This window comes from Lactuca virosa, chromosome 3 (assembly GCF_052849685.1).
Source record: "Lactuca virosa cultivar CGN04683 chromosome 3, Lactuca_virosa_CGN04683_v6, whole genome shotgun sequence".
NCBI classification, from domain to species: Eukaryota; Viridiplantae; Streptophyta; class Magnoliopsida; order Asterales; family Asteraceae; genus Lactuca; species Lactuca virosa.
The window spans coordinates 66,798,476-66,870,055 of NC_136428.1; the positions used below are offsets into that span (position 1 = coordinate 66,798,476).

The 71,580-nt window shown below is 38.7% G+C and overlaps 4 protein-coding genes across 6 annotated transcripts; 1 reads left to right on the forward strand and 3 right to left on the reverse strand.

Moving 5' to 3' along the window:
* The first annotated feature begins 11,414 nt into the window (after window positions 1–11,414).
* Window positions 11,415–14,433, forward strand: LOC145162374 (pyruvate dehydrogenase E1 component subunit beta-1, mitochondrial-like). 2 transcript variants are annotated; one of them, XM_079081541.1, is made up of 14 exons: window positions 11,415–11,597; window positions 11,811–12,013; window positions 12,111–12,185; window positions 12,325–12,405; window positions 12,486–12,512; window positions 12,600–12,662; window positions 12,785–12,871; window positions 12,955–13,080; window positions 13,201–13,334; window positions 13,402–13,474; window positions 13,552–13,617; window positions 13,701–13,864; window positions 13,958–14,072; window positions 14,211–14,433. In XM_079081541.1, the coding sequence occupies exons 2-14, from the start codon at window positions 11,963–11,965 to the stop codon at window positions 14,259–14,261; spliced, it is 1,113 nt and encodes a 370-aa protein (XP_078937667.1). In that variant the 5' UTR covers window positions 11,415–11,597; window positions 11,811–11,962; the 3' UTR covers window positions 14,262–14,433. The 2 variants fall into 2 exon arrangements, with proteins under 2 accessions (XP_078937667.1, XP_078937666.1); XM_079081540.1 differs by having other exon boundaries at window positions 11,941–12,013.
* Window positions 14,434–15,886: 1,453 nt separating this feature from the next.
* Window positions 15,887–17,663, reverse strand: LOC145162375 (ubiquitin-conjugating enzyme E2 27-like). The gene is made up of 5 exons (XM_079081542.1): window positions 17,365–17,663; window positions 16,676–16,724; window positions 16,437–16,596; window positions 16,262–16,351; window positions 15,887–16,192 (listed from the first exon to the last, which is right to left on the reverse strand). The coding sequence occupies exons 1-5, from the start codon at window positions 17,540–17,542 to the stop codon at window positions 16,085–16,087; spliced, it is 585 nt and encodes a 194-aa protein (XP_078937668.1). The 5' UTR covers window positions 17,543–17,663; the 3' UTR covers window positions 15,887–16,084.
* Window positions 17,664–19,954: 2,291 nt separating this feature from the next.
* On the reverse strand, window positions 19,955–22,453 carry KIS (tubulin folding cofactor A (KIESEL)). Of its 2 annotated transcripts, none has more exons than XM_079084795.1 (4): window positions 22,292–22,453; window positions 20,666–20,836; window positions 20,406–20,492; window positions 19,955–20,251 (listed from the first exon to the last, which is right to left on the reverse strand). In XM_079084795.1, exons 2-4 carry the CDS (start codon window positions 20,816–20,818, stop codon window positions 20,150–20,152), a joined length of 342 nt encoding a protein of 113 aa, XP_078940921.1. In that variant the 5' UTR covers window positions 20,819–20,836; window positions 22,292–22,453; the 3' UTR covers window positions 19,955–20,149. The 2 variants fall into 2 exon arrangements, with proteins under 2 accessions (XP_078940921.1, XP_078940920.1); XM_079084794.1 differs by having other exon boundaries at window positions 20,666–20,839; window positions 22,292–22,430.
* Window positions 22,454–26,854: 4,401 nt separating this feature from the next.
* On the reverse strand, window positions 26,855–28,680 carry GILP (GSH-induced LITAF domain protein). Its single transcript, XM_079084796.1, has 3 exons — window positions 28,126–28,680; window positions 27,142–27,268; window positions 26,855–27,063 (listed from the first exon to the last, which is right to left on the reverse strand). The coding sequence occupies exons 1-3, from the start codon at window positions 28,419–28,421 to the stop codon at window positions 26,980–26,982; spliced, it is 507 nt and encodes a 168-aa protein (XP_078940922.1). The 5' UTR covers window positions 28,422–28,680; the 3' UTR covers window positions 26,855–26,979.
* Window positions 28,681–71,580: the final 42,900 nt, after the last annotated feature.

Sequence of the window (71,580 nt, forward strand, 5' to 3'; positions counted from 1 at the left end):
TCAAACAAAATCCGAATACTTGTTTGTATTTTATCCTTTATTTGAATCAATGATATATATTTCATTTTAAAATTTAAATAAATTGGAGGTTGCAAAATACTCGGTTAAAATGATAACAAATCAAAATAGGTATCTTTTGAGGTTACGAACACCCCATCATCTCAAAATACTTGTTACTTCATTGTCATTTCACCACCATTTCCATATTACCAAGGGGTGCCCATCACTCCAAAAATACTAATGCTATTTTTCAAAGATATTTGTACATATCCAAAATGAGGTATGTATCTTAAATTCTTAATACACTTTATATAAGTAAAAACAATCACAAGATATGCTTAGAATTTTGTTGATATTGATTTGGAGAAAACAATTACCCCAACAAAGGATAACATGACCATGTGTGATGGTGCCTACCTACGACCCTACACATCACAACAATACCTTGCACCGGGTGAGGGGGGGATAGGGGGTTTGCGGTCCACATCAACACCATGCAGTTGTGTGATAGGTATACTGTCAAACCTTAATACAAGTTAAATTCTTTTGTTTTTATTGTGTTTTACGTAAACTTTTTTTTTTATCATATAAAGTAACACTTGTATAAAAATGTAAGTTTATTATTAAATAGTTATGAAATATATTGCATGAATTAGTAAAATGGTAAAATTATGTTCTACTTTTTTTTGTTTGCTAATAATCTAATTTTTCGACCGGTTACATATAAAATACAACAATAACCGACCAGTTTATATGCAAATGAATAGAAATTATTGCCAACTTTAGAAATAAGTAACACCATGCTTTGATATGAAGTAACTATTATTAGTAGATAAGAGCATCACATGAGCTAAAACCACCACTATTTGGCAGTATGCTTTACATTCTGTCAGAAGTTGTAAAGTTGGTTTGATGAATCTAGAAATTTAGGGTTAAAGGAAGGGTATAAAGTGCAGCCAAATTAAACACACATAAATCGTACAAGTACAAGTACAAGAGAGTCCAAAAAGAGGGTCATCATCAATTGATCGATCATCCACGTTTGACCAATTCAGAAGCCAAGTAACTTAATTTATTAAATGCTGTTTATTTTGGACAAAATGAAGTTTGCTTCTAATCTCTGCAACAGCGACCTCTCAAGATTTCAAACATGGGGTCTGATCAATAAGGCACAACAGACGGATTCTAATGGCAGTGGTAGGCCCAGCTTCCCCTTTTTAGTGTTTGTCAAAATGGATTTTTCTAACTCCCCTTAATCACCAAAGGTCCATAACTAACATGCGCTTAATTATTAAACTACCATTTGCTCTACAATTTAATAACATCAAGATTCCAAAACGCCACACATACAAGCTAACGTATTTAATGTTTCAATATGTCAATTTCATATAATAATATTAAAGAAGAGATTAGTAGCTTACCAGTAAGATGGCATACGAAACATCTGAAACGGGCCATATTTTAAAAGTGCTGGAGTCTCTGAAAGCAATAGACAACCGTCTAAAAAGGGTAACTTTACAATTCTCCTACTTGGGGTGCAAAAGTGGTTGTTGCGTGCAAAAAAGAGAGATCAAGAAAAAATGGGCTAAAAGACTACTACTTTTGCAAGCATTTGATTTGTTCATACAAACTTTTAACATAAAAAGAGAAAAGGGATTTGTTATCCTTATTCTGTTGATCAATTCTAAGGCTAACGAGAGGGACGTGAAGGCAATTTTCCCCTTTCTGGTATCCATACTTGCTACCTTATCACCCTCCAGACCTTAATCATACATCCACACACACAACAACAACAAGAAAAAAAAAAAAAAAAAAAGACTCACGTAAAAGAATTCCTTGCAAAACCCACCTTGATTCAAGTGGGATTCTATTCTATAAAAAAGAACAAAAAAGTTATACCTATATATGTACGTATGCATGTACGTACATAATTGCTGGAAGTATCATGGATAAATTCCTAGTGGGTTATAAAGTTAAAAGGGGTTTTAGCCACTGTCAAAGTGGCATAATGGAAATAGTTTGGGATATATAAGAAAATCTCTAACCAATTATATATATATTAATTACCAAAATTTGTATGTGAGAGGATTCACGGTTCATTCCACACTTTTTTATCCTTATAATTTTTTATTTATATATATTTATATTCTTTCTCATTAATTAATTTTTATTTAACAATTTCAACCCTTATAATTTTAAAGTTAAATTATTAGTATTTTATACATTATAATTTGGTCCCTTACTATATTTTAAAGTTACATTTTGGCCCTTTATATAATTTTTTAATAATCTTTTTTTTATTAATTTCTTAAAGATACACTTTCAAGTCAATTGTTTGTATCCATATTTTATTTTGATATTTTTGTGCTCCACTTTATATGATTTAATCGTCTTCGTTGTATATATGGTGTCAAACTGCGTTTTTTAACATACCGGAGCTTCCGCAGCAACGCGCGGATGATCCAAACCCTAGTTTTCATTTATTTTACAATAAAATGAAATAAAAAGTGGTGCAAACATTGTTTTATCTTCACTCTATTTCATTTTAACCATTTTTTTAGATTAAAAGTTATATTCCTAGTTTATTCATTTTTAAAACTTTGTAAATAATTGATTTTTTTTTAACAAAGATATATTATATATTTTTATTACAGTTACTTTGTAAATTATATTTTTTTACAAAATTATAACAAAATAAATTACCCGTATGTAAAATTTTGCTGTGTTTTAAATTTTTAAAAAATATATAATTTTTTATGTGAATTCAATACATAAATATTAAACTTTATTTTCTTTATGATTAATAATATCATTTAATATATAATGATATTTAATATATGATAATATAATTTATTTTTTTAAACAACCAACCATATATTAAAAAGAAACTAACAAAAAGTTAGAAAAAACTAATTACATAGAGTTCAATGGGATTTTAAAGCAAATAACCCAAAATAAAGAGCATTTCCTATTTCTATTAATATACCAAAGAAAAAAACATCTTTAATTGAATCAATAATTTCACTTTGTATGAGATTATCAAAAGTCGTCACATTTATATTTCTGAACCTCCATATGTACCATATAATAGTGCACACGATCACATCAATCACCGTCTTTTTTCGAACTAAGAGACAAGTTGTCCACCTTTTCAAATAGATCAGTGATCAAATTGAAGTTTATTTAGGTTGCAACTCTTCCTTTCTTACTTTGATTCCAAAGAATAACAACCATGTTGTCGTCAATGATTTCCGCCTTATTTTCCTCATCGGTATCCAGTATAAAATCATTTCTAAGGTGTTAGCTTTAAGCCTTGCTTCTATGATTGATGTGGTTATTAGTAGTCATCAATCCGCTTTTGTAAAAGGTCGTCAGATATTAACGGACCTCTTATGGTAAATGAAGTTACAGAGTCGTATAAAAACATACGAAAAAAGATAATGATGTTAACATTTGATTTTGAAAAAGCTTTTAATATTGGTAGAATTTCGTCTATGCCCTTATTAAATGTTAAAATATCGTATTCGTTAAGTCTAATATCTAAATATCTTATTTACCCTTGTTAAATTTTAAGATATTGGATTTGCCCAAATATGTTTTTTAATAGTTTTTAGTAATTTATAATTTTTTTTTTAATTTTAAATCTTTACAATTGAAAAAAGAAACTGAATGGACCATGTTGCCCCTTAGCTTTTAATTACTTGCTAAATGGCATGATATACTCACAATCAAAATTTTATTATATCAACTCTCGCTGTCTTCCATTGCCAATCATAACTACGTTTTCTAAACTTAAATGATCCTTAACTTCTCGTCTATGGTAAAAATCTCATTATATTTCTTAATTACGATTGTCTTCTAGTGATCCAGAGTTGTTGATTCTAACAAACAAGGGAGTTTTACCCAATTATATGAAAAGAACATTGTTGATCTGTAACATTGTTTACTGCAACCACCACATTGTAACCTAATTTGTTACCATATCATAAGACGTCTTTTAATGATTAACCTTGACATAACAAATTGGTCATTTCTCATACACAATTGATTTGCAATATTTCAACGACATCTCTCAAGATATATTAATACAGGGGTTTCAAGCATTCAATATTTCAGAGGCATGTCTCATGGTTGCTTATATTGCCAAAATTTAATCATATATGGAAAAGATATTGTTAAATATCAGATTAAAGCAACAATGGAGAAGTTTAAGATCAAACGCGGACATAACTTTCATCACGTTCATGTGGAAACATCTATCAACATCATGAACGAAGATGGAGAGACGGGAAATAGGAAGACCGAAGTTACAAATACTTAGTGCATAAACTCGATTGCAAGATAGAAAGTAGCAAGAGGTCAAAAAGGAGGACGGAGAACAGGTTTAACACCGACAATTGAAGATGGCGAAAGTTAAAATAATACTAAAATCTTTTGATCGTCAGTAGATCATGCCAATTAGAAGCTAAGGGGCAATATGGTCCATTCGGTTTCTTTTTTCAATTGTAATGATTTAAATTTTTTTAAAAACTATTAAAAAATCATATTTGGACAAATCTAATATTTTAAAAGATTAACAAGTAAAAATACGATATTCAGATGTTAGATTGGACAAATACGATATTTTAACGTTTAATAAGGGCATATATGATATTCTGCTTATAATATTAATAAATGTATAATTTATGTTAATAAATTAAAATAAACTATAAATGTATAAACCTAAAAGGAGAAACCAAATTTGACAATAAAAGTTTAATTTCATTTTGGTTCAAATGAATAATACTACTTCTATTTATTCAAATCAAAATGATGCAAAAAAAAAAAAAAAAAAAAAAGTGAGGTTTGAAAGGAATTAATTGAAAAATAGTATTTGCATCAGGTTGGAGATGCCTGTTTGAGTTTCACTGATTATAACTTGGCATGATGTCCAAAAAAAAGTTTAAAAAAGGAATTATGACAATAAAGGAAAATTGACAATCCTATTAACAAAGAGCATTAAACCGTAAAAATTAAATTAATTTCTTTATATTCCAAACAACTCGTATTGTTTGATAACTTTGATAGTGTTATAACTATGTTCTAGGTGTTTGAGATAACCTCGTTAAAAGAAAAGATTGATTCTCATTTTTGGATATTTGGAGGGGATGTAATGCATATTTTTTTTAGATGGTGTCATTATTGATAGCAAAAACGCAGCCACAAACGATAAACCATGTAGAATTAATTTTCATTTGGTTAAATTTTTCCGACTCGAATGAACCCTTAAGGAGGTAACCCCAGAAGACCAACTTTTGGTAGAGCACGGATACACATGGCGTAACCCCAGAAGACCAACTTTTGGTCATATTGGATGTTAGTTCAAGAGAGGGTGGGTCCTAGCCATGAAAGGGTAAAATGGTATTTTACCCTAGAGAGAGAGAGAGAGTATGTAATGGACCCTTAATTATGGATTATCACCTTAATTGCTAACTAGACTTGTTTTGGATATGTTTAGTGTGAGGAGCTTTTGTAGTAGCAACTCAAGTGTGAGTTTTATCCGGCTATCGATTGAGGTAATTCTTCTCACAGTACTCATGGGTCGAAGGCACCAATGCCCGCTCATTGGATTGTGTTAGTTGTCTTTGTGACTCTTGTGTATTTATGTTGGACTGGGCCCATTTGTATGTTGGGTTAGACCCATTTGTATGTTGGACTGGGCCCATTATTATTTGGTATGTGGTATTTTGGGGAAACTCACTAATCTTCGTGCTTACGGTTTTGTGGTTTAATATTTTTCAGGTACTTCTAGTTCGAAAAGGAAGAGCTCATCATGATTGCATCACATCCACTAGAGATTTCATACTTGTGATTTGATGATACTCTTATGTTCTTTTTGAAACACTGTTTGACATTGATGATCTTTTATGATATATATATATTGAATGTTTTCCTATTTAAAAATGAAAATTTTTTCTATGAGTTTTGGGACGTTTCAGGAGTGAAGCTCGTTCCGGCTAAAATTAGTCTGTCACGTGCCTCATCTCTACATCAGACAATTATTTCCTAAAATAGTAAAAAAAAAACAAAACATATTAAAAATAAATTGATATCAATAAAATATAACTAAAATTTATAGTAGTCGAGAAATTATTCTTACATATTTAACCATCATTTTAAACAAGTTTACCTTAGTGTGTGTGTGTATATATATATATATATATATATATATATATATATATATATATGTATATATATATATATAAAACAAGTTTTCATGAATATATTAGTAGAAATTAAACCAATAGTTTACCTTAGTAAATTTGTGATTTGTTATGTATTGAGAGCCTCCTCCACTTGCAATTAGGGATGAGTATTTGGATCGTATCGGGCTCTTGAACCAGACCGGTTTGGCAGAATTTGGTGGAATTTGGATCAGACCTGTTGAGGCAAGTATGGGTTTTCCGGTTCTTGTACTCGCTGGATCGGTACAACTTTAAGTGCATATGGTACAAATCATTCAAGCCCTACCGAAAGTTAGTTTATCTATTATGACTTTAAGGTGAGTGTTTGGACCGGAACCAGACCGAACCGGTTTGAAAGAAATTGTTGGATCTTGGACCGGACTTGTTGAGGCGGAGGATAAGTAATATTCATATACGAATATAAATGTAAGTATATTCATATATGAATCCAACACCTCCCATCTGCCACCAACGATCACCGTCGCCGCCACCTCCACCTCCACCACCTCCGCCACCAACCACCACCACCTCTACCACCAACTACCGTCACCATATTCATATATGAATAATCGTTTCCTCTATATTTATTCATATATGAATATAAGTATTCATATATATATATATATATATATGATTATATTCATATATGAATATGATCTGTTCCGTTGGCCTAGTACGTTGGAACACTTAAACGGTAGATTCGAAATGAGTGCCCACATTCATTCCTTTATTCTCAACCTTTTTTTCAATGAACCATCATCGCTCTCTCTCTCTCTCTCTCTCTATATATATATATATATATATATATATATATATATATATATATATATATATATATATATATATATATATATATATATATATATTGGAAACAGCCAAATTTTATAAAGCACCCAAACTGAGCAAGAAGCAAAGCAGGGGCAAAACAGGAACAAACAAAAAAAAATTTAACAATTACAGAGAAGAAAAAGAAGATGCTAACCAATCTTCCCAATTACAAATGACTTTTTTACTCCTATATTTGATCCATGTGAATGCTAACGATTTTATATAACCAACTCCATTTGTTGGACTGATAACGGTATTACGAAAGATCCTATCATTACGAAACTTCCACAAACCCCAAAACATGGCATAACTAATAATTATCAACCTTTTTCTTTGTCTTGGACATGTGCCCCATTTGGTAATGGATTTCAGTAACTCCTTGGTATTGGATGATGGAGGTAACGATGTGCCACACCAGTTAATAATTTTGTCTCTAATAGCTTTAGCGATGGGGCATTGAACCAGAAGATGATTGGAGTCTTCAAGTTCACCAATACATGAAGTGCAGAAAGGTGATGTTAAGTTGCCTCCTCGATTGATTAGTGTTGATGTTGTGGGAATGCGTTCTTGTGCAGCTCTCCAATTGAAACATATAACTTTTAGAGGGATTTATTTACACCAAGTAACCGACATTTCAGTGTTTAAGAGAGGCGCATCGTCGGTTATTTTTCTAAGTGATTCCACTGTGTAATTTCCATCTGCAGTAAGGCGAGAGCTCCATTGATCCTTTCATGTGCTGAGTTTGGTGTTTGTGAAGTCACTGTGTATATCACATATTTGTTGTGATAAACCTGCCATTAATGGGCAGGATTTCCATCTCCAAGGCGTGTTAGGATCCGAAAGCTTTTGAGCAATTGTAGCTTTTTTTGTTGGGCTCAAGATCATAAAGTTCTGGGTTTTTTTTTTTTGCAATGTTTGATCTCCAGTCCACTTGTCTTGCCAAAATAGTGTGTCTTCTCCAGATTTTATTGATATCTTGGAAATGTCGTTGATGGTATATTTGTTTTTCTCCGTCTCTTTTGTTATGGCAACAATTGTGACATCCCCAGTTTTCACGGCTAGAAAATACCGATTTTGTTTATGCTTGTTTAAAAATCAGAGTAACATTTTAAATAAAAGTGTTGCGGAATTTGTCCCAAAACAAGATATGATAAAGATTTATCAAAAGCATTTCCAAAGAAATGTATTTCATTAAAAGACTCGGGATGTCATGTTCGATACAAATCAAAAGCATAAACTGTACAACATAAGCCTTACTACATTATTTCATATTTACAGGCCTATAATCCCTTATCTCACATCCAAACATTTATGCTCATGCGCCACTACCTGTAATACAAGAAACTGAGTGGGTCAGGCTTGGGAGCCTGGTGAGCACATAGGGTTTTCAACCCACAATAAATAAGTTTATTAACTTTATCAAACCAAACAAACCCGATTACCCGTTCCCGTTATCCTCACTTTACGTCCCTAAAACATCTAACTCAAGGGACCTAGTCTAAGGACTTTCATCGGGGCGACAACACATGCTTCGGGGATTCCTCAGCAATTCATGTCAAATAAGGCAACCATGTGGGGGATGGAGTACTGTTGGTAAACACACAGTTAAAATAAACACACAGTTCAAATAAACACCTACAGGTTGCGAGCCTGCTAGCGTTCCACTGGACTGTCTAGAATAGTCCGTGGTCGTCATCTATACTCCGCTAGATGACTGGATCATCAATAACATCTATAACGAGGCCTCTCATTATTTTATTTTGTCACACAACAACTATTACATCTACCCATGTTTTACCCAACATATACAGTTTAAATCATTTAAAACGAGTATAAAATCGTTCATCCAGCATAGATAGCAAGGATACAGATAATATGCACACGTAGCACGTAATTTATATAAAATACTACATATCTATGTGTAAGATGAAAGTAACTATGCACTCACATGATAAGACGATAATCGACCAGCACTTCGTTTCTTAAAACGATCGTTTCCAATAAAATCGGGGGCTTTAATGAAAAACCGGGTCCTGCGAGGTTGGAGCTTCAAAACCGAAAAGATAAATTTTTCCGGGTCTTCGGGCACTTCGGGACGTGTTTCGGGTGTTGAAAATGATATCGGGGCTTCGGGGAAAGTCAAAATGATAAAAATATTGTTTAAGGGGTGAAAAGTGGCAATTTTCCAAATCTAGCCGGGAGATCTCGCAACCCCCCTATTTATAGGGTGTGAGACCGAAGTTCAGTGGCTAAGAAGACTCCACGCAGCAGCTGCGAGGCTCGGAGGTGGCTCGGATGCGAAGGCGCGTCGGAAGCTTGTAGGCGAGACGTGGCTCGCTTCGGATACCTCCACCGATGCGACACGCGCCTGATTTCGGTTGGACCTCCCTTCGGTCGTATCAGCAGCTGACACGAGGCAGACACGCGTCGGTCTCGGACTGGGCCACGCTTCGGACTCGTCATCAGCATCGGACATGGGTCAGCAGGCGAGGCGAGGGTGACGTGGCCGAACACCAGCCATGCGAAATTCCTCGGATTTCGGACTTTTCTTGATTTTTGTGCCCCGTACTTCTAAAATCCATAACTTTCACATACGGGCTTCGTTTTTGACGTTCTTTATATGCACGCGTAGGTAAAATTACGCTCTACAACTTTCGTTTAGACTTTGTCGGCTAATTTTGACTATAATTTTTATATTATTATTTTTAACAGACCGGGACAGGAATTCCGTTAAAAATTCATAACTTCTTCATCCGACGTCCGTTTTCGTCTGTCTTTTTATCGTTGTACTACTATTTACGAGGCCTTCGATTCTCGTTTAGGTTGTGTCGGCTAAAAATCACTCGATCTAAAATTCGAGTTTTTAGCTGTCTACTGCTAAGCTGAAACTTAGAAAAATCATAACTTCCTCATACGAAGTCAGATTTGGGCGTTCTTTTTATACACACTCTCGGTTTAACGAACACTACGACTTTCGTTTAGATCACTAAGGCTAAAAAGTAGTTTATCAAAAACTCATTTTTTACGTCATTCGGCACAGTGTCGGTTTTGTTGCGAAACTTCGACAGGTCATAACTTCTTCGTTATAACTCGGATTTCGGCAATCTTTATATATCCGTAATCCTTGTCACGACCACTACCACTTTCTTAATAAATATCGGCTTTGTCTAATATTTATTTTCGACGCTCATTTTTATTCTTAGTTAATTAAACCCTAATAATTAAACATAAAACACATAATTTTCACATAATAATCACATAATTCCTTTTCATTTCTTCAAAATTAGTTACAAAGGTTAACCTAGACTTTTATGTCAATATTAATGCTTAGCCTAGAAACACGGGCGTTACAACAATGTTGTTCCACGTTCCTGTAATCTTTTTGCAACAAAAATAATTGTTAGGTTTAGAAGTAAGATTGTGCATACTTGTGATGAATTGGTTCCATAGTGAGGAGGTTTCTGTTTTTAATCGTCACAACCATTTTACAATTAGCCCAATGTTTAAGGCTCTAATCGATCCAACTCCAAGTCCATCTTCTTTCTTGGATTTGATGATATTGTCCCATGATATCCAGTGTATTTTACTTTTATCTTCATTTCCGCCCCCATAGGATTTTTCTTCTTATTTTCTCTAATTTCTCAATTACTCATTTTGGTGCAACAAAAAGTGATAAGAAGTAATTCGGGAGATTTTCTAACACTGATTTTATAAGGGCGAGTCGTCCAGCAAATGATAGTGATTTGGCCTTCCATAAGGAAAGCTTGGAGTAAAATTTATCTATAATAGGTTTCCAGTTTTTTATTAAGTTCATATTGGCACCGACAGGAACTCCGAGGTATGTGAATGGGGGTGAACCAGCTTCACATCCAAGTAAATTTGCCCAGCTCAAGACTTCACTATTTTGAACTCCAAGACCATAGACTTTTGATTTATGGAAGTTTACCTTAAGACCCGATGAGATGTGGAAACAATTCAGTATTCTTGCCAAATTTTGAAGATTAGTGTGTGACCATTCACCAACAAACAGGACATCATCGGCATAGAATAAATGAGATAGTGTAGGTCCGTTATCAGGTATTTTAACTCCATTAAAAATGCATTTTTCCACTACCGATTGAAGCACAACATTGAGTCCTTCCATGGCGATTATGAACAGAAAGAAAGAGAGTGGATCTACTTGACGAACTCCTTTTTGAATGTTAAACTCTTTGGTGTGTGTATATATATATTAAGTAAGGTATTTTTTAATAAAATAAATGTAACTTTAAATAGAAAAAATATTTAATAATAGTATTAAACAGTATACATTATACATAAGACAAACGTTCATTGCGATTCCTATGGTTACTTGTACTGAAACGTAACATAAAAAGCCGAACCAAAGGAAAGCCACGCGTCGCAATACTACAAACCCGCAAAATATTGTACAGTATTATTTTCACGAACAGATTCAGGATTCGAACAGACTCATCGTGCTATTGTCTCGTCACCTTTGGTTCGCCATTGATTCACCTTTACAGCCGGTGTATAGGAAAAGGCCAGGTACCTTCTTTTTCGATTTAAGATTTCTTCGCCGAATTTAGCTTAAAGGATGTACTTACGAATATTGCTTCAATTTTCATTGTTCACGGTTTTAATCTGTTCATAATTAGTTTTTGTACTTCACAGTTTGATATCAGTAAACCTGTCTGTCAAACCTATGTGAAATTTTGCAAACCAAATCACGTATGCTTTGATGTCTTGTTGATTCTGTAGTTAACGTCACGAATTCGCGTCTGTGTGTCGTATTATTTCTTCACATCTTTGCGATCGCACAATTTGTTAACAAATTTATTGGCTTCGAGGGATTTCTGGATCTTAAAATTGTGATCGGTTCCTTTTGAAGCTTTTGGCGTTAAAGAGGAAAGATGTTGGGGATTATAAAACAAAAAGTCGGTGCCAGAGGCTTATCGGCTCCGGTAAACAAAACTCCAACTTTCGTTTTATAATACGAAAGTGCTGCGAGTGTTTGATAACATTTCCATAGCTCTGTTAACTTCTTATCCGTACTTTCAGGTATTTGGGGATTACATGCAGAGATTAAGCCCTATCGCATCAGCCATGAGACATTTCTCGTCTGCAACCAAAGATGTAATATGGATTCTTCTGATTTTACATATCAATCATATTGAACCAAAAGGGGATTTAAACACTAGTAGACCTTTTCATAGTGCTGAAATTAGGTTTTAGAGAAACTGGTATATCTAGATTTAACTTCATATTTTTACAGATGACAGTAAGAGATGCTCTGAACTCTGCTCTTGATGAGGAAATGGCTGCTGATTCCAGTGTCTTTATCATGGGTGAAGAGGTAACTAGCTAGTACTGTGTTTATCATTATATATCCAGAGAGTCTTTTGCTATAAGCCTCATCTTGTTTGTGATGTGCAGGTTGGAGAATACCAGGGTGCATACAAGGTTAGAATTTCAAAAGCATTACACTTGATCTATCAAGTTTGTGTGTGTTTTGGTCTCATAATATTGGATTTGTTTATGCTTAGATAGATTACAAAAGGATTGTTACACAAGTATGGGCCTGAGAGAGTTGTTGACACACCTATCACAGAGGTTAATTAATTAGTTCTTCTTCTTCTTCTTCTTTTCATTTTCATCAATCTGTTGTTATCTTCTGTACTTAAAAGTTAAAACAACCTCATGAAACATAGTTTCCCTCCCATGTATATATTCAGGCTGGCTTCACAGGCCTTGCTGTTGGTGCTGCATATCATGGTTTGAAGCCTGTTATAGAGTTCATGACATTCAACTTCTCCATGCAGGTTACAATTTAGATCCCTTATTATATTCTTGTTGTTGAATTCAAAGATGTAATCTGATATATCAATCTTTAAACATTTTGCAGGCAATTGATCATATCATCAACTCTGCAGCAAAGTCAAACTACATGTCTGGTGGTCAAATTAATGTGCCCATTGTTTTTAGAGGCCCAAATGGTGCTGCTGCTGGTGTTGGTGCCCAACATTCTCAAGTAAGATTCTTCTACTTCCTCTCTCTCTCTCTTTTCTGTTGTTTTTTATAAAGCAATTAAGAATTTTATGTTGTTTTAATCACAAGTCACAAGTCACAAGACAATGTAAATTAAATGCAGTGTTATGGTGCATGGTATGGTGCAGTTCCTGGTTTAAAAGTTATTGTACCATACTCCTCTGAAGATGCCCGTGGACTTTTAAAAGCTGCAATTAGAGACCCTGATCCTGTTGTTTTCCTTGAAAACGAAATATTGTGAGTAAAGGGTGTTTTTTTTTTCTTTATATTTTCTAATTATTGACATTTTTGGTATATTCTATAGATATGGTGAGTCCTTCCCAGTTTCTCCTGAAGTCCTTGATCCAAACTTCTGCCTTCCAATAGGAAAAGCCAAGGTGATTGATAGAGATAGTATTTAAATTTCCACCATTCTATTTCATTTCCATTAGTTACCTCTTTTTTTTTTTGATAGATTGAAAGAGAAGGGAAAGATGTTACAATCACAGCTTACTCTAAGATGGTGGGCTTTGCTTTAAAGGTATGCCTCATCTCAATTCGGACACGTGTTATTTCTCTTGAGGGTATTTTAAATTTTTTTTTTTAAAAAACAAATACTATTAGGCTGCTGAAATACTTGAAAAAGATGGAATAAATGCGGAGGTAATAAATCTGAGGTGTATAAGGCCACTTGATAGAGACACAATCAATGATTCAGTCAGGAAAACCAACAGGCTTGTTACTGTTGAGGAAGGGTTTCGTCAACATGGTGTTGGTGCTGAAATATGGTATTACTTAATTAATAAACTAGTTAAAAAAAATGATTATTTATTATTATATAATTGTTTATTTTGTTTGTGTTTGTGTTTGTGTTTGTGTAGTGCAACTGTTGTTGAGGATAGCTTTGTTTATCTTGATGCACCTGTGGAGAGGATTGCTGGGGCTGATGTTCCAACACCTTATGCTGCTAATCTTGAGAGATTGGCTTTTCCTCAGGTCACTTTTTTATTCATTCCTCTCTGTGTGTGTGTGTGTGTGTGTATATATATATATATATACACACACACAAGAGTGATTATGTTGAGAGAGGGAGGAATTAATGATTATGTTGGTTTTAAATGGTTGAATGTGCAGATTGAGGATATTGTTCGTGCAACTAAGAGAGCTTGTTACAGATCTGCTTAATTCAAGATTCACAAGAGTGAATTTGGTTGGTTGCATTAGTTTAGATTTACAAGAGTGAGAGTGAGTTTTGTTACATATCTGCTTAATTGTTACAGAGCTTGTTATGATACATGAATACACGATTATATCCAGATTTTGATCAAAATAAAGTCAAATTCCATGTTTTCTACAAGTTAATCTATTTCTAGATGAGAATTTGTATAGAATTTAAGTCCATTTTTTTTTAACAATAAGAGGCAAACAACTATGTTTCATAAACGTTGGACACTTGGACTCAATAATACAATTTACGAGCAAGATTCCTAAACGGGGGTTTGCTCTTTTTTAAAATGCTAAGATTAATAATATTATGTTATAACCCGTGTATTACACTGTTAACAAATTAAAATAATGTAAATAGCAAGGTTGTAGAAATCGCTCGACGTAGGCTAATCGGTGGACTGGGGTCAAGGATTAATCGGTTAGGCGGGGATTAATCGGGGACCAGTAATTATAAAAAAAAATTAATAAATATAACATTAATCATAAAAATATAAGTAAATAAGAACAATTCAAATACATACTACAAAGATGAAATTTCAAGCCCAAGTCTATAATCACATAAAAACCCAAGTATGGACTTTATATCTGTTATTACAACAAGCTTACAAGCGAATTGTTATTTTTAAACATAAATACATTATGCAAAGGAGGCTATACCAAAATGCTTGAATTACAAAAATTTGAGTCATTACCATGAAGGGTGTTTTACACCCCGTATAACCAAATAATGAAAATACCATTGATCTTATTCCAAACAACCAAAACAAATATGATAACAGAAAATTAAAACTACAAGCGTCTAGGCGCTGATTAATCGTCGGCGGTTGGAGGCCGCCAAGCGTCTAGGCGCCGATTAATCGGCCGCCTAGATCGATTTTTGCAACCATGGTAAATAGTAAAAAAGCATAGTTGTCTGAGAGTAGTACTTTTTGCATCCATGATTATTACACTTTAATTTTTGTTTAAATGAGACAAATTGAAAGTACACTGAAAGAATAAACGTAACTATTGTACTTTGAAAGTTGATTGGTATAATCTCGGACGAATTTTGTTTATTTTACAAACAAACAACCATACAAATTCACATACACTAAGATACCTTTTGGTTTGTAAAAAAAGAGAAATTGTGGCTTACAAAACTACATTGAAAGATTAAAAGTAAAAGCAACCATTCATAAAAAATAGTAAAAGCAACCATGATACATATAGAATTATAGCTCACGTAATAACCATTTTTAAATTACAAAAAATATATTGTTTTCTATTTTCTTTGATAATGCGTCTAATAATACCAACGTCGTTGTAAAATTAAAAACACAACTTTAAACCAATGCATTTCTTCGTACATGGTGTATTGCGCGCATTATAAATTTGGTCGTGCAGGTCAAGATTCAATTTATTGAATCTACAAAAACAAAGTTTTGAAGTATGTTAAAATCGATTTTTTATTACAAAGTTAGGTATAATAGCTATATAAAGTTTTGGAGGGATAGGGGCATTATCTAGTGGCGTCAATACTAAGAATACAAATAGATTTTATAATCCTTTACAAAATAAAGGTAGTAAACCAGCACACATGTCACTTGATAGAATTCAACTCTTTTTTGTGATATATGTAGTAGAGGCAAAGTTTAAGGGTCAATATATGTATCATGTATGTATAGAGCAACATTTCCAATTACTGAAAATGATTAAACCAGTTTCAATTCATCCATCCCCAACTATACAAAGAAAGAAGAGCTTATCTGGTTTAACAGGTAGTTAGCAAGTAGATGGTTCTTCTATTTTGGAGCCAGCCTTTCTAGTGCCATGTCTTCATCACCACCTACAGCTTGCAATGTTGTCTTTACTAAAGCTTCTGGGAACCCCATTTCAACAAGCTTCTGAACCTGCATCCAACAGCTTTTCTGATGAATACTATTTCATTTCTCAAAATATATTTGAACATACAAGCATACCTTCTCATTGAAACCAGCAGATGAACCCTTGGCAAACTCCTCAGTCCAACGCTTAGCTGTAGCAACAAATGTAGCATGATCATTGAGAGCCTGCATTTGAAGAAAGTTAAACAACATGTATGATGAAAAATTGAAATTTTGAAAAGGAAAAGGAAAAAGAGGAATGAGTAGAAACCTGTTGAGCAACAACAGCATCTTGGGGATCATTGGGTTCTGGGACTGATAACAGAGCTTGTAAGGAAAGCAGAGCAGTTTTGAGGTTTAGAGCTGGACTCCAGTTGTTCTGTAGGATATCAAGACAGATAGCTCCTGTTTGGCTACTGATATTTGGATGCCTAGGAATTAAAAATGGTTTACATCTTTAGAATGTATGTTAACTTGTGGGTAATGGTTAATAAGTTTTATTGTTCTTACCAAACTTTAGTAGTAAACTTCATTACAGGAGGTGCAAAGGGATAGCCATCTGCAAAATATCAAGGAAAATGAAAGCATTGTTTACAGTTAGTGAACATTTATGAGAACTGTAGAAAAGCAAGTATTATGATTAAATAACTTGAAGATCACTATCAATGAAACTGTAAGAAAATCACACAAAGTTAATCTAATCACTGATGTGACAGTAATGAATAATTACACGTTAATCAAATCTAGAAACACACAATGTAAGATGTGGTTGGGGTTAGGGTTAGGGTTAGATCTATCGTAAGAAGTTATAGAAACGATTAGCTTCACACGACGGAACCTTCAAATCTTAAAACATACAACAGAGCAATTCAACTGTAATCAGTATCGGATGAAGTTATGATCACAATTAATGAGACTGTATCAACAAGTCACCATATAAGTTTATCAAGTCCTAAAGAACAATAACGGTTCTATCCACTACAAAATCCAGGCGTTCAATCAAGCTTCAATAGGTCGGTTGTTTTATAGATCAAGTTTGATCGACAGATTTCTGCACTTGCAGTGAATAAAATCAAACACGAAATTAACACAGAATCGCAATTACGCGCGCACACACACACACACTTATCGACAAATAAGCAATAATCTAGGTAAAATTACAAAAATATGTAGAGATAGAGATAGAAAGAGGGACGGACCGGGCAAAGTAATGTTGACATGGAACATTCCTCCCTCGTAAGGGGAGGAGACAGGGCCGGGGATGATTGCGGTGAGGTGGCGAATGTTCTTCTCGTCCGGCAGCAAACTCATGCCTACGATGCTTTGATCTTTTCTCAAATTCATCACTTCTCTGAAAACCCTAGAGGCATCACTCATTTTCTCACAGAAGATTGTAGAACAGATGAAACCGAAGAATTTTCTCGATGTGGCTGCAGTGGTGGGGGTTTGCGAGTGTGAAGAACCTTTAATGCTTTGTTGCGGATTTTGGAGAAAAAGAAAGAACAAGAAAGTTGTTATTTCAAACGGTTTTTAGGTTTTTCTTGCATATAAATTAGGAGGGAAAAATAATTTTAGAATTTTAGAATTATTATATTTTGCTTTTACCTAATAATTTAATTTAAAAGAAAAACTATAGGTAACAAATTGTTTTAAAGTCAAATGATACAAATCCATTGCCATGCCATGGAATAACTTTGGAAGAAGTTTTTTTCTTTTGAACGGTTTATACGTATCCACTAATGACTAATCTAATCTACTTTTAAATCTATATTTTTCAACACAACCATGATTGATTTTAAAGACCATGTTAAAAAGATAAAAATGGGCCTTAAATATAATTTGTTTTATACAAACAAAATTCATTAACACTACAACAAGATTAGACATCTAGTAGACCGAGGTTAATTATATTAGTATGTATAATTTATAATAGAAAAACTCATTTACAAATAATCAAAGAATATAATTAGCAATGAAATAGTGACACAAGCCAACTAACGGATTAGCGTAGATTGTTGACGAAAATTTCCTAATATGTAAAAACGTTTCGCCCCCCTTGATGACACAAACCTACACCTCACACCTTCTCAGGGCCGACCCTACTCTTCTAGATGACTTGGATTTTTTTCATAAATTCCCATATAATGTTGTTATTAAATTTTCACCAAATATTTTTATTAAAACACTCCTGTAAAATTTAACTTTTCATCTTGTGGAAGAAAACCCAATAAAACTTAAAAATTCTTCTTGTTATATAACTTTTTATTTTATTGAATGCAAGCTCACAAAGGAAGTTAGGATTGAAGGTCAATTAAATTTATATTATAAATACAATGTGTTGGAAAAAAGCATCGTAAAAGAAATCCAAGTAAATTTATATTTTAAGAATAGTTTGTTAAGGAAAAAAAGCATACACAAAAGCAGCGCCATTGACCATTTGTTTTGGAAAAATAAAACACACAAAAAGGTCCAAGATGGGAATCAACGTCCTTATACCAACTGAACTAGATGCATTTTGTATATAATTTTCAATATGTTATTAATAAAAATATAAAATAAGAAAATACAGCTAAAACTCAGGCCTTATGCGGTCGCACACTTTAAACTCCCTTAGGGTCAGCCCTGTTCATCCATAACAGGACGTAAACCCTGAACCTTGAACCTTTAGCTGAGAGACACTCATTCATCAATCCGTCGACTCCTTATACCGCTACGCCAAATGCATTTTGGTCAAAATGTATGTTTATAGAATCAAGAACCAAATAAAGAGAAATGTAATTTCATGTGTAAAGTCATTATCAACGTATTGTTAATTTCTTGGTTTCACAGTTACTTGTCCTTAGGCATTATATAAGTTATTTTCCCCAGCTTTCAACTTTCAACTGTGTATATCATCACCTTTGACAACTGATAAAAAGTTTAATTATTATAAATATTAGTGCAATCAACTTATTTATGTAGCGAATGGGGCTAGCCTGGTTGGTATAGGGTAATACCTCTTGGAGCAGAAGTTTCAGGTTCGAACATGGGTAAGAAGATTCTAAGGAGTTTACTAACATACTAACCAACTAATCTGTCGTCCAAATAAAAACTTATGCATGTGCTTCATAGAGAGAGAATCTGATTTTTAAAAGAAATCAAAAGTGCATTTTTAACTTTTGGTTCAGGTTCGGGTTCGGTTTTTTTGGTAATATAGCAATCCCGATAGTACCGATTCTAGCATTAGGTATAAATTGAAAATCTGGTGTCTGACAATATACATGTACACAGTTCAGGTTTGGTCTGGTTCCGGTTCTATTTACGTGCTTTCTCATCAACCAATGTGTCTCTCCCCCTAATCAATGAATTTACTTCCAAGTCATAAACTTTAAAGTTTAAACAATGGTAAATCATATGGATTGTCCTTATGAGTCAAACCAAAGGCTCCCCATGTAGAGTAAATTACAGAGAACTAGTAATATTTTAAGTGTGGCAAGTTCAGAATCCTGGACTTTCTTCATAGAATTCCGCATCTCAACCGCTAGACCTTCATCATTAGGGCCAAGTTATAAACTTTATGCAACACTAATGAAAGTGTTTGATGCCCAAGCACAATGTGAGGCCAAAACTTAATAACCCAAGTGAAATGTTAACATAATAATGAAGACATTGTGGTACGATGATCAAGATATGAAATGATAAATATATTATTTTGATGTGAATAACATGCAAGACCTTTTCTGGTGAGACATAATAGCATATGAGAGAGACAAATACACAAATTAATAACTAAGTAAATTACAAAGAACAAAACTAATAACACATTAACACATACCATTATCAAAACGGTAAATATGATATCTAACACATACCACAAGAACCAGATTTTTAATGAAAAACTTATTTAAAATACGATAAAAATAAGTCTTAATATGCCAACCTTAAATATGACAAATTCTCGACACCAAAAGCATAAAAGACACTCAATTATATTGAGCCAACATACTAAGATTCTGTTGTTTGGAATAACTTCTCAATATCAGCAACTGTGCTTTCAGCTTCAACAACTTCAGGTCCTTCCTTTTGCTTCAACTCCTCCAACTCAGCCTGAAACCAGAAAATAAGTTGAACATGGGTAAGTTAAATGCAAGTAATAGCAATACACTTTCATTAAATTTTATTATAGGATGCTGTAAAACACAAATATATTGAAAGTACATAGCTATTTCTTGCATTTAATCGAAAAAGAAAAAAAAAATACCAATATTGCTTTTAAGTCGGCTAGTGAGGACTCCAGGCGTTTGCGACAATCAGGAATCATCATCCTTGATTCACCAAGCACATTTTCCTGTTTTAATAAATCAAAAGGGAAAAATTCTTTGATCAATGAATAAATCTCATTTTTTTTCACAGCTCTTTATGTATTCATCTTTCTTGCAATCTCACTAAATGAAGAAACATTAACAAGAAAAACTAGCAAGAAATGAATAGTGTATTTGTGTTACTGTAAAGACAGTTTACCTGTTGTTTAAGATCATAAGGGTCAGCACCCTTCTCCTTCATGCTAGCTGTCTTGGCTGCCTCCCTCTCAACCTCTTTCTCATAAGAGTGTAGCTCCTTCACAATGCGTTTGCATGCTGCTGTCTTGATTTTCAGATTTCTAATAGTTGCCATATTTCCTTAGAGTAATGGCTGCTGCATATCCAAGATATTTGTAGATAAAAAAAAAAAACACTTCACTTTACACTTTACAGTTTACAACAATATATTACTTCCATATAAAAAGTAGTCTGCTTCAAATTTTGGAAATTTAAGCCTATTTGCAGATTAAAAGTTGACATATACGTTTCGAATCATTTTGTTGTGTAGCTTTCTTAGTGTAGCACACTCAAATCCGCCATTTTTTCACAGGATGTACTCTTATATAGAACAATTTTCCTCAATTTTGAAGTAAGAAAAGGTAATTGTAACAATTCATCCAACATTTTTACTGATTATCAACTATTAGGGGTTGTTTGATTATGCCTCGGCTATCCTAAATGACGAAAATGACTATTTTACTCTTCTGTTTTTGTGCTAGATAGAATTTATCTTTTTGATAGAAATATAACATCATTATATACAATGAATGGAGAAATTGTAAAGAATTTATCTTTTTGATAGAATTTATCTTTCAGAAATTGTAAAGAAGAAGTATTTACAAATATACAGGTACTTTATTAACAATGAATGGAGAAAAATACTATACCATCAGTAATGTATCGTTGTCCTAATTAATATTATTAATGCAAATGGCATTTTGTCAAACAGATGACGTGCAGGAATGTAAATAGATAAATGCTACTATTATCAATAAGCCATTTTATTTGATGCCAAGAGAATTAACACCATGTCTTGTAAAATGCCACCCTATTAAAGAAAGGGATAACTTTTATCATATGAAGCACATTTGAAACTGAATACCAAACCATATACATATGCAAATAATGCAATAATCCGTACTCATGATTAGAGAGGATATGGTATTGTATTATAAAATTCGAGCAGGCACAAGATGGATTAAACAAATAAAAAACAACACCAAGAAGCAATCAGTTAAGAGGCAATAACTTTTAACTATGCAATTCAATTACGAGCACAAACGAAGAACAAGACAGAATTTAGAAGGAAGCAATGGTGAGGCCAGAAGAAGCCGCTGGCGGAGGAGTGGCAGAGGAAGGCGATGGAGAGGCAGGAAGAAGGCGGAGACGGCGCTGGGCGGAGGTGGGAGGAGCCGGCGCCTGGAAGAGTTGACGAGGTGAGAGGAGTGTCTAGGGCAAGTAGCAGTTGGATGTTGGAGCAACCAGACCTCCACCAGACGTGAAGGTGTGGATCATAACGTATGAAACTACAAATTACTATTAAAACCTAGCAATCGTTGGAAACTCAATAGCCCTTCATTTGACAATGAATTAACAAATATGACGACTGGATCAAGGAGAAGAGTAAGATGTAAAGAAGTGTACTACAAAACTTCAGTACTACATTAGGAGATCACGAGATCAACGTACTACATATGAGAAAACCTAATTTTGACAAATACGCAGCATACTCATTCAAATTTTCTGATAACTGTGAAACAGATCAACAAGGTTGGAGAACATGTACCTGTAATGGTGAATCGGGCGATGATCTGCAAATAGCAGGTGGTTGATCGTTGCCCTCACTCTATCCCCTGGCAATCTTCACTCTTCAGACTGAGTTCATTTGTTTTACTAGAGATGATTCAGTCACTCACTTGGGCTGGACTCCAAGCAAGCATCTGGGTCCTTGGTGCCCTAAACTCCTAAAGCCACTTTCAAATTAAATACTATATGTATTTTTAAATCTTTTTAGAAAACTGAAATTCCTTTATAAATGTTGGTCCAATACGAATTGCAAAACTTCATTTAGCAATTTTTATTCATGTTTTTTTATATAAAAAATAGCTATTGATTTATAAAAAATAGTTTAAATTTAATCAAATGGTTTTTTGTATGTTATAGACTTAACTAGTCACAAATCAAACATCAGAATTATAATAAAATAACTCATGTGAATCGGTACAAATCTTTTGTTTGTTGCTTCAGTTTCTTTATTTCCTGCTTTCTAAGGTTGACAATTTTGGTCGTTGATTCGTGTTTATTAACAACAGCGATATCAATAATAGTTAAAAACTAAAAGTAAAAAAAAAAAAACATCCGCATAACTATAACTATTTATTTAATTCACATAAGGCTAGAGGGTGTCGCGGCCTGGGACAGCGGTTTGTGCCACCTGGACCGCACACACCGCCCCAGACTGCGGTCTTGTGCGGTTTTGGCCGCACTGCGGCTGTAGAGTATCGTGACTTGTGATTGGTTGGTTTAATATTTGACCGTTGAATGCTTTTGCGCTTTTTTTTTTGCCTTTCTTTCCTATATATACATATACACTTCATTTGTTTTTAACCATAATACAACCTCTTCTCTCTCAATCTTTTTTAAAAAAAAATCACCAATCTCTGTCAAAAATGACATCTTCTGAAGAATTTCCGACTATTTTTTATGCCGCTATTGCGTGTACTCAAATGGCGGAACAAACATACGATGCTTTATGCAATAACGCAGCTGCAAGTTCTCAACGGAGAACACGAAGATATATTTATAGAAATCGTGAAGAAGCCAACCAACGTTTGGTGCAAGACTATTTTCAAGAGAATGCAACTTATCAAGGGTATTATTTTCGTAGGCGCTTCAGAATGTTCAAAGGTTTATACGAATGTATAGTTGAAGATGTAACGAGGGAGTGCAGTTTTTTTCAACAACGCTACGATGCTAGAGGTGCACCCGGTTTCACTCCCTTACAAAAATGCACGGCCGCACTTTGTCAGTTAGCATATGGCATTCCGCCTGATGCGTTAGACGAAAGTTTTAGGATGTCTGCTAGGATCGCACGAGACAGTCTCCATTTTTTCTGCCAAACTGTAATTCGGTTTTATGGTCCAAAATATTTACGTAAGCCTACATGTAATGACATCTTGCAATTGCAAGCTCATCATGCTAGTGTGCATGGGTTTCCTGGAATGATAGGAAGCTTAGATTGTCTCCATTGGGCATGGGAAAATTGCCCTACGTCATATCATGGGCAATTTACCCGAGGTGATCATGGTCACCCAATGGTCATACTTGAAGCAGTTGCATCACAAGATCTGTGGATTTGGCATGCTTTTTTTGGTTCTCCTGGTTCGATTAACGATATCAACGTTCTTAATCGTTCACCTATATTTAACAACATATACGATGGATCTGCACCAGATTCTTCTTTTGAAGTGCGTGGAACACCATATAAGTATGGTTATTATCTGGTCGATGGAATCTATCATGAATATGTTGTTTTTGTTAAATCGTTTACGTGTCCACATGGTTCTAGACGAAAAAAATTCAAGAGAGCTCAAGAAAGAGCTAGGAAGGATGTTGAGCGTGCTTTTGGAGCTCTGAAGAAACGGTGGTTCATATTGAAAAAACCAGCAGTTCATTTAGGCGAGGAAAAACTTCAAGAAATCATGTATACATGTCTCATATTGCATAACATAATTATTGAAGACGAAGGAAGAGTGATATGTGCGTTTGACGAGAAAGAAACCATACCAGAGACACAACCAATAGAAATTGGTGGCGAAGAGTATATGAACAGGAGAGCAGAGATACGTTGCATTGAAACATTTCACAATCTTCGCAATGACGTGGTGGAACACATTTATGGGGTTCAAAACATTAACCTTAATTTGGATCCACCGGATGACTCCGAAGACGAGTTCTCGGATAACGACTTTATGTAGTTTGCTTTAGTTATTTTATTTGTGTTTTTAAAATTTTTAGGATTATTTTAATGTCATGTGTGTGGTTTTCTTTTTTTTTTTTTTTTTTTTGTAATGCGATGTAATGTTTTTTGAATTTTTAATGTAATGTTTTTTTTAATTTTCAAGTAATGAAAAATTATGTTTTTTTTATTAAAAAAGAAGTTTTAATTAAAATAGCTAAAAAAACAAAATAATAATAATAATAACTTTTTTAATAAAAAAAAACATAATTTTTCATTACTTGAAAATTAAAAAAAACATTACATTAAAAATTCAAAAAACATTACATCGCATTACACAAAAAAAGAAAGAAAGAAAAACACACACATGACATTAAAATAATCCTAAAAACTTAAAAGACGTGGGGCTTATGTGGCGGGGGAGGGAGTGCGGTTTCGGTGGCACCACTCCCTCCAGCCTAAGCAAACAAAAAAAAAATACAAATGCATGGTCAATATCAGCTACCAGTTCAACCGGTACTTGTCATATAAATGGAAACTAAAGTTGAAAACTTCTAATAGAAAAAGGAAAGATGCAAACTAAAAAATAAAACTTTTAATTGTAAAAGGATATTAGAAAAAATAGAATAAATATTTTAGATAATTAATTGATCTAAAACAATACTAAATCATTAGTATATATATATATATATATATATATATATATATATATATATATATATATATATATATATATTAAAACCAAAATTAATTACAATTAGCATTTTCTTTTATATCATGTTTTCAGTTCCTTTATATTGATCGTTTTTTGTCATTGTTTTTAGTCATATTTATTGATCGCTGTTACAAATTAGTAATTATTGATTTTTTTTTAAATTTATTTGTTACATAATTTTTTTAAGCATTTAGTTGATAATCAATTTCAAATTAAAAAGTCGCATTTTTCAGTTAAAGAAATAGAAATGGAGAAATCAATACAAATGCAAGTACTAATAACACCAACTTCGTTCAATCTTTGCATGATCCACCTTCACAAGGTTTACCCATATCACATTTTTTATGTTACGTATACTTGAAACTAGGCGAATGTCAGCGCGTTGCGCAGTGGGATAATTATGTAGTTTAATATGATTATATATGGTTTAATATATTGTGAATAAGTCATACATAAAACTTGTATGCGATTAAATAGCATGTATATTTTTTGATTTACAGATTTTTTATCATAATAAATAATGAAAATCTTTTACTATTAGTTTAAAATTTTAAATGTAATTTTTATGTACACATTAGTATCTAATGTAATTAATTGATAATTGATTAGATATGAATTCTCATTTGTGGTCGTCTATTTATGTTGAACCTCATAAAAATACATATTTAACGACTTTTGTTAGTTTTACTATTGAATAGAAAATGGTGCCGTATTTTAAGTAAATATAAAAAATCTCATTCTCAATCTTTTTTAAGATAGTGACATATTTTAAGTTAATATAAAAAATCATTTTCTAGAACTAATGAAAAAGAAAAAACGGAGCCAAAATTTTTAACTATAATAAAGTTGATTCCAATTACCAAGTGCTCAATCGAACATAATATCATTCAATAAACATCATAAGATATTACGTTATATTCAAATTACGGACATTATTTTTGTAAGAGTCATTCAAAATATATGAGACTATAGTGCCTAATACAACAATGTAATAACCAAATGACCCTAACATATTTTAAATGAAATATAATTATAATATATTATCTATGCAACTAAATTTCTGCACAACATGTGGGATTCGTCTACTATATGGTATTTTTCTAATATATTATATTATAGTATAAACATTATATTTGGAAAACCACTTTGAGTTATATTGTAGTTTATAACATTAAATTTGTGATGGGCTGTATTTGACACACATTTGTGTATTTATATCTATATTATATATTTAAACAAATCTTATATAAACATCCAACCTAAATATTCATCTTCAAGTTTTCTTTTTTCGCCACGTAAACAAACTTTTGTTATAAAGCCAAAATGGAATAAAAGACACACTTAATTGTATGATCATGATATATTGTATTTTGATTGGGGCTTGTACAAAACATGCATGAGCATATATTATTAATTTATCTCTTGTTTTGGGTAATTCGAATAAGATAGCTTCAAATCCAACGTATCAAACGGATTACCCATTTACTAAAGTCTAAAACCCAAAAACTCAAACATGTTCTAATACCATACAAATGCATGAGGTTTTAGCAAATTATTATCTGATATGAATTACCATTGATTATGTGTGATTAATTATTAAGAAGGTGAAAAGGTTTGGGGGTTTCAAATGCATGAGGTTTTAGCAAATTATTGTGGGGGGTTTCAAATGCATGACATTCAAAGGAAAATGCAAGCTTTATAAGTATGTAAGATTCACTCGGACTTTTATACAGAAAAAAAAACATTCAACATAAAAGAATGCAAAGACATGACAAGATTGTAAGCTTATAATAGTTCATGATTATGCAGGCAACGCAAAACTTGGTTGATACCAACTTGGAGGATCCATCACCAAACATGCATCATTCTTCTCAAAATCAGCAAGCTACATCAAAAACATTGATTATATTATGTTTTATAAATTTAAAAAAAAAATGAATGATTGAGCAAAAGGATTGTATACCTTCTCATTGCAATGAGGGCAATAATGATACTTGTGCCAAAGGCAATCCATTGATGGACAAAGAAAGCATACTCCAAGCATGAATGGTGTCACACAACCAACAAAAGCAGCCAGACTTATCTTTGATCTATAAAACATTATTACAGAAAACATTACAACTGACTAATCAGGATAAAACTATACACAACACAATTTATAACATCAGGTTCACATTTTTAATCCACAAGAAAAACGAACATCAAATAAAGCAAATGGAATCTATATATAAGCTGCACAGTATATGGTATTTTCATGCTAGAATGTATATTTATATGGATCTAAATCTATATATGTACATCCATGTGGCAATATATTTATGTTGCAATGTATATGTATATGGCATATGTGAATTTATGTTGCAATGTATATTATGACTATATGTTGGAATCTATATGTAGGAGCCATTTCTCTAAGAAAATGACAAACTCGAATTTCCTATAGCCCAACAGCTTTTAATTCAATACATACGTGCAACAGCCTTTCATTAACATGATTAGTCACATTAACTAGTAACCCCACTGTTGATGGTAGGTATTTTAGAAGTTTTAATGTTTTATCACTTAACATACTGATTTTCCTCAAGTGTTACATATACATATTTGATTTTTCTAGTTATCAATCAGAGATTTACAGAGTCAAATAGCTTCCTCAACGGAGAAAAGTTGGTTCCATTACCAAAATTAAACAGGAACCTTCAGTGAGTGATTGATGAAGGCATAAGATCTCGTTCACAAGCAAAACAACATAAAAATCTCAAGTCCTCCACATGAATCATGAAACTCAGACCATTCTGTATAACAGAAAATCGAATTACAATACAGATTCATCTTATCTAAGGACCAACAATTGAGGGACAGATCAATTTTTACGTTTGTTCTCTATTTAGTGATTGCATCTTGTAAAGCCCTGAAACGCCCTAAAAGGGTAAGGAATCGATATGAATACCTGACGCTGGTGAGACCGGAGCTGCCACAGAAGGCGCAGTTAATGGGAGCGGGAGTGTCTCTATAAATCGTCTGCTGAAGAGGCACACCTTTGGGATCACCGACGACGGCGTTGGGAGGGATCTGGCCGGATTGATATTGATTATTTCCGACATAGTATTGCTGTTGTGGAGGAGGTTGGTAATTGGGGTTATTTCCGACATAGTATTGCTGTTGTGGAGGAGCGTAAACAGGAGGATGTTGGTAATTGGAATTGTAGGGGATCCCCATCACCGGTTCTTCTTTCTTGTTCTCCATCTTTGACGACACCGATGGATCAATTACTCCGATCAATTTGTAAAAGACGCGTTATGGGGAGTGGTGGCTTACCCAAATCAAATAGACTTTCTACAACGGAATCGTACGCAAATATGAATTATATAGAGGAGATGTAAGCTGCGAAGATGGGCGTGGATGACGGTTTATACAAGTCTTATGTTTGTGTTCACTTCATTTTCCAGGGCTCTTCCAGAGCATCTAATTTTACTGGACATTTTTGCGTCCATCATATCTTTGTATTTAGGTTGTTATGATTTATTATGTCTTAATAGTTGTCTTTATTTATCGAAAAAATATATCGCCAAATGTTATTTCGAATTTAAAAAAAGAAAATTCAGTAATCTAACCATTTAATGTGTATTGGAAGAAACCAATTGTTTTTAGAAAAATGACAACTTTGTGAAAAAAAACTTTTTTTTACGGCATTCCAGATTCCGAACTAAAATTCGAATTTCGGAAGAAAAAAGAAAAAAAAACTTCAGAATTTCAAGAAACAAGTCCGAATTCCAAAGAACAATTTCAGAGTTTCAAAAAAAAAATTGTTTTCTACTTAAACTTAATAAAAAGGTAAACAAACATAATAATGTGAATTACATACGATATTAGTACATAAAATTAGACATTTTATTGAAAAACATTCGTAAATGTATCATTCAGAATCCCAAAAAAAATGAATCTTTGAAAATTATAAAAAAAAAAAAATTCGGAATATGAAAAGTACTCCGGAATGAGAGCATTCCAAACAGCGTGGTTATTTTTCAAAAACTAAAAAAAAATGGTTATTTTCTTTGAAGACCTTATTCATTAAAATATAAAATTGTTAGATCAGTTAATTTCCTTTAAAAAAATATTTTATAAAAAAGTTGATAGAATATGTGGCTTCACCTCTAACCCAGAGAATAAAAGGGAACTGATCAAAAAATTAAAAACCTGCATATGGGCAAAACTGTCATTTTGAATTGATATATAGAAAAGTAGTCCGCAAGACTCTTGAACGGGTGTTAAAGGAGGAAATTTTTCATATGTTCTAGAAATTAATTGAACAATAAGTAATTATTGTTGTATATATATATATATATATATATATATATATATATATATATATATATTCATATTTTTTTATCACTTATATTCAAATTCAAATGCTAAAATGTGTATTTTTAGTTTGTGACAACTTGTTTTATATTGATTAAAAAATAAAATAATCTAAGTATGAGAGTTTGTCATAATATGAGAAACCGTGTATGGAAAATCAACACGTGTTCATATTTGCATTTAATATCTTTGGTTTCCTTGCAGCGGATGCAGCGAAGTTTCTTAGTAAAGTACAACAGATGATGCACAGCAATGTTATATCCTCTAAAACCTATGGATAGTCTTCAAAAGAATTGTCTTTATCATACCAAAAGGCTTAGCGGCGCAACTTGTTGTCCGTTTGCCTTCTCATTCGTTGTACGATGATAACTAAAATGTATTGATTTTTAATATATTTATAATGTTAATTTATATATATATATATATATATATATATATATATATATATATATATATATATATATATATATATATATAAAGTCTAGATCGTAGATTACTAACAATTTTATTTTATGTTTTTAAGATGATTTGAATATTATCGGCTTACTAACCACTTTGGACCCTAGGTTTTACATATTTACAAAATTGGAAATTTGCAAGTTCACGCCTGATTTGGCTTCCGAAAATCTGAACAATTCTCCCCCACTTGAATTTGTCGAAGCTCTCCCAGCACACCAAATTAAAAGATTCCTAATCCATCTTACCCCTTATGATTGAACCATTGACAACCTGCACTTACCAATGCTATTGTTCGATTACTAGCCAAACCCAAAGACCGCACAACACTTGAAGACCAGATGAACACTCCCAAAAATCTCAGCAATTCCGACAACCCCAAATGTTTCCTATGATACAGCCCCTTACTGACCCACTAATGATGGTGATGAATATGGATCTCTAAGCTTCACATTAATAGATGAATCTTCAATAACATTCTATCTCTTCAAAATGCACAAAAAGACACTAAGATCCTTCACAAGAGCTCAAAATCACCAAGGAGGTGACTAAGGGTCGAGATTAGGGTTTAGGGTGATAGAGGTTGCTCAATAAGATGACCCAAGGTGATATAAGTTGTTTAAATAGGGAAAAGACCCTAAAAATTAGGTTTTTCATCTGGCTGGAGTATGCCCCGCGTACTCTCAGTACGCCCAATGTACTCCACAAGTTGCCCACGATTCTTCTGCCTAGTACGCCCATCGTACTTCCTTGTACGCCCAATGTATTAGGCTTATCTCTTAAACTACCAAACTTTTAGAGGCCATAACTTCTTCGTTCTATGTCCGATTTCGACGTTCTTTAAATTCAAGGAAAGGTAATAAGGAGCTCTACACTAATATCGACTCACCCTTGCCTTAAAGCTTTTCGAATTACAATCCAAAATGTATAAAGGCTCGAACTGACATATTACCGATATACCATTGGGCTCCAAAACACTAACCGAACTTCCGGATCACCTAATCTATAATACCCACATCCAAAAAGGGGTCCGAATCTCTCTTTCCTCAAGGCTCGAAGCCTTATGATAACTGACCTTCGGGTCACGACCCCAAATAATGAAACGATTCGAAACTGGGTGTTACAAATCGCTAGTTGAAAATACTCAAAAATTAATTATTATTATTAAACTCTTTGCCATTATGTAAAAATGAGCCGAAAAATGATTTTAATATATTTTTATAATTATTATAAAAATATAAATCTTTTTTACTGAATTGTGAATTTGTCATATATGATAGCATCATTGATTTTCATATTTTAAGAATCGTATTCTAAGAACTTACGTAACGTATCAATTATGCAACTTATCGAATATTATGAGAATTGTTGGTCTCACGTTATTTGAAACCTGGAAAATATTATAAAAGCAACTGTTATGCTGTCCAAATTTTGTCATAAAAGACATTAGAAATTTGGAAATCCACTAAGTCTTAGGAATCTCAAATACTAAAAGACTTCAATTAAAGATTACCCCTAAACAATCAAATTACAAGTATTCCAAAAATCTTATAACGGAAAGTTTAGGATTAGAATGCCTAGACACATTGTTAGGATCGAATACACCCGGGTTTCCTATATGAGCTATGTTTATTTCTAAAATCCATATGAGCTAGGATCATTTCCTTAGCTATATGTGACCACAAATCTTAGTAAAACCCTCTGCTACATAACCGTTAATTCGTAAGGAGCGAGAAACATCAGGTGTAGAATCGACTAACAATGATATATACGGGTCGAAATCCCGCTCATTCGTTGTTAGCTACAACCATCATTTGACGAGTTGAATTTGGCATTGACGTTTCTATTTTTATTTATTTATTTACTCCACGCTGTTGATCAAGCGTTGGTGTAGAATTGTTAGTATGTCCACTCTTGTGTTAGTGCAGAGGTGTCGTGTCACAGTGTCAGTTATGAGCTCATTATAGACCCCGTGGAATGTACTGTATGAAATTGGATTAGGATTCATACACGATTTTTGTTCTCTTACCATAGTTGAAAGAGATTATATGTAGTGGAATAGTTGCGACTCAAAATGACAAGTATCAATACCAAAATTTAAATTATATAACACTTAATTAACATCATGATACGACTGATCGAGGTTTATTAACATTCATTTAATAAGTTATTTATATAAACCCCTTTGTTTTTGTACGAAAATTTTACGTTTATGTGAGAGGAGTTTGCCCCACTGTTAAATGTCGGTTCCCAAATTAAGTAAGTTAATATTTAATAACTACCATGACATGACCTTATAAGTTTTATAAACTCAAGATCTATAAGCTTTACATATAAACTATAAAATTGTTTGTACGAAATTTCAAGAGTAAAGTTGTTATTTTATGTTTTCACAAAGGGTGACAGGTTTTATTTTTATATGATTTGGTATTCAAAATCTTTATATAAAAATGAATTTTGGTCATGACAATCGTCAAAATTTTATATAAGTTTGATTTACTTATATATTCACCAAATTTTGTGTTTTCGGATTTGAACATACGATATTTCTAAATGAGTCTAAATACACTTTTATAACCCATTTATTTTTATATAATTTTGATAGAAATGTATGTATTTATAAAAGTTAGGTCATCAGATAAATTTAGGGTTGAGCATGGTTCGTTTTGACATAAACCCGAACCCAAACCGATACTATCAGTTTTTAAAGTTTTAAAACCGAACCCAATACCCAAACTGTTGGGTTCGGGTTCTCGGTTTTTAACGGGGTGGATTCGGTTGGAAACCCAAACCAAATCACAAACTTACTTGGTGAGACTTGGAAACTTTCATATATAAATGATGAAAAGGGTGAAAGTTCTCTTCATTAGCGTGTATATATATATATATATATATATATATATATATATATATATATATATACACACACGGAACATATCTTACTCCATATGTCCCATATTTATTGTCCAATTTTGACTTTTGAAGTCGTTATTCTTCAACTTTGACCTTAAATATTTTTGTTTTTGATATATAATACTTGATACAAAATATATAAATGGATTGTGTTTCAAATGTTTTTTCATTGTTATAAGTTTCATCAAATAATATATAACACAAGTAAAAATATTTAAAGTTAAAGTTGAAGAATAAAGACTTCAAAAGTCAAAAGTGGACAATAAATATGGGACGGAGGTAGTATATTTTTATAAAATTCGGTTCGATTCGGTTTTGCTCGGTTTCTAATATTTACAAGCCGAACCCAAACCCAAATTTCGGTTTTAAGAAATTAAAACCCAAACCCGACGGTTAGGGTTTGGTTTCCGTTTTTCGGTTTTTTGGGTTTTCGGGTTCGGTTTTGCTCACCCCTAGATAAATTTTATAAAACATTTTTGGTTATAAAAATACTTTATGTCAAAACCTGTAGAACTCACCAACAATTTGTTAACGTATCTTAATGCATGTATTCTTAGGTTTATTAGCAGGTCGGAAGTGTTCGCATAGAAGACTTTCCGTTAGTGTATCATACCTTTGTAAACGTCGATCTGTTAGATGTGTATTGTGATTTAGAAATAGTCATTGTCAATGTAAATTTTTGTTTCGGTAATAATAGAAGGTTATGTTTGTATTGTTCAATGTATGTTCAATAACTGTGATAACTGATTTACGTCTCACACCTCAGCGTTTCCGTCGACGCCAGGGGTGTGACAACGAAGGGTTAGATGTGACCGAATAAGATAACTAGGAGGATCGCGACTCGTTTAACTAGAAGTTGTGAAAGACACAAATCATATTGGTTTGGGGGTAACCTGGATAAGCGTACCCGAAGTACATATCTCGTAAATAATTTGTATGAGTTCATAGTTCACTTAGATCTGTCACGCACACACACACACACACTCTCTCTCTCTCTCTCTCATATAATGGAAACCAGATTAAATATCATAAGATGCTTATTCGGTTCTTGATCGTCCACCGTGACTTCCGACTTTGCAAGGATATGTGGAGAGAGGGTTCGTCCCTTAGGTGATATGCTAAGATACCGTTGAACCTCCTAAATAAAAGACCAATATCTCATCTAATAGATCACCAGATAGTTGGTGATTGGTTATATAGAAATAAAATCGGAAAAAATGATTATTATATAATACAAAAAGGAAAAAATCAGAAAAAACCCTATGTATTGTACCCCAATGCTTAAAAAAAACCCTATATAATTTTTTTTTAGACATTAACCATTATGATTTCTAACTTTGATTGTTTTCAATCTTTGTGACCGGTTAGCCCAAAGCTACCAGTAACACAACTTTTGTATGAATTAACCATTATTCATCATCCTCTTCATCAAGACCTCTTGAATTGCCGAACACCACCACCTTGTTGTCTCTGTTGCTTTGTTTTTCGGTTCACTCCCACCTCCGAGATCACCGACTGCTACCCAACCATGAACCACCATTAACCGAAACCTAGCTCACCTCCTCCATTCTGTTTTGCCGAGAACCAAATAAAAGAAAGATATTTGTTTTCCTTTTTTGTTTCGGGTGAAAAAGAAAGAAAAGAAGAAAAAAAAATCACAGAACCGGAGACCACCACCCTCGCAGAGCCCACTGTTCATCGTCTCCTTCATCTCAAACCTCTCAAACCTGCAACACAAACCGGAAAAAAACCAAACAGAAAGAAGAAAGATGAATCAGAAAACAGAACAAGAAAAAGAATAAAAGAATTCTGAGAATTTCTTTTTGTGTGTTGCTGCTACTGAAAATCAGAACCAAATCACAAAATCGTTTTTTTTGTTGGCGCTGTCGAGTAAACAAGAAGGAAAGAAGAAAAAAAATTGTTTTTGTTTTTTTGTGTCTTCAATCGGCACTATCGAGACCTTATGCCATCTGCTGCTTCGTTTTTCAATTTCCAGCATCCACCATCGAGATTGAAAGAAGAAGAATCAAGGACATTGTTCATCGTCCCCATCGAGAACCTGCAATAGAACAAAAAAAATCTCGTTTTTTTATTAAACCCGAGAACCACCATTACCTATTGCTACTTCTGCTTAAATCCGAAAAAACTGAGAACCCAACTATCTTCCAAGAACCATCGAGACCACGACTGCGAGAAACACCTCCGATAATCACCTTCAACCATCACCATGAAACCTACAACCGGTTAACCACCTTCACCTGCTCGAAACATCACATGTGAAACCTAAGAACCAAATTGAAAACAAAATTGAAACATAAATCAAAATCAAAATTGAAGAAGTTTTGGGCTAAAGGGGTTTTTTTACAGATCTACTGAGAACGTGTAACCTGTTACCGGACAAAGTAGGTATTTTAAACGGTTTTATCATAATGGTTAATACATACATATAAATTATATATGGTTTTTTTAAACATTAGAGTATAATACATAGGGTTTTTTTGAGTTTTTCCCTACAAAAATCATATACTCCCTCCGTCCCAAAATTATTGTTCATGTTTGACTTTTGAAGTCTTTCCATGTCAACGTTGACCATAAATAACTTTTTTTGTGTTATATAATTTTTGATGAAACTTATAACAATGAAAAATACATTTAAAAGTCAATTCATTCATATATCTTGCATAAAAAATTATATAACAAAAAGTAAATTATTTAAGGTCAAAGTTGAACAAAAGAGACTTAAATAAAAAACATAATCACGCGTGTTGGGCCCGCACTTGACATAAATCAAGCAATGAAATGATGTGTTGGACCTTTTCGTCCTTTTTCTTTTTTCTGGAAAAATCTAAAGTCCACAATAAATAAATAAATACTCTATAATTATAGTATATATTAAAATGAGTTGGTTTTGAAATAGTATATTATTAATACTATGGACGACGGTGAGTGGAAAACCGTCGTCCCTAATCACAGCCCTTCAAACTCATCGAACTTTTAATCTCAACCGTTTAAACTCAATATTTACGGTTGCAGCAATCGGTTTTCGACGACCCTCCCCCCTTCTCCTCACGTTCACAGTAAGCGGTTGTATCCTTCCACAACCTTCCGTCATTCGGTTTCTTCTTGGCTCCCACAACCGTCGGCGATGAAACTGCACAACCCACAATCGAATGCGGTTAGCAACTCCTCATTCTTCAGGCATCCAACCACGACTTCTCTCTATAATCGGTTTCTTCAACCGCACCACATGATTCATGATTTTCAGGAATCAATCAACTTTCCGTTAACTATCCCGCCTATATAAGGCTTCGATCGATTGTAAATGCTTCAATTGCTTCCTTCGTCAATTATGTCCAAGTTCGACATTTATGGTTGTATGTGGAAGGATTTTCTAATTAGGGTCATGGATCAGAGACCAAAGAACGAACCTCTTGAAGGTCACTTTGCCTCAACAATGACCTATTGCAAATGTTAGTTTGTTTTTCTTTATGCTTTCCTCTCCTTTGGTTGATTATTGACTATTTTCTTTGATTTATAGCAGAGAAAGAAGATACGAGACACCTTCTTCATATAATCCTTGTAGGGCGTTTGATCCGTGTTATCAGGTTAGAGCGTCAATCTCCTGCTCCGAATCCTCATGGATGGATTTCATACAAAAAAGGTATCTCTCTCTATGTGTTCTTTATAGTTTGACTAATTGTACTTTGTTTTCTCAATGACCCCAAAGCTACGTTTAATTTGGTGATTTTTTACCAACTGTAGCTAATTCTTTTTGGGATTGAATCTAGTGCTTTTGATTTTTGGAGAATTTTAAACCCCAATATTGGTCATTTGATATAAATATGTGTAATTTTTGTGCAACACATACTCATTTGTAAATTGAGACTGAATGGTTGTGACTATGATTATGTTTATTTCAGTTCGTTATTGCGACTTTATCCGGTTGGAGATTGCTAATATGTGGTTCATACAAGATGTTTTCAGAGGCAAGAAGGGTGAGGTATTTTTCAATAACCATTTACGCTCATCTTTTAATTTCCTAATGTGCTATCATTTACATTGTCCTGGTTTTTAGTTGATAATATATCACAACATATGCATTAGATTTTTTTGGGAAGATCAGGGTTTGTTCTCCAAGTATGTCAAATATTATCATACACCGCTTGACCTGATGAAAACACTTTTCTTGGTTATATAATGTATTTAATATGTTTTTACATCATATTTGAGTTTTCTACTTTTTACCATCTGGATGAAAGCCTTCTACCTGTTTGTTAAAATGTCTAAAAGAGGATTTTTTTTTTTCTTAATTAATAACAATGAAGCTAAATGTAGAAAATGGTTGTGAGACTAAATGCACAGATTTTGGAGGAAGGAAGCTACAATGACCAACCAACCCGGAGAAGTTTGTAATCATATTTTTTTTCCTTCTATCAAAGTAGGTTGCATTTTCATCTATAGTTTCTAGCTTGAATCTACCACCTAAGAACCGTGATGATGCTATTGAAGTTTAGTGGAGATCATTCACAATGAAATGTAACTATTTTTGTGGAATTAATCGTTAATGTAGCTTTTAATGTATAAAGTTTTTTTAGTTTCAAAATGATTTGAAACAGGTCAAAGAAGAAAGCATAAATTTTAAGATTCAGTTTATAACCTTATATGTAAGTTTGAAAGGTTGCGTGTTTATGACAATGAGAAATTGATAATGCGGTTTTTGTGTATATTGCATAGAATATTTGCTCATGGCAACATTTTCCCTTTTAGGAATATAGAATATTATACATGTAGCATAAAAGAGTTTGATGGCGATTAAGGCATTGGCAGGTACTTGGTTAGAAGTTTCATACAAAATGATAGAATCACTGGATGATTGTTGGTTTTTTGCTCTTTTTAAATTTGTTGCCTATGATGATTAAGGCATAAAAAATTATTTGATTACTGGCCTTTTATTTCTAATTTTAGTATTTTATCACAAGTTTCATTGGCTTTCAACTGCCTTGTCGTGGAAGGTTTATTCAAATTACAATGCTTAGTTTTCAAATATACATTAAAATACAATGTTGTTTTGGCAGATTTGATGTTTTTTTTTGACAGAATACACCCACATGTGTTACTCAAACTTCACTATCTTCATCCATTTACATCTAACACATAAGCAATGGCTTAATTGGTAACAAACTACATGTTATTTTCTTATTTCTGTAAACTTTTATTTTTAATTTTCCCCCTCTTATTAGCATTGTACTTTGAAAGTACAATGCTATAATTGGGATGTGCAGGTTGTTGATTAGCTTTCGATGAGACAAAAGTAGATTTAATGGTAATCTTTTTTTCTCTATTTTGTTGAGTTTCTATTTCAATTTCCACAAATTATTTATATTTTGTTATTTTCCGAGTAAGCTTTATTGAGAAAGACTTTGTGGTTAATTTATCATTATAAGATCTACAATATACATGTTTAAAATCCTTATAGATTAATGTTTAAAAAGAAGTAAGAATAAACTTTAAGTTTTAACTGACATTCGGAAATATAATTATTATTATTACTAACCACGGTGGGTGAAAAACCACCTGACAAATCACATCACATCCGTTGGATATTAATTATATGACATTGTACTTGGAAAATGTTTTTTCAAAGTAAATTGCCTAAAATCAAAGTCGTGTGTTAAAGACAGCTCATAATTACATCATCGGGTTCTTTTCTATGAAGGAATTGGTAAAGCAAGTTGATATTTGTGACATCCCCTAATTTCTCGGCCAGAAAAGACCGATTTCGTTTATGCTTTTTAAAATAAAATCAGAGTAATCCTTTTAAAAGGTGTTGCGGAATTTGTTCCCATAAAAACATGATAATTATATTATCAAATCATTTCTGAAGAAATGTATTTTATTCACTTAAACCATTGGGATGTCATCGTCAATATAGAAACATAAGCATAAACAGAACTTACACTCACTTACACTAGTGATCTACATCTCTTTTAATCTCTCAGTGTAAAGTAACTTCGTATCGATACCTGTGATACAAACAAACTGAGTGGGTCAGGCTTGGGAGCCTGGTGAGCATATAGGGTTTTCAACCCACAATAAATAATTTATTATGCTTAAACATCAAACAATCAACCCAATTACCCAATCCCCATTATCTTATTTATTTCTTAAGGATTTACCCTAAGAATCAAATCTCACTCATTCCTAAGGAATAGGCACGAAGTCCATCGCTGCCCAAGGTTCATACAACAGGCACTACGTCACATAGTTGCCGGGTTTATACAATAGGCACTACGTCTCATAGTCGCTAAGGTTTATACAATAGGCACTACGTCTCATAGTCGTCAGGGTTTATACAATAGGCACTACGTCTCATAGTCGTCAGGGTTTATACAATAGGCACTACGTCTCATAGTCGTCAGGGTTTATCTAATAGGCACCACGTCTCATAGTCGCCAGGGTTTATCTAATAGGCACGAAGTCACATCGTCGCCAAGATTTATACAACAAGCACTAAGTCCATAGCTGCCAACATACTAAATCCGTAGCTACCAACATACATCTATACTGTACAAAATTCATAGCTACCAACGTACATCTATATTGTACTTCTATCCCTCATACTTTATCTACCCATGTTTTACCCAACATATTCGAAGATAAAATATATATATACATTTTAAATCATTTTAAACATGTATAAAACATTCATTCAACACCCATCTCGAATAAACAAACAACATATATACACATAGCATGTATTTTATATAAAATACTTCATATCTATGTGTAAGATGAAAGTGACTATACACTCACCTGATTTAATGAAAATCTGGCAGCAATTCGTTTCCTAAAACGATCGTTTCTAATAAAACCGGGAGTTTTATTGAGAAACCGGGCTCTGCGAAAGGTCGGGCTTCAAAACCGAAAAGATAAATTTTTCGGGCTTCTCGGGAATCTCGGGGCGTGTTTCGGGCTTTGGAATAAGTACCGGGGCTTCGGGGGATGTTGGGATAATAAAAATATGGAAAAAGGTGTCAAAAATGGCAAAATCTTAAAAGTAACCGGGAGGGTTCGCATGACCCTTCTATTTATAGGGTCCGAAGTCGGTCTGGTGGTGGGGTCCGCAGGCGAGGGTGCGCAGGTGGCTGCACGTGCGAAGGCCTCGGTGGCAGCTGCTGATTGGACCGAGGTCTAGTGGTCTATCTGCGAGGCTCGGAGGCTAAGGCGGTGCGAGGCTCGGTCCAGCTGCGAGCTTCAGATTGGGCCTCCCTTCGGTCGAATCAGAATCCGACACGCAGCTACTGTTCATGCGAGGGAAGGCGACACGTGGCTTCGCATGACTCACCAATTTCGGACACGTGGCACTCTTTCAGCGAAGGTGACGTGGCAAAAACGTGACTATGCGAATTTTCTCGATTTTCACGCCAAAACTTCTAAAATCCATAACTTTCGCATAAGAGCTCCGTTTTTGACGTTCTTTATATGCACACGTAGGTAAAATTACGCTCTACAACTTTCGTTTAGACTTCGTCGGCTAATTTTGACTTTAATTTTTATATTATTATTTTTAACAAACTGGGACAGGAAATCCGTTAAAAATTCATAACTTCTTCATCCGACGTCCGTTTTTGTCAGACTTTTTACCGTTGTGCTACTATTTACGAGACCTTATATTCTCGTTTAGGTCGTGTCGGCTAAAAATCACTCGATCTAAAATTCGAGTTTTTAGCTGTCTACTGTTAAGCTGAAACTTCGAAAAATCATAACTTCCTCATACGAAGTCAGATTTGGGCGTTCTTTTTATACTTACTCTCGGTTTAACGAACACTACAAGTTTCGTTTAGATCACTAAGGCCAAAAAGTAGTTTATCGAAAACTCACTTTTTACGACATTCGGCCTCGTGCCGGTTTGTCGCGAAACTTCGACAGGTCATAACTTCTTCGTTATAACTCGGATTTCGGCATTCTTTATATATCCGTAATCCTTGTCACGCCCACTACAAGTTTCTTAATAGATATCGGCTTTATCTAAAATTTAATTTTTGACGCTCATTTTTATTCTTAATTAATTAAGCCCTAATAATTAAGCATAAAACACATAATTCACATAATATTCACATAATTCCTTTTCATTTCTTCAAAATGAGTTACAAAGGTTAACCTAGACTATAATGTCAATATAAATGCCTAGCCTAGAAACACGGGCATTACAATTCTCTCCCCCTTAGGATGATTCCGTCCCCGGAATCACACATCAGCAAACAAATACGGGTAGCGACTCATCATGTCACTCTCTGTTTTTCCCCAGGTGAGATTTGGCACATTCGTATGTTTCCAACGCACAAGCACTAAATCGACCATCTGGCGTCACAACTTCTTAGTCTTACGGTCAACGATTGCCTCAGGTTCTTCAATTAACCTCTTGTTTTCATCCAACCTTAATTCAGAAATGGGAATTATGTCGGGCACATCTCCCGCGAAATTCCTCAAATAACACACATAAAAGGTGTTATGAATACCCGCCAGTTCTTCCGGAAATTCTAGCTTGTAAGCTTGATTCCCGATCCTCTGAAAAACTTTAAATGGTCCAATAAATCATGGACTCAACTTCCCCCTTCTACCAAATCTTATAAGTCCCTTCCATGGCGAGACTTTAAGTAAAACCGAATCTCCAACTTCGAATGATATCGGTTATCTTTTCTTGTCGGCATATCTCTTTTGACGATCTTGAGCTGCTAACATCCTTTACTTCAATTCGGCTTAAGTCAACTACTACATCGAACTTGGTTCTCTGAACCACGTAACAAACTCATCGTAGTCGGACTCAATTTGATATGACCTGATAGCTTCATTTTATTTACTTCTTTTTATAGTTTATTTTAGCATATTTCATTCACAATTTAGATAATTTCCATGCATATTTTCCTTTTTGTTATTTTATGACCACTTTCGGGTTCTTTCGAGTTTTGTGAGCTTAATTACAGATTTTAAGGAGACTAGCGGAGCGGGATCTTTTGGAAAGCAATTGGACTTGGAGGACAACGAGGATTTTAGGCTTGATGGCTATAGAGGTGATGCATGGAGTGGGATTGTCAATTATTTGAAGGGTTGGAAGAATTAAACTTTAAATTTGAAAGCCACGGGAGAATTCTTGAGTGTGCAAGATCGATGTTTAGGAATTTGCGGAAGTTTTGAGTGATGTGGAGAGACAAATTGGGCTCAAATTGAAGAAATATTGAAGAGAAATGGGCTAGAAGCAGATTGGATTCGAACTGGGCCAATGGATTAGCTGTGGGGGCCCAAGACTTGAAGAAGCCCAAAAATTTCCGTCGAAGTCACGCGGCCCGCGTAAGATTCCCCGCGGCCCGTGTGGATTCCTGACAAGGGCAATTTCGGGATTTTACTTAGAGCTATATATTGGGAAGGTTGGTATGGTTAGAAAGCCCTTGATGAGAGAAACAAAACCTCGTGCTCGGAATCTCCAATGGTGGCCGGAGTTGGCCGGAAAATGCGAAAGAAGGTGGTGGTGGGTGGTGGTGGCGCCCGGAATTCCGGCCACAGATCGGACTGGAATTTGGGTGGGGTTTGTAGAGGATGAAAAATGGCGAAGAATGGCGGCAGTCTCGCGAGATTCCGACCGGTAGAACTCCGGGAAAATGGATTTTTGTGAGGAGTGGGTTATGGTGTTCTTGAGAGTAAATGGTGGAATTTGTTAGGTTAGAATAAAGAAGATGAGTGCTGGAGATGTTTAATCCATGGTCAAGAAAGGTCAAACCCGGTCAATGTTGGTCAACTCATTAAACCCCTTAGTCAACAAAAGTCAAAGCAGTCAACAGCTCAAAAGAATCAGTCATTCGACCAACCATGCGGGCAGGGCGCGGGCCGCGTGCCGGCCGCGGGAACTGAATGGCCCAAAAAATTGCTAAGTGCTCGAACACCCACGCGGGTAAGGCTCGGGCCGCGGGCTGGCCGCGGGTGCTGTACTCTATCTGATCCTTGATCTACGCGGGCCGCGCAAACATTAAGCCGCCAAGCCACGCGGGCCGCGGGTCATTCCTGCACTTCAAAAATGATTTTTTTTTCCACAAATTGGTGATGTTAGGGAGACTGTCGAGTCGGATACTACAGGAGGTTTGGGCCAACACTAAGTGAACCGATTCCTACAACGGTGCCCGAGCGATTAAACCCAATTACACATGAGAGTAGCCGGCAGACGTGAGATCAGAGTGTACACTTAAAAGAAGAGCTCCACACGAGCCCATCCAACTGCTTTCTCCCTACTACAGATGTTCTTCATTGTATGCATGTTCCATTGGGCTGCGACTGCTCATCCCTCCTTACTCACCTAAAGGAGTTGTCCTGGCTGTGGTTTATGGTCCCATTGTCATCGGATGAAAAATTCGTGAGGTAATAACAAGATCAATTCTGACCATGTTGACTAACGGTGATCAGGTTCCGCGGTTCTATCCATTCTTTTTATTTTCCCTAGGATAGTTCATCCCGAGTTCATTTTAGTCTTGTCTTACTTGAGGACAAGTAAGGTTTAAGCTTGGGGTGATTTGATAGCTTCATTTTATTTACTTCTTTTTATAGTTTATTTTAGCATATTTCATTCACAATTTAGATAATTTCCATGCATATTTTCCTTTTTGTTATTTTATGACCACTTTCGGGTTCTTTCGAGTTTTGTGAGCTTAATTACAGATTTTAAGGAGACTAGCGGAGCGGGATCTTTTGGAAAGCAATTGGACTTGGAGGACAACGAGGATTTTAGGCTTGATGGCTATAGAGGTGATGCATGGAGTGGGATTGTCAATTATTTGAAGGGTTGGAAGAATTAAACTTTAAATTTGAAAGCCACGGGAGAATTCTTGAGTGTGCAAGATCGATGTTTAGGAATTTGCGGAAGTTTTGAGTGATGTGGAGAGACAAATTGGGCTCAAATTGAAGAAATATTGAAGAGAAATGGGCTAGAAGCAGATTGGATTCGAACTGGGCCAATGGATTAGCTGTGGGGGCCCAAGACTTGAAGAAGCCCAAAAATTTCCGTCGAAGTCACGCGGCCCGCGTAAGATTCCCCGCGGCCCGCGTGGATTCCTGACAAGCTCAATTTCGGGATTTTACTTAGAGCTATATATTGGGAAGGTTGGTATGGTTAGAAAGCCCTTGATGAGAGAAACAAAACCTCGTGCTCGGAATCTCCAATGGTGGCCGGAGTTGGCCGGAAAATACGAAAGAAGGTGGTGGTGGGTGGTGGTGGCGCCCGGAATTCCGGCCACAGATCGGACCGGAATTTGGGTGGGGTTTGTAGAGGATGAAAAATGGCGAAGAATGGCGGCAGTCTCGCGAGATTCCGACCGGTAGAACTCCGGGAAAATGGATTTTTGTGAGGAGTGGGTTATGGTGTTCTTGAGAGTAAATGGTGGAATTTGTTAGGTTAGAATGAAGAAGATGAGTGCTGGAGATGTTTAATCCATGGTCAAGAAAGGTCAAACCCGGTCAATGTTGGTCAACTCATTAAACCCCTTAGTCAACAAAAGTCAAAGCAGTCAACAGCTCAAAAGAATCAGTCATTCGACCAACCACGCGGGCAGGGCGCGGGCCGCGTGCCGGCCGCGGGAACTGAATGGCCCAAAAAATTGCTAAGTGCTCGAACACCCACGCGGGTAAGGCTCGGGCCGCGGGCTGGCCGCGGGTGCTGTACTCTATCTGATCCTGGATCTACGCGGGCCGCGCAAACATTAAGCCGCCAAGCCACGCGGGCCGCGGGTCATTCCTGCACTTCAAAAATGATTTTTTTTTCCACAAATTGGTGATGTTAGGGAGACTGTCGAGTCGGATACTACAGGAGGTTTGGGCCAACACTAAGTGAACCGATTCCTACAACGGTGCCCGAGCGATTAAACCCAATTACACATGAGAGTAGCCGGCAGACGTGAGATCAGAGTGTACACTTAAAAGAAGAGTTCCACACGAGCCCATCCAACTGCTTTCTCCCTACTACAGATGTTCTTCATTGTATGCATGTTCCATTGGGCTGCGACTGCTCATCCCTCCTTACTCACCTAAAGGAGTTGTCCTGGCTGTGGTTTATGGTCCCATTGTCATCGGATGAAAAATTCGTGAGGTAATAACAAGATCAATTCTGACCATGTTGACTAACGGTGATCAGGTTCCGCGGTTCTATCCATTCTTTTTATTTTCCCTAGGATAGTTCATCCCGAGTTCATTTTAGTCTTGTCTTACTTGAGGACAAGTAAGGTTTAAGCTTGGGGTGATTTGATAGCTTCATTTTATTTACTTCTTTTTATAGTTTATTTTAGCATATTTCATTCACAATTTAGATAATTTCCATGCATATTTTCCTTTTTGTTATTTTATGACCACTTTCGGGTTCTTTCGAGTTTTGTGAGCTTAATTACAGATTTTAAGGAGACTAGCGGAGCGGGATCTTTTGGAAAGCAATTGGACTTGGAGGACAACGAGTATTTTAGGCTTGATGGCTATAGAGGTGATGCATGGAGTGGGATTGTCAATTATTTGAAGGGTTGGAAGAATTAAACTTTAAATTTGAAAGCCACGGGAGAATTCTTGAGTGTGCAAGATCGATGTTTAGGAATTTGCGGAAGTTTTGAGTGATGTGGAGAGACAAATTGGGCTCAAATTGAAGAAATATTGAAGAGAAATGGGCTAGAAGCAGATTGGATTCGAACTGGGCCAATGGATTAGCTGTGGGGGCCCAAGACTTGAAGAAGCCCAAAAATTTCCGTCGAAGTCACGCGACCCGCGTAAGATTCCCCGCGGCCCGTGTGGATTCCTGACAAGGGCAATTTCGGGATTTTACTTAGAGCTATATATTGGGAAGGTTGGTATGGTTAGAAAGCCCTTGATGAGAGAAACAAAACCTCGTGCTCGGAATCTCCAATGGTGGCCGGAGTTGGCCGGAAAATACGAAAGAAGGTGGTGGTGGGTGGTGGTGGCGCCCGGAATTCCGGCCACAGATCGGACCGGAATTTGGGTGGGGTTTGTAGAGGATGAAAAATGGCGAAGAATGGCGGCAGTCTCGCGAGATTCCGACCGGTAGAACTCCGGGAAAATGGATTTTTGTGAGGAGTGGGTTATGGTGTTCTTGAGAGTAAATGGTGGAATTTGTTAGGTTAGAATGAAGAAGATGAGTGCTGGAGATGTTTAATCCATGGTCAAGAAAGGTCAAACCCGGTTAATGTTGGTCAACTCATTAAACCCCTTAGTCAACAAAAGTCAAAGCAGTCAACAGCTCAAAAGAATCAGTCATTCGACCAACCACGCGGGCAGGGCGCGGGCCGCGTGCCGGCCGCGGGAACTGAATGGCCCAAAAAATTGCTAAGTGCTCGAACACCCACGCGGGTAAGGCTCGGGCCGCGGGCTGGCCGCGGGTGCTGTACTCTATCTGATCCTGGATCTACGCGGGCCGCGCAAACATTAAGCCGCCAAGCCACGCGGGCCGCGGGTCATTCCTGCACTTCAAAAATGATTTTTTTTTTCGCAAATTGGTGATGTTAGGGAGACTGTCGAGTCGGATACTACAGGAGGTTTGGGCTAACACTAAGTGAACCGATTCCTACAACGGTGCCCGAGCGATTAAACCCAATTACACATGAGAGTAGCCGGCAGACGTGAGATCAGAGTGTACACTTAAAAGAAGAGCTCCACACGAGCCCATCCAACTGCTTTCTCCCTACTACAGATGTTCTTCATTGTATGCATGTTCCATTGGGCTGCGACTGCTCATCCCTCCTTACTCACCTAAAGGAGTTGTCCTGGCTGTGGTTTATGGTCCCATTGTCATCGGATGAAAAATTCGTGAGGTAATAGCAAGATCAATTCTGACCATGTTGACTAACGGTGATCAGGTTCCGCAGTTCTATCCATTCTTTTTATTTTCCCTAGGATAGTTCATCCCGAGTTCATTTTAGTCTTGTCTTACTTGAGGACAAGTAAGGTTTAAGCTTGGGGTGATTTGATAGCTTCATTTTATTTACTTCTTTTTATAGTTTATTTTAGCATATTTCATTCACAATTTAGATAATTTCCATGCATATTTTCCTTTTTGTTATTTTATGACCACTTTCGGGTTCTTTCGAGTTTTGTGAGCTTAATTACAGATTTTAAGGAGACTAGCGGAGCGGGATCTTTTGGAAAGCAATTGGACTTGGAGGACAACGAGGATTTTAGGCTTGATGGCTATAGAGGTGATGCATGGAGTGGGATTGTCAATTATTTGAAGGGTTGGAAGAATTAAACTTTAAATTTGAAAGCCACGGGAGAATTCTTGAGTGTGCAAGATCGATGTTTAGGAATTTGCGGAAGTTTTGAGTGATGTGGAGAGACAAATTGGGCTCAAATTGAAGAAATATTGAAGAGAAATGGGCTAGAAGCAGATTGGATTCGAACTGGGCCAATGGATTAGCTGTGGGGGCCCAAGACTTGAAGAAGCCCAAAAATTTCCGTCGAAGTCACGCGGCCCGCGTAAGATTCCCCGCGGCTCGTGTGGATTCCTGACAAGGGCAATTTCGGGATTTTACTTAGAGCTATATATTGGGAAGGTTGGTATGGTTAGAAAGCCCTTGATGAGAGAAACAAAACCTCGTGCTCGGAATCTCCAATGGTGGCCGGAGTTGGCCAGAAAATGCGAAAGAAGGTGGTGGTGGGTGGTGGTGGCGCCCGGAATTCCGGCCACAGATCGGACCGGAATTTGGGTGGGGTTTGTAGAGGATGAAAAATGGCGAAGAATGGCGGCAGTCTCGCGAGATTCCGACCGGTAGAACTCCGGGAAAATGGATTTTTGTGAGGAGTGGGTTATGGTGTTCTTGAGAGTAAATGGTGGAATTTGTTAGGTTAGAATGAAGAAGATGAGTGCTGGAGATGTTTAATCCATGGTCAAGAAAGGTCAAACCCGGTCAATGTTGGTCAACTCATTAAACCCCTTAGTCAACAAAAGTCAAAGCAGTCAACAGCTCAAAAGAATCAGTCATTCGACCAACCACGCGGGCAGGGCGCGGGCCGCGTGCCGGCCGCGGGAACTGAATGGCCCAAAAAATTGCTAAGTGCTCGAACACCCACGCGGGTAAGGCTCGGGCCGCGGGCTGGCCGCGGGTGCTGTACTCTATCTGATCCTTGATCTACGCGGGCCGCGCAAACATTAAGCCGCCAAGCCACGCGGGCCGCGGGTCATTCCTGCACTTCAAAAATGATTTTTTTTTTCGCAAATTGGTGATGTTAGGGAGACTGTCGAGTCGGATACTACAGGAGGTTTGGGCTAACACTAAGTGAACCGATTCCTACAACGGTGCCCGAGCGATTAAACCCAATTACACATGAGAGTAGCCGGCAGACGTGAGATCAGAGTGTACACTTAAAAGAAGAGCTCCACACGAGCCCATCCAACTGCTTTCTCCCTACTACAGATGTTCTTCATTGTATGCATGTTCCATTGGGCTGCGACTGCTCATCCCTCCTTACTCACCTAAAGGAGTTGTCCTGGCTATGGTTTATGGTCCCATTGTCATCGGATGAAAAATTCGTGAGGTAATAGCAAGATCAATTCTGACCATGTTGACTAACGGTGATCAGGTTCCGCGGTTCTATCCATTCTTTTTATTTTCCCTAGGATAGTTCATCCCGAGTTCATTTTAGTCTTGTCTTACTTGAGGACAAGTAAGGTTTAAGCTTGGGGTGATTTGATAGCTTCATTTTATTTACTTCTTTTTATAGTTTATTTTAGCATATTTCATTCACAATTTAGATAATTTCCATGCATATTTTCCTTTTTGTTATTTTATGACCACTTTCGGGTTCTTTCGAGTTTTGTGAGCTTAATTACAGATTTTAAGGAGACTAGCGGAGCGGGATCTTTTGGAAAGCAATTGGACTTGGAGGACAACGAGGATTTTAGGCTTGATGGCTATAGAGGTGATGCATGGAGTGGGATTGTCAATTATTTGAAGGGTTGGAAGAATTAAACTTTAAATTTGAAAGCCACGGGAGAATTCTTGAGTGTGCAAGATCGATGTTTAGGAATTTGCGGAAGTTTTGAGTGATGTGGAGAGACAAATTGGGCTCAAATTGAAGAAATATTGAAGAGAAATGGGCTAGAAGCAGATTGGATTCGAACTGGGCCAATGGATTAGCTGTGGGGGCCCAAGACTTGAAGTAGCCCAAAAATTTCCGTCGAAGTCACGCGGCCCGCGTAAGATTCCCCGCGGCCCGCGTGGATTCCTGACAAGGGCAATTTCGGGATTTTACTTAGAGCTATATATTGGGAAGGTTGGTATGGTTAGAAAGCCCTTGATGAGAGAAACAAAACCTCGTGCTCGGAATCTCCAATGGTGGCCGGAGTTGGCCGGAAAATGCGAAAGAAGGTGGTGGTGGGTGGTGGTGGCGCCCGGAATTCCGGCCACAGATCGGACCGGAATTTGGGTGGGGTTTGTAGAGGATGAAAAATGGCGAAGAATGGCGGCAGTCTCGCGAGATTCCGACTGGTAGAACTCCGGGAAAATGGATTTTTGTGAGGAGTGGGTTATGGTGTTCTTGAGAGTAAATGGTGGAATTTGTTAGGTTAGAATGAAGAAGATGAGTGCTGGAGATGTTTAATCCATGGTCAAGAAAGGTCAAACCCGGTCAATGTTGGTCAACTCATTAAACCCCTTAGTCAACAAAAGTCAAAGCAGTCAACAGCTCAAAAGAATCAGTCATTCGACCAACCATGCGGGCAGGGCGCGGGCCGCGTGCCGGCCGCGGGAACTGAATGGCCCAAAAAATTGCTAAGTGCTCGAACACCCACGCGGGTAAGGCTCGGACCGCGGGCTGGCCGCGGGTGCTGTACTCTATCTGATCCTTGATCTACGCGGGCCGCGCAAACATTAAGCCGCCAAGCCACGCGGGCCGCGGGTCATTCCTGCACTTCAAAAATGATTTTTTTTTTGCAAATTGGTGATGTTAGGGAGACTGTCGAGTCGGATACTACAGGAGGTTTGGGCCAACACTAAGTGAACCGATTCCTACAACGGTGCCCGAGCGATTAAACCCAATTACACATGAGAGTAGCCGGCAGACGTGAGATCAGAGTGTACACTTAAAAGAAGAACTCCACACGAGCCCATCCAACTGCTTTCTCCCTACTACAGATGTTCTTCATTGTATGCATGTTCCATTGGGCTGCGACTGCTCATCCCTCCTTACTCACCTAAAGGAGTTGTCCTGGCTGTGGTTTATGGTCCCATTGTCATCGGATTAAAAATTCGTGAGGTAATAGCAAGATCAATTCTGACCATGTTGACTAACGGTGATCAGGTTCCGCGGTTCTATCCATTCTTTTTATTTTCCCTAGGATAGTTCATCCCGAGTTCATTTTAGTCTTGTCTTACTTGAGGACAAGTAAGGTTTAAGCTTGGGGTGATTTGATAGCTTCATTTTATTTACTTCTTTTTATAGTTTATTTTAGCATATTTCATTCACAATTTAGATAATTTCCATGCATATTTTCCTTTTTGTTATTTTATGACCACTTTCGGGTTCTTTCGAGTTTTGTGAGCTTAATTACAGATTTTAAGGAGACTAGCGGAGCGGGATCTTTTGGAAAGCAATTGGACTTGGAGGACAACGAGGATTTTAGGCTTGATGGCTATAGAGGTGATGCATGGAGTGGGATTGTCAATTATTTGAAGGGTTGGAAGAATTAAACTTTAAATTTGAAAGCCACGGGAGAATTCTTGAGTGTGCAAGATCGATGTTTAGGAATTTGCGGAAGTTTTGAGTGATGTGGAGAGACAAATTGGGCTCAAATTGAAGAACTATTGAAGAGAAATGGGCTAGAAGCAGATTGGATTCGAACTGGGCCAATGGATTAGCTGTGGGGGCCCAAGACTTGAAGTAGCCCAAAAATTTCCGTCGAAGTCACGCGGCCCGCGTAAGATTCCCCGCGGCCCGCGTGGATTCCTGACAAGGGAAATTTCGGGATTTTACTTAGAGCTATATATTGGGAAGGTTGGTATGGTTAGAAAGCCCTTGATGAGAGAAACAAAACCTCGTGCTCGGAATCTCCAATGGTGGCCGGAGTTGGCCGGAAAATGCGAAAGAAGGTGGTGGTGGGTGGTGGTGGCGCCCGGAATTCCGGCCACAGATCGGACCGGAATTTGGGTGGGGTTTGTAGAGGATGAAAAATGGCGAAGAATGGCGGCAGTCTCGCGAGATTCCGACCGGTAGAACTCCGGGAAAATGGATTTTTGTGAGGAGTGGGTTATGGTGTTCTTGAGAGTAAATGGTGGAATTTGTTAGGTTAGAATGAAGAAGATGAGTGCTGGAGATGTTTAATCCATGGTCAAGAAAGGTCAAACCCGGTCAATGTTGGTAAACTCATTAAACCTCTTAGTCAACAAAAGTCAAAGCAGTCAACAGCTCAAAAGAATTAGTCATTCGACCAACCATGCGGGAAGGGCGCGGACCGCGTGCCGGCCGCGGGAACTGAATGGCCCAAAAAATTGCTAAGTGCTCGAAAACCCACGCGGGTAAGGCTCGGGCCGCGGGCTGTCCGCGGGTGCTGTACTCTATCTGATCCTTGATCTACGCGGGCCGCGCAAACATTAAGCCGCCAAGCCACGCGGGCCGCGGGTAATTCCTGCACTTCAAAAATGATTTTTTTTTCGCAAATTGGTGATGTTAGGGAGACTGTCGAGTCGGATACTACAGGAGGTTTGGGCCAACACTAAGTGAACCGATTCCTACAACGGTGCCCGAGCGATTAAACCCAATTACACATGAGAGTAGCCGGCAGACGTGAGATCAAAGTGTACACTTAAAAGAAGAGCTCCACACGAGCCCATCCAACTGCTTTCTCCCTACTACAGATGTTCTTCATTGTATGCATGTTCCATTGGGCTGCGACTGCTCATCCCTCCTTACTCACCTAAAGGAGTTGTCATGGCTGTGGTTTATGGTCCCATTGTCATCGGATGAAAAATTCGTGAGGTAATAGCAAGATCAATTCTAACCATGTTGACTAACGGTGATCAGGTTCCGCGGTTCTATCCATTCTTTTTATTTTCCCTAGGATAGTTCATCCCGAGTTCATTTTAGTCTTGCCTTACTTGAGGACAAGTAAGGTTTAAGCTTGGGGTGATTTGATAGCTTCATTTTATTTACTTCTTTTTATAGTTTATTTTAGCATATTTCATTCACAATTTAGATAATTTCCATGCATATTTTCCTTTTTGTTATTTTATGACCACTTTCGGGTTCTTTCGAGTTTTGTGAGCTTAATTACAGATTTTAAGGAGACTAGCGGAGCGGGATCTTTTGGAAAGCAATTGGACTTGGAGGACAACGAGGATTTTAGGCTTGATGGCTATAGAGGTGATGCATGGAGTGGGATTGTCAATTATTTGAAGGGTTGGAAGAATTAAACTTTAAATTTGAAAGCCACGGGAGAATTCTTGAGTGTGCAAGATCGATGTTTAGGAATTTGCGGAAGTTTTGAGTGATATGGAGAGACAAATTGGGCTCAAATTGAAGAAATATTGAAGAGAAATGGGCTAGAAGCAGATTGGATTCGAACTGGGCCAATGGATTAGCTGTGGGGGCCCAAGACTTGAAGAAGCCCAAAAATTTTCCTCGAAGTCACGCGGCCCGCGTAAGATTCCCCGCGGCCCGCGTGGATTCCTGACAAGGGCAATTTCGGGATTTTACTTAGAGCTATATATTGGGAAGGTTGGTATGGTTAGAAAGCCCTTGATGAGAGAAACAAAACCTCGTGCTCGGAATCTCCAATGGTGGCCGGAGTTGGCCGGAAAATGCGAAAGAAGGTGGTGGTGGGTGGTGGTGGCGCCCGGAATTCCGGCCACAGATCGGACCGGAATTTTGGTGGGGTTTGTAGAGGATGAAAAATGGCGAAGAATGGCGGCAGTCTCGCGAGATTCCGACCAGTAGAACTCCGGGAAAATGGATTTTTGTGAGGAGTGGGTTATGGTGTTCTTGAGAGTAAATGGTGGAATTTGTTAGGTTAGAATGAAGAAGATGAGTGCTGGAGATGTTTAATCCATGGTCAAGAAAGGTCAAACCCGGTCAATGTTGGTCAACTCATTAAACCCCTTAGTCAACAAAAGTCAAAGCAGTCAACAGCTCAAAAGAATCAGTCATTCAACCAACCACGCGGGCAGGGCGCGGGCCGCGTGCCGGCCGCGGGAACTGAATGGCCCAAAAAATTGCTAAGTGCTCGAACACCCACGCGGGTAAGGCTCGGGCCGCGGGCTGGCCGCGGGTGCTGTACTCTATCTGATCCTTGATCTACGTGGGCCGCGCAAACATTAAGCCGCCAAGCCACGCGGGCCGCGGGTCATTCCTGCACTTCAAAAATGATTTTTTTTTTTCGCAAATTGGTGATGTTAGGGAGACTGTCGAGTCGGATACTACAGGAGGTTTGGGCCAACACTAAGTGAACCGATTCCTACAACGGTGCCCGAGCGATTAAACCCAATTACACATGAGAGTAGCCGGCAGACGTGAGATCAGAGTGTACACTTAAAAGAAGAGCTCCACACGAGCCCATCCAACTGCTTTCTCCCTACTACAGATGTTCTTCATTGTATGCATGTTCCATTGGGCTGCGACTGCTCATCCCTCCTTACTCACCTAAAGGAGTTGTCCTGGCTGTGGTTTATGGTCCCATTGTCATCGGATGAAAAATTCGTGAGGTAATAGCAAGATCAATTCTGACCATGTTGACTAACGGTGATCAGGTTCCGCGGTTCTATCCATTCTTTTTATTTTCCCTAGGATAGTTCATCCCGAGTTCATTTTAGTCTTGTCTTACTTGAGGACAAGTAAGGTTTAAGCTTGGGGTGATTTGATAGCTTCATTTTATTTACTTCTTTTTATAGTTTATTTTAGCATATTTCATTCACAATTTAGATAATTTCCATGCATATTTTCCTTTTTGTTATTTTATGACCACTTTCGGGTTCTTTCGAGTTTTGTGAGCTTAATTACAGATTTTAAGGAGACTAGCGGAGCGGGATCTTTTGGAAAGCAATTGGACTTGGAGGACAACGAGGATTTTAGGCTTGATGGCTATAGAGGTGATGCATGGAGTGGGATTGTCAATTATTTGAAGGGTTGGAAGAATTAAACTTTAAATTTGAAAGCCACGGGAGAATTCTTGAGTGTGCAAGATCGATGTTTAGGAATTTGCGGAAGTTTTGAGTGATGTGGAGAGACAAATTGGGCTCAAATTGAAGAAATATTGAAGAGAAATGGGCTAGAAGCAGATTGGATTCGAACTGGGCCAATGGATTAGCTGTGGGGGCCCAAGACTTGAAGAAGCCCAAAAATTTCCGTCGAAGTCACGCGGCCCGCGTGGATTCCTGACAAGGGCAATTTCGGGATTTTACTTAGAGCTATATATTGGGAAGGTTGGTATGGTTAGAAAGCCCTTGATGAGAGAAACAAAACCTCGTGCTCGGAATCTCCAATGGTGGCCCGAGTTGGCCGGAAAATGCGAAAGAAGGTGGTGGTGGGTGGTGGTGGCGCCCGGAATTCCGGCCACAGATCGGACCGGAATTTGGGTGGGGTTTGTAGAGGATGAAAAATGGCGAAGAATGGCGGCAGTCTCGCGAGATTCCGACCGGTAGAACTCCGGGAAAATGGATTTTTGTGAGGAGTGGGTTATGGTGTTCTTGAGAGTAAATGGTGGAATTTGTTAGGTTAGAATGAAGAAGATGAGTGCTGGAGATGTTTAATCCATGGTCAAGAAAGGTCAAACCCGGTCAATGTTGGTTAACTCATTAAACCCCTCAGTCAACAAAAGTCAAAGCAGTCAACATCTCAAAAGAATCAGTCATTCGACCAACCACGCGGGCAGGGCGCGGGCCGCGTGCCGGCCGCGGGAACTGAATGGCCCAAAAAATTGCTAAGTGCTCGAACACCCACGCGGGTAAGGCTCGGACCGCGGGCTTGCCGCGGGTGCTGTACTCTATCTGATCCTTGATCTACGCGGGCCGCGCAAACATTAAGCCGCCAAGCCACGCGGGCCGCGGGTCATTCCTGCACTTCAAAAATGATTTTTTTTTTCGCAAATTGGTGATGTTAGGGAGACTGTCGAGTCGGATACTACAGGAGGTTTGGGCCAACACTAAGTGAACTGATTCCTACAACGGTGCCCGAGTGATTAAACCCAATTACACATGAGAGTAGCCGGCAGACATGAGATCAGAGTGTACACTTAAAAGAAGAGCTCCACACGAGCCCATCCAACTGCTTTCTCCCTACTACAGATGTTCTTCATTGTATGCATGTTCCATTGGGATGCGACTGCTCATCCCTCCTTACTCACCTAAAGGAGTTGTCCTGGCTGTGGTTTATGGTCCCATTGTCATCGGATGAAAAAATCGTGAGGTAATAGCAAGATCAATTCTGACCATGTTGACTAACGGTGATCAGGTTCCGCGGTTCTATCCATTCTTTTTATTTTCCCTAGGATAGTTCATCCCGAGTTCATTTTAGTCTTGTCTTACTTGAGGACAAGTAAGGTTTAAGCTTGGGGTGATTTGATAGCTTCATTTTATTTACTTCTTTTTATAGTTTATTTTAGCATATTTCATTCACAATTTAGATAATTTCCATGCATATTTTCCTTTTTGTTATTTTATGACCACTTTCGGGTTCTTTCGAGTTTTGTGAGCTTAATTACAGATTTTAAGGAGACTAGCGGAGCGGGATCTTTTGGAAAGCAATTGGACTTGGAGGACAACGAGGATTTTAGGCTTGATGGCTATAGAGGTGATGCATGGAGTGGGATTGTCAATTACTTGAAGGGTTGGAAGAATTAAACTTTAAATTTGAAAGCCACGGGAGAATTCTTGAGTGTGCAAGATCGATGTTTAGGAATTTGCGGAAGTTTTGAGTGATGTGGAGAGACAAATTGGGCTCAAATTGAAGAAATATTGAAGAGAAATGGGCTAGAAGCAGATTGGATTCGAACTGGGCCAATGGATTAGCTGTGGGGGCCCAAGACTTGAAGAAGCCCAAAAATTTCCGTCGAAGTCACGCGGCCCGCGTAAGATTCCCCGCGGCCCGCGTGGATTCCTGACAAGCGCAATTTCGGGATTTTACTTAGAGCTATATATTGGGAAGGTTGGTATGGTTAGAATGCCCTTGATGAGAGAAACAAAACCTCGTGCTCGGAATCTCCAATGGTGGCCGGAGTTGGCCGGAAAATGCGAAAGAAGGTGGTGGTGGGTGGTGGTGGCGCCCGGAATTCCGGCCACAGATCGGACCGGAATTTGGGTGGGGTTTGTAGAGGATGAAAAATGGCAAAGAATGGCGGCAGTCTCGCGAGATTCCGACCGGTAGAACTCCGGGAAAATGGATTTTTGTGAGGAGTGGGTTATGGTGTTCTTGAGAGTAAATGGTGGAATTTGTTAGGTTAGAATGAAGAAGATGAGTGCTGGAGATGTTTAATCCATGGTCAAGAAAGGTCAAACCCGGTCAATGTTGGTCAACTCATTAAACCCCTTAGTCAACAAAAGTCAAAGCAGTCAACAGCTCAAAAGAATCAGTCATTCGACCAACCACGCGGGCAGGGCGCGGGCCGCGTGCCGGCCGCGGGAACTGAATGGCCCAAAAAATTGCTAAGTGCTCGAACACCCACGCGGGTAAGGCTCGGACCGCGGGCTGGCCGCGGGTGCTGTACTCTATCTGATCCTTGATCTACGCGGGCCGCGCAAACATTAAGCCGCCAAGCCACGCGGGCCGCGGGTCGTTCCTGCACTTCAAAAATGATTTTTTTTTTTTTTGCAAATTGGTGATGTTAGGGAGACTGTCGAGTCGGATACTACAGGAGGTTTGGGCCAACACTAAGTGAACCGATTCCTACAACGGTGCCCGGGCGATTAAACCCAATTACACATGAGAGTAGCCGGCAGACGTGAGATCAGAGTGTACACTTAAAAGAAGAACTCCACACGAGCCCATCCAACTGCTTTCTCCCTACTACAGATGTTCTTCATTGTATGCATGTTCCATTGGGCTGCGACTGCTCATCCCTCCTTACTCACCTAAAGGAGTTGTCCTGGCTGTGGTTTATGGTCCCATTGTCATCGGATTAAAAATTCGTGAGGTAATAGCAAGATCAATTCTGACCATGTTGACTAACGGTGATCAGGTTCCGCGGTTCTATCCATTCTTTTTATTTTCCCTAGGATAGTTCATCCCGAGTTCATTTTAGTCTTGTCTTACTTGAGGACAAGTAAGGTTTAAGCTTGGGGTGATTTGATAGCTTCATTTTATTTACTTCTTTTTATAGTTTATTTTAGCATATTTCATTCACAATTTAGATAATTTCCATGCATATTTTCCTTTTTGTTATTTTATGACCACTTTCGGGTTCTTTCGAGTTTTGTGAGCTTAATTACAGATTTTAAGGAGACTAGCGGAGCGGGATCTTTTGGAAAGCAATTGGACTTGGAGGACAACGAGGATTTTAGGCTTGATGGCTATAGAGGTGATGCATGGAGTGGGATTGTCAATTATTTGAAGGGTTGGAAGAATTAAACTTTAAATTTGAAAGCCACGGGAGAATTCTTGAGTGTGCAAGATCGATGTTTAGGAATTTGCGGAAGTTTTGAGTGATGTGGAGAGACAAATTGGGCTCAAATTGAAGAAATATTGAAGAGAAATGGGCTAGAAGCAGATTGGATTCGAACTGGGCCAATGGATTAGCTGTGGGGGCCCAAAACTTGAAGAAGCCCAAAAATTTCCGTCGAAGTCACGCGGCCCGCGAAAGATTCCCCGCGGCCCGCGTGGATTCCTGACAAGCGCAATTTCGGGATTTTACTTAGAGCTATATATTGGGAAGGTTGGTATGGTTAGAAAGCCCTTGATGAGAGAAACAAAACCTCGTGCTCAGAATCTCCAATGGTGGCCGGAGTTGGCCGGAAAATGCGAAAGAAGGTGGTGATGGGTGGTGGTGGCGCCCAGAATTCCGGCCACAGATCGGACCGGAATTTGGGTGGGGTTTGTAGAGGATGAAAAATGGCGAAGAATGGCGGCAGTCTCGCGAGATTCCGACCGGTAGAACTCCGGGAAAATGGATTTTTGTGAGGAGTGGGTTATGGTGTTCTTGAGAGTAAATGGTGGAATTTGTTAGGTTAGAATGAAGAAGATGAGTGCTGGAGATGTTTAATCCATGGTCAAGAAAGGTCAAACCCGGTCAATGTTGGTCAACTCATTAAACCCCTTAGTCAACAAAAGTCAAAGCAGTCAACAGCTCAAAAGAATCAGTCATTCGACCAACCACGCGGGCAGGGCGCGGGCCGCGTGCCGGCCGCGGGAACTGAATGGCCCAAAAAATTGCTAAGTGCTCGAACACCCACGCGGGTAAGGCTCGGACCGCGGGCTGGCCGCGGGTGCTGTACTCTATCTGATCCTTGATCTACGCGGGCCGCGCAAACATTAAGCTGCCAAGCCACGCGGGCCGCGGGTCATTCCTTCACTTCAAAAATGATTTTTTTTTTTGCAAATTGGTGATGTTAGGGAGACTATCGAGTCGGATACTACAGGAGGTTTGGGCCAACACTAAGTGAACCGATTCCTACAACGGTGCCCGAGCGATTAAACCCAATTACACATGAGAGTAGCCGGCAGACGTGAGATCAGAGTGTACACTTAAAAGAAGAGCTTCACACGAGCCCATCCAACTGCTTTCTCCCTACTACAGATGTTCTTCATTGTATGCATGTTCCATTGGGATGCGACTGCTCATCCCTCCTTACTCACCTAAAGGAGTTGTCCTGGGTGTGGTTTATGGTCCCATTGTCATCGGATGAAAAATTCGTGAGGTAATAGCAAGATCAATTCTGACCATGTTGACTAACGGTGATCAGGTTCCGCGGTTCTATCCATTCTTTTTATTTTCCCTAGGATAGTTCATCCCGAGTTCATTTTAGTCTTGTCTTACTTGAGGACAAGTAAGGTTTAAGCTTGGGGTGATTTGATAGCTTCATTTTATTTACTTCTTTTTATAGTTTATTTTAGCATATTTCATTCACAATTTAGATAATTTCCATGCATATTTTCCTTTTTGTTATTTTATGACCACTTTCGGGTTTTTTCGAGTTTTGTGAGCTTAATTACAGATTTTAAGGAGACTAGCGGAGCGGGATCTTTTGGAAAGCAATTGGACTTGGAGGACAACGAGGATTTTAGGCTTGATGGCTATAGAGGTGATGCATGGAGTGGGATTGTCAATTACTTGAAGGGTTGGAAGAATTAAACTTTAAATTTGAAAGCCACGGGAGAATTCTTGAGTGTGCAAGATCGATGTTTAGGAATTTGCGGAAGTTTTGAGTGATGTGGAGAGACAAATTGGGCTCAAATTGAAGAAATATTGAAGAGAAATGGGCTAGAAGCAGATTGGATTCGAACTGGGCCAATGGATTAGCTGTGGGGGCCCAAGACTTGAAGAAGCCCAAAAATTTCCGTCGAAGTCACGCGGCCCGCGTAAGATTCCCCGCGGCCCGCGTGGATTCCTGACAAGCGCAATTTCGGGATTTTACTTAGAGCTATATATTGGGAAGGTTGGTATGGTTAGAATGCCCTTGATGAGAGAAACAAAACCTCGTGCTCGGAATCTCCAATGGTGGCCGGAGTTGGCCGGAAAATGCGAAAGAAGGTGGTGGTGGGTGGTGGTGGCGCCCGGAATTCCGGCCACAGATCGGACCGGAATTTGGGTGGGGTTTGTAGAGGATGAAAAATGGCAAAGAATGGCGGCAGTCTCGCGAGATTCCGACCGGTAGAACTCCGGGAAAATGGATTTTTGTGAGGAGTGGGTTATGGTGTTCTTGAGAGTAAATGGTGGAATTTGTTAGGTTAGAATGAAGAAGATGAGTGCTGGAGATGTTTAATCCATGGTCAAGAAAGGTCAAACCCGGTCAATGTTGGTCAACTCATTAAACCCCTTAGTCAACAAAAGTCAAAGCAGTCAACAGCTCAAAAGAATCAGTCATTCGACCAACCACGCGGGCAGGGCGCGGGCCGCGTGCCGGCCGCGGGAACTGAATGGCCCAAAAAATTGCTAAGTGCTCGAACACCCACGCGGGTAAGGCTCGGACCGCGGGCTGGCCGCGGGTGCTGTACTCTATCTGATCCTTGATCTACGCGGGCCGCGCAAACATTAAGCCGCCAAGCCACGCGGGCCGCGGGTCATTCCTGCACTTCAAAAATGATTTTTTTTTTTGCAAATTGGTGATGTTAGGGAGACTGTCGAGTCGGATACTACAGGAGGTTTGGGCCAACACTAAGTGAACCGATTCCTACAACGGTGCCCGAGCGATTAAACCCAATTACACATGAGAGTAGCCGGCAGACGTGAGATCAGAGTGTACACTTAAAAGAAGAACTCCACACGAGCCCATCCAACTGCTTTCTCCCTACTACAGATGTTCTTCATTGTATGCATGTTCCATTGGGCTGCGACTGCTCATCCCTCCTTACTCACCTAAAGGAGTTGTCCTGGCTGTGGTTTATGGTCCCATTGTCATCGGATTAAAAATTCGTGAGGTAATAGCAAGATCAATTCTGACCATGTTGACTAACGGTGATCAGGTTCTGCGGTTCTATCCATTCTTTTTATTTTCCCTAGGATAGTTCATCCCGAGTTCATTTTAGTCTTGTCTTACTTGAGGACAAGTAAGGTTTAAGCTTGGGGTGATTTGATAGCTTCATTTTATTTACTTCTTTTTATAGTTTATTTTAGCATATTTCATTCACAATTTAGATAATTTCCATGCATATTTTCCTTTTTGTTATTTTATGACCACTTTCGGGTTCTTTCGAGTTTTGTGAGCTTAATTACAGATTTTAAGGAGACTAGCGGAGCGGGATCTTTTGGAAAGCAATTGGACTTGGAGGACAACGAGGATTTTAGGCTTGATGGCTATAGAGGTGATGCATGGAGTGGGATTGTCAATTATTTGAAGGGTTGGAAGAATTAAACTTTAAATTTGAAAGCCACGGGAGAATTCTTGAGTGTGCAAGATCGATGTTTAGGAATTTGCGGAAGTTTTGAGTGATGTGGAGAGACAAATTGGGCTCAAATTGAAGAAATATTGAAGAGAAATGGGCTAGAAGCAGATTGGATTCGAACTGGGCCAATGGATTAGCTGTGGGGGCCCAAGACTTGAAGAAGCCCAAAAATTTCCGTCGAAGTCACGCGGCCCGCGAAAGATTCCCCGCGGCCCGCGTGGATTCCTGACAAGCGCAATTTCGGGATTTTACTTAGAGCTATATATTGGGAAGGTTGGTATGGTTAGAAAGCCCTTGATGAGAGAAACAAAACCTCGTGCTCAGAATCTCCAATGGTGGCCGGAGTTGGCCGGAAAATGCGAAAGAAGGTGGTGATGGGTGGTGGTGGCGCCCAGAATTCCGGCCACAGATCGGACCGGAATTTGGGTGGGGTTTGTAGAGGATGAAAAATGGCGAAGAATGGCGGCAGTCTCGCGAGATTCCGACCGGTAGAACTCCGGGAAAATGGATTTTTGTGAGGAGTGGGTTATGGTGTTCTTGAGAGTAAATGGTGGAATTTGTTAGGTTAGAATGAAGAAGATGAGTGCTGGAGATGTTTAATCCATGGTCAAGAAAGGTCAAACCCGGTCAATGTTGGTCAACTCATTAAACCCCTTAGTCAACAAAAGTCAAAGCAGTCAACAGCTCAAAAGAATCAGTCATTCGACCAACCACGCGGGCAGGGCGCGGGCCGCGTGCCGGCCGCGGGAACTGAATGGCCCAAAAAATTGCTAAGTGCTCGAACACCCACGCGGGTAAGGCTCGGACCGCGGGCTGGCCGCGGGTGCTGTACTCTATCTGATCCTTGATCTACGCGGGCCGCGCAAACATTAAGCTGCCAAGCCACGCGGGCCGCGGGTCATTCCTGCACTTCAAAAATGATTTTTTTTTTTGCAAATTGGTGATGTTAGGGAGACTGTCGAGTCGGATACTACAGGAGGTTTGGGCCAACACTAAGTGAACCGATTCCTACAACGGTGCCCGAGCGATTAAACCCAATTACACATGAGAGTAGCCGGCAGACGTGAGATCAGAGTGTACACTTAAAAGAAGAGCTTCACACGAGCCCATCCAACTGCTTTCTCCCTACTACAGATGTTCTTCATTGTATGCATGTTCCATTGGGATGCGACTGCTCATCCCTCCTTACTCACCTAAAGGAGTTGTCCTGGGTGTGGTTTATGGTCCCATTGTCATCGGATGAAAAATTCGTGAGGTAATAGCAAGATCAATTCTGACCATGTTGACTAACGGTGATCAGGTTCCGCGGTTCTATCCATTCTTTTTATTTTCCCTAGGATAGTTCATCCTGAGTTCATTTTAGTCTTGTCTTACTTGAGGACAAGTAAGGTTTAAGCTTGGGGTGATTTGATAGCTTCATTTTATTTACTTCTTTTTATAGTTTATTTTAGCATATTTCATTCACAATTTAGATAATTTCCATGCATATTTTCCTTTTTGTTATTTTATGACCACTTTCGGGTTCTTTCGAGTTTTGTGAGCTTAATTACAGATTTTAAGGAGACTAGCGGAGCGGGATCTTTTGGAAAGCAATTGGACTTGGAGGACAACGAGGATTTTAGGCTTGATGGCTATAGAGGTGATGCATGGAGTGGGATTGTCAATTATTTGAAGGGTTGGAAGAATTAAACTTTAAATTTGAAAGCCACGGGAGAATTCTTGAGTGTGCAAGATCGATGTTTAGGAATTTGCGGAAGTTTTGAGTGATGTGGAGAGATAAATTGGGCTCAAATTGAAGAAATATTGAAGAGAAATGGGCTAGAAGCAGATTGGATTCGAACTGGGCCAATGGATTAGCTGTGGGGGCCCAAGACTTGAAGAAGCCCAAAAATTTCCGTCGAAGTCACGCGGCCCGCGAAAGATTCCCCGCGGCCCGCGTGGATTCCTGACAAGCGCAATTTCGGGATTTTACTTAGAGCTATATATTGGGAAGGTTGGTATGGTTAGAAAGCCCTTGATGAGAGAAACAAAACCTCGTGCTCGGAATCTCCAATGGTGGCCGGAGTTGGCCGGAAAATGCGAAAGAAGGTGGTGATAGGTGGTGGTGGCGCCCAGAATTCCGGCCACAGATCGGACCGGAATTTGGGTGGGGTTTGTAGAGGATGAAAAATGGCGAAGAATGGCGGCAGTCTCGCGAGATTCCGACCGGTAGAACTCCGGGAAAATGGATTTTTGTGAGGAGTGGGTTATGGTGTTCTTGAGAGTAAATGGTGGAATTTGTTAGGTTAGAATGAAGAAGATGAGTGCTGGAGATGTTTAATCCATGGTCAAGAAAGGTCAAACCCGGTCAATGTTGGTCAACTCATTAAACCCCTTAGTCAACAAAAGTCAAAGCAGTCAACAGCTCAAAAGAATCAGTCATTCGACCAACCACGCGGGCAGGGCGCGGGCCGCGTGCCGGCCGCGGGAACTGAATGGCCAAAAAAATTGCTAAGTGCTCGAACACCCACGCGGGTAAGGCTCAGGCCGCGGGCTGGCCGCGGGTGCTGTACTCTATCTGATCCTTGATCTACGTGGGCCGCGCAAACATTAAGCCGCCAAGCCACGCGGGCCGCGGGTCATTCCTGCACTTCAAAAATGATTTTTTTTTCGCAAATTGGTGATGTTAGGGAGACTGTCGAGTCGGATACTACAGGAGGTTTGGGCCAACACTAAGTGAACCGATTCCTACAACGGTGCCCGAGCGATTAAACCCAATTACACATGAGAGTAGCCGGCAGACGTGAGATCAGAGTGTACACTTAAAAGAAGAGCTCCACACGAGCCCATCCAACTGCTTTCTCCCTACTACAGATGTTCTTCATTGTATGCATGTTCCATTGGGATGCGACTGCTCATCCCTCCTTACTCACCTAAAGGAGTTGTCCTGGCTGTGGTTTATGGTCCCATTGTCATCGGATGAAAAATTCGTGAGGTAATAGCAAGATCAATTCTGACCATGTTGACTAACGGTGATCAGGTTCCGCGGTTCTATCCATTCTTTTTATTTTCCCTAGGATAGTTCATCCCGAGTTCATTTTAGTCTTGTCTTACTTGAGGACAAGTAAGGTTTAAGCTTGGGGTGATTTGATAGCTTCATTTTATTTACTTCTTTTTATAGTTTATTTTAGCATATTTCATTCACAATTTAGATAATTTCCATGCATATTTTCCTTTTTGTTATTTTATGACCACTTTCGGGTTCTTTCGAGTTTTGTGAGCTTAATTACAGATTTTAAGGAGACTAGCGGAGCGGGATCTTTTGGAAAGCAATTGGACTTGGAGGACAACGAGGATTTTAGGCTTGATGGCTATAGAGGTGATGCATGGAGTGGGATTGTCAATTATTTGAAGGGTTGGAAGAATTAAACTTTAAATTTGAAAGCCACGGGAGAATTCTTGAGTGTGCAAGATCGATGTTTAGGAATTTGCGGAAGTTTTGAGTGATGTGGAGAGACAAATTGGGCTCAAATTGAAGAAATATTGAAGAGAAATGGGCTAGAAGCAGATTGGATTCGAACTGGGCCAATGGATTAGCTGTGGGGGCCCAAGACTTGAAGAAGCCCAAAAATTTATGTCGAAGTCACGCGGCCCGCGTAAGATTCCCCGCGGCCCGCGTGGATTCCTGACAAGGGCAATTTCGGGATTTTACTTAGAGCTATATATTGGGAAGGTTGGTATGGTTAGAAAGCCCTTGATGAGAGAAACAAAACCTCGTGCTCGGAATCTCCAATGGTGGCCGGAGTTGGCCGGAAAATGCGAAAGAAGGTGGTGGTGGGTGGTGGTGGCGCCCGGAATTCCGGCCACAGATCGGACCGGAATTTGGGTGGGGTTTGTAGAGGATGAAAAATGGCGAAGAATGGCGGCAGTCTCGCGAGATTCCGACCGGTAGAACTCCGGGAAAATGGATTTTTGTGAGGAGTGGGTTATGGTGTTCTTGAGAGTAAATGGTGGAATTTGTTAGGTTAGAATGAAGAAGATGAGTGCTGGAGATGTTTAATCCATGGTCAAGAAAGGTCAAACCCGGTCAATGTTGGTCAACTCATTAAACCCCTTAGTCAACAAAAGTCAAAGCAGTCAACAGCTCAAAAGAATCAGTCATTCGACCAACCACGCGGGCCGCGTGCCGGCCGCGGGAACTGAATGGCCCAAAAAATTGCTAAGTGCTCGAACACCCACGCGGGTAAGGCTCGGGCCGCGGGCTGGCCGCGGGTGCTGTACTCTATCTGATCCTGGATCTACGCGGGCCGCGCAAACATTAAGCCGCCAAGCCACGCGGGCCGCGGGTCATTCCTGCACTTCAAAAATGATTTTTTTTTTCGCAAATTGGTGATGTTAGGGAGACTGTCGAGTCGGATACTACAGGAGGTTTGGGCCAACACTAAGTGAACCGATTCCTACAACGGTTCCCGAGCGATTAAACACAATTACACATGAGAGTAGCCGGCAGACGTGAGATCAGAGTGTACACTTAAAAGAAGAGCTCCACACGAGCCCATCCAACTGCTTTCTCCCTACTACAGATGTTCTTCATTGTATGCATGTTCCATTGGGCTGCGACTGCTCATCCCTCCTTACTCACCTAAAGGAGTTGTCCTGGCTGTGGTTTATGGTCCCATTGTCATCAGATGAAAAATTCGTGAGGTAATAGCAAGATCAATTCTGACCATGTTGACTAACGGTGATCGGGTTCCGCGGTTCTATCCATTCTTTTTATTTTCCCTAGGATAGTTCATCCCGAGTTCATTTTAGTCTTGTCTTACTTGAGGACAAGTAAGGTTTAAGCTTGGGGTGATTTGATAGCTTCATTTTATTTACTTCTTTTTATAGTTTATTTTAGCATATTTCATTCACAATTTAGATAATTTCCATGCATATTTTCCTTTTTGTTATTTTATGACCACTTTCGGGTTCTTTCGAGTTTTTGAGCTTAATTACAGATTTTAAGGAGACTAGCGGAGCGGGATCTTTTGGAAAGCAATTGGACTTGGAGGACAACGAGGATTTTAGGCTTGATGGCTATAGAGGTGATGCATGGAGTGGGATTGTCAATTATTTGAAGGGTTGGAAGAATTAAACTTTAAATTTGAAAGCCACGGGAGAATTCTTGAGTGTGCAAGATCGATGTTTAGGAATTTGCGGAAGTTTTGAGTGATGTGGAGAGACAAATTGGGCTCAAATTGAAGAAATATTGAAGAGAAATGGGCTAGAAGCAGATTGGATTCGAACTGAGCCAATGGATTAGCTGTGGGGGCCCAAGACTTGAAGAAGCCCAAAAATTTCCGTCGAAGTCACGCGGCCCGCGTAAGATTCCCCGCGGCCCGCATGGATTCCTGACAAGGGCAATTTCGGGATTTTACTTAGAGCTATATATTGGGAAGGTTGGTATGGTTAGAAAGCCCTTGATGAGAGAAACAAAACCTCGTGCTCGGAATCTCCAATGGTGGCCGGAGTTGGCCGGAAAATGCGAAAGAAGGTGGTGGTGGGTGGTGGTGGCGCCCGGAATTCCGGCCACAGATCGGACCGGAATTTGGGTGGGGTTTGTAGAGGATGAAAAATGGCGAAGAATGGCGGCAGTCTCGCGAGATTCCGACCGGTAGAACTCCGGGAAAATGGATTTTTGTGAGGAGTGGGTTATGGTGTTCTTGAGAGTAAATGGTGGAATTTGTTAGGTTAGAATGAAGAAGATGAGTGCTGGAGATGTTTAATCCATGGTCAAGAAAGGTCAAACCCGGTCAATGTTGGTCAACTCATTAAACCCCTTAGTCAACAAAAGTCAAAGCAGTCAACAGCTCAAAAGAATCAGTCATTCGACCAACCACGCGGGCAGGGCGCAGGCCGCGTGCCGACCGCGGGAACTGAATGGCCCAAAAAATTGCTAAATGCTCGAACACCCACGCGGGTAAGGCTCGGGCCGCGGGTGCTGTACTCTATCTGATCCTGGATCTACGCGGGCCGCGTAAACATTAAGCCGCCAAGCCACGCGGGCCGCGGGTCATTCCTGCACTTCAAAAATGATTTTTTTTTTTCGCAAATTGGTGATGTTAGGGAGACTGTCGAGTCGGATACTACAGGAGGTTTGGGCCAACACTAAGTGAACCGATTCCTACAACGGTGCCCGAGCGATTAAACCCAATTACACATGAGAGTAGCCGACAGACGTGAGATCAGAGTGTACACTTAAAAGAAGAGCTCCACACGAGCCCATCCAACTGCTTTCTCCCTACTACAGATGTTCTTCATTGTATGCATGTTCCATTGGGCTGCGACTGCTCATCCCTCCTTACTCACTTAAAGGAGTTGTCCTGGCTGTGGTTTATGGTCCCATTGTCATCAGATGAAAAATTCGTGAGGTAATAGCAAGATCAATTCTGACCATGTTGACTAACGGTGATCAGGTTCCGCGGTTCTATCCATTCTTTTTATTTTCCCTAGGATAGTTCATCCCGAGTTCATTTTAGTCTTGTCTTACTTGAGGACAAGTAACGTTTAAGCTTGGGGTGATTTGATAGCTTCATTTTATTTACTTCTTTTTATAGTTTATTTTAGCATATTTCATTCACAATTTAGATAATTTCCATGCATATTTTCCTTTTTGTTATTTTATGACCACTTTCGGGTTCTTTCGAGTTTTGTGAGCTTAATTACAGATTTTAAGGAGACTAGCGGAGCGGGATCTTTTGGAAACCAATTGGACTTGGAGGACAACGAGGATTTTAGGCTTGATGGCTATAGAGGTGATGCATGGAGTGGGATTGTCAATTATTTGAAGGGTTGGAAGAATTAAACTTTAAATTTGAAAGCCACGGGAGAATTCTTGAGTGTGCAAGATCGATGTTTAGGAATTTGCGGAAGTTTTGAGTTTTGTGGAGAGACAAATTGGGCTCAAATTGAAGAAATATTGAAGAGAAATGGGCTAGAAGCAGATTGGATTCGAACTGGGCCAATGGATTAGCTGTGGGGGGCCAAGACTTGAAGAAGCCCAAAAATTTCCGTCGAAGTCACGCGGCCCGCGTAAGATTCCCCGCGGCCCGCGTGGATTCCTGACAAGGGCAATTTCGGGATTTTACTTAGAGCTATATATTGGGAAGGTTGGTATGGTTAGAAAGCCCTTGATGAGAGAAACAAAACCTCGTGCTCGGAATCTCCAATGGTGGCCGGAGTTGGCCGAAAATGCGAAAGAAGGTGGTGGTGGCGCCCGGAATTCCGGCCACAGATCGGACCGGAATTTGGGTGGGGTTTGTAGAGGATGAAAAATGGCGAAGAATGGCGGCAGTCTCGCGAGATTCCGACCGGTAGAACTCCGGGAAAATGGATTTTTGTGAGGAGTGGGTTATGGTGTTCTTGAGAGTAAATGGTGGAATTTGTTAGGTTAGAATGAAGAAGATGAGTGCTGGAGATGTTTAATCCATGGTCAAGAAAGGTCAAACCCGGTCAATGTTGGTCAACTCATTAAACCCCTTAGTCAACAAAAGTCAAAGCAGTCAACAGCTCAAAAGAATCAGTCATTCGACCAACCACGCGGGCAGGGTGCGGGCCGCGTGCCGGCCGCGGGAACTGAATGGCCCAAAAAATTGCTAAGTGCTCGAACACCCACGTGGGTAAGGCTCGGGCCGCGGGCTGGCCGCGGGTGCTGTACTCTATCTGATCCTTGATCTACGCGGGCCGCGCAAACATTAAGCCGCCAAGCCACGCGGGCCGCGGGTCATTCCTACACTTCAAAAATGATTTTTTTTTTCGCAAATTGGTGATGTTAGGGAGACTGTCGAGTCGGATACTACAGGAGGTTTGGGCCAACACTAAATGAACCGATTCCTACAACGGTGCCCGAGCGATTAAACCCAATTACACATGAGAGTAGCCGGCAGACGTGAGATCAGAGTGTACACTTAAAAGAAGAGCTCCACACGAGCCCATCCAACTGCTTTCTCCCTACTACAGATGTTCTTCATTGTATGCATGTTCCATTGGGCTGCGACTGCTCATCCCTCCTTACTCACCTAAAGGAGTTGTCCTGGCTGTGGTTTATGGTCCCATTGTCATCGGATGAAAAATTCGTGAGGTAATAGCAAGATCAATTCTGACCATGTTGACTAACGGTGATCAGGTTCCGCGGTTCTATCCATTCTTTTTATTTTCCCTAGGATAGTTCATCCCGAGTTCATTTTAGTCTTGTCTTACTTGAGGACAAGTAAGGTTTAAGCTTGGGGAGATTTGATAGCTTCATTTTATTTACTTCTTTTTATAGTTTATTTTAGCATAATTCATTCACAATTTAGATAATTTCCATGCATATTTTCCTTTTTGTTATTTTATGACCACTTTCGGGTTCTTTCGAGTTTTGTGAGCTTAATTACAGATTTTAAGGAGACTAGCGGAGCGGGATCTTTTGGAAAGCAATTGGACTTGGAGGACAACGAGGATTTTAGGCTTGATGGCTATAGAGGTGATGCATGGAGTGGGATTGTCAATTATTTGAAGGGTTGGAAGAATTAAACTTTAAATTTGAAAGCCACGGGAGAATTCTTGAGTGTGCAAGATCGATGTTTAGGAATTTGCGGAAGTTTTGAGTGATGTGGAGAGACAAATTGGGCTCAAATTGAAGAAATATTGAAGAGAAATGGGCTAGAAGCAGATTGGATTCGAACTGGGCCAATGGATTAGCTGTGGGGGCCCAAGACTTGAAGAAGCCCAAAAATTTCCGTCGAAGTCACGCGGCCCGCGTGGATTCCTGACAAGGGCAATTTCGGGATTTTACTTAGAGCTATATATTGGGAAGGTTGGTATGGTTAGAAAGCCCTTGATGAGAGAAACAAAACCTCGTGCTCGGAATCTCCAATGATGGCCGGAGTTGGCCGAAAATGCGAAAGAAGGTGGTGGTGGGTGGAGATGGCGCCCGGAATTCCGGCCACAGATCGGACCGGAATTTGGGTGGGGTTTGTAGAGGATGAAAAATGGCGAAGAATGGCGGCAGTCTCGCGAGATTCCGACCGGTAGAACTCCGGGAAAATGGATTTTTGTGAGGAGTGGGTTATGGTGTTCTTGAGAGTAAATGGTGGAATTTGTTAGGTTAGAATGAAGAAGATGAGTGCTGGAGATGTTTAATCCATGGTCAAGAAAGGTCAAACCCGGTCAATGTTGGTCAACTCATTAAACCCCTTAGTCAACAAAAGTCAAAGCAGTCAACAGCTCAAAAGAATCAGTCATTCAACCAACCACGCGGGCAGGGTGCGGGCCGCGGGAACTGAATGGCCCAAAAAATTGCTAAGTGCTCGAACACCCACGTGGGTAAGGCTCGGGCCGTGGGCTGGCCGCGGGTGCTGTACTCTATCTGATCCTTGATCTACGCGGGCCGCGCAAACATTAAGCCGCCAAGCCACGCGGGCCGCGGGTCATTCCTGCACTTCAAAAATGATTTTTTTTTTCGCAAATTGGTGATGTTAGGGAGACTGTCGAGTCGGATACTACAGGAGGTTTGGGCTAACACTAAGTGAACCGATTCCTACAACGGTGCCCGAGCGATTAAACCCAATTACACATGAGAGTAGCCGGCAGACGTGAGATCAGAGTGTACACTTAAAAGAAGAGCTCCACACGAGCCCATCCAACTGCTTTCTCCCTACTACAGATGTTCTTCATTGTATGCATGTTCCATTGGGCTGCGACTGCTCATCCCTCCTCACTCACCTAAAGGAGTTGTCCTGGCTGTGGTTTATGGTCCCATTGTCATTGGATGAAAAATTCGTGAGGTAATAGCAAGATCAATTCTGACCATGTTGACTAACGGTGATCAGGTTCCGCGGTTCTATCCATTCTTTTTATTTTCCCTAGGATAGTTCATCCCGAGTTCATTTTAGTCTTGTCTTACTTGAGGACAAGTAAGGTTTAAGCTTGGGGTGATTTGATAGCTTCATTTTATTTACTTCTTTTTATAGTTTATTTTAGCATAATTCATTCACAATTTAGATAATTTCCATGCATATTTTCCTTTTTGTTATTTTATGACCACTTTCGGGTTCTTTCGAGTTTTGTGAGCTTAATTACAGATTTTAAGGAGACTAGCGGAGCGGGATCTTTTGGAAAGCAATTGGACTTGGAGGACAACGAGGATTTTAGGCTTGATGGCTATAGAGGTGATGCATGGAGTGGGATTGTCAATTATTTGAAGGGTTGGAAGAATTAAACTTTAAATTTGAAAGCCACGGGAGAAATCTTGAGTGTGCAAGATCGATGTTTAGGAATTTGCGGAAGTTTTGAGTGATGTGGAGAGACAAATTGGGCTCAAATTGAAGAAATATTGAAGAGAAATGGGCTAGAAGCAGATTGGATTCGAACTGGGCCAATGGATTAGCTGTGGGGGCCCAAGACTTGAAGAAGCCCAAAAATTTCCGTCGAAGTCACGCGGCCCGCGTGGATTCCTGACAAGGGCAATTTCGGGATTTTACTTAGAGCTATATATTGGGAAGGTTGGTATGGTTAGAAAGCCCTTGATGAGAGAAACAAAACCTCGTGCTCGGAATCTCCAATGATGGCCGGAGTTGGCCGAAAATGCGAAAGAAGGTGGTGGTGGGTGGTGGTGGCG

Excerpts from the sequence above, each read along its gene's own strand:
- KIS (XM_079084795.1), bottom strand. The coding sequence starts at position 20,818 with ATGGCAACTATTAGAAATCTGAAAATCAAGACAGCAGCATGCAAACGC. Across the intron at positions 20,493-20,665 it reads CTTATGATCTTAAACAACAG|GAAAATGTGCTTGGTGAATC; the intron begins GTAAACTGTCTT and ends TTATTAAAACAG. Across the intron at positions 20,252-20,405 it reads CCGACTTAAAAGCAATATTG|GCTGAGTTGGAGGAGTTGAA; the intron begins GTATTTTTTTTT and ends TTCTGGTTTCAG.
- LOC145162375 (XM_079081542.1), bottom strand. The coding sequence starts at position 17,542 with ATGAGTGATGCCTCTAGGGTTTTCAGAGAAGTGATGAATTTGAGAAAA. Across the intron at positions 16,725-17,364 it reads TGTCAACATTACTTTGCCCG|ATGGCTATCCCTTTGCACCT; the intron begins GTCCGTCCCTCT and ends GATATTTTGCAG. Across the intron at positions 16,193-16,261 it reads CTGCTGGTTTCAATGAGAAG|GTTCAGAAGCTTGTTGAAAT; the intron begins GTATGCTTGTAT and ends TGTTGGATGCAG.
- GILP (XM_079084796.1), bottom strand. The coding sequence starts at position 28,421 with ATGGAGAACAAGAAAGAAGAACCGGTGATGGGGATCCCCTACAATTCC. Across the intron at positions 27,269-28,125 it reads TCCGGTCTCACCAGCGTCAG|ATCAAAGATAAGTCTGGCTG; the intron begins GTATTCATATCG and ends AATGTTTTATAG. Across the intron at positions 27,064-27,141 it reads GCCCTCATTGCAATGAGAAG|CTTGCTGATTTTGAGAAGAA; the intron begins GTATACAATCCT and ends TTTTTGATGTAG.
- LOC145162374 (XM_079081541.1), top strand. The coding sequence starts at position 11,963 with ATGTTGGGGATTATAAAACAAAAAGTCGGTGCCAGAGGCTTATCGGCT. Across the intron at positions 13,081-13,200 it reads TTGGTGCCCAACATTCTCAA|TGTTATGGTGCATGGTATGG; the intron begins GTAAGATTCTTC and ends AATTAAATGCAG. Across the intron at positions 13,475-13,551 it reads TTCCAATAGGAAAAGCCAAG|ATTGAAAGAGAAGGGAAAGA; the intron begins GTGATTGATAGA and ends TTTTTTTGATAG.